Genomic DNA, 72,089 nt, shown 5'->3' with positions numbered 1-72,089 from the left:
GCCAAGTCTAAAGAGGAAATTAGAATTTATACCAATCCTTTAGCCTTTCAAGATCAAGAGAAAATCATACCTGAAGTTCAGAAAATAGTTCTCCATCCTTAGTTTTTCCAGAAACCTAAACCTCCATCACAACCATCTTCAAGCAAAGTTGTCTCCCCAAAATAGATAGTTCCATTACAACACCAAATGGCTAGATTTAGGCCAATTGTAATAACTTGATATGCAGACTAATGCAATTGAAGTGGAAGAAAACATGTTAGCATCTAGTAAATTGAAAGCAAAGGCAAAAAAAGATGAAAGGAAAATAAAAGCCAAAGAGGAAAGTACTTCATCATCAAAGACTAAAGATGAAGAACATAAAATTGATGAAATAACATCTTTGTTAAGAAATCCGTCTAATAGAATTTCAAGAATGGAAATTCAGCCTAGAGTAATCCAACAGGTTGCAAATAGACTTCCAATCCATATAGAAGACCTTTTCAATCTCAGATTTTGCAAAAACCAAATACTAATCAACAAATTCAACCTCCATTAATGATTGATGACCAAGACCCTAAAGAAGTTGTTCCTGCTATTACAAATGATATTAATTATTTTGAAGATCCATCATATTAAAATGTTATTGTCCCAATTAGTCAATACCAACCTATTTCTCAAAATCAAGAGTCATCCCAAGTTTCCAAATATCAAGTTTTTTTTTCTGAGTTTCTCATTGCTGAACTGAATAGAAGGTATGACCTAAGACTTAGACAAGGCCTTGGTATACCTGTAGAAAAGGTTACCTTTGATGAACCTCAAGTAAAAGTTGTTGAAATACCACCTATTAAACCACCAAATCAGTTACACATTAGGGGCGTTTTGAGGTCTAAAATGGGACTCCTAAGGAAATTATAAAATAATAGTGGAAATAATAAAATAAGATTTGATTACATCATCAAATTTTAGAGGGAAAAAAGAAAAAAAAAAAATTTGCAACTCATATTTTCAACTTATCTCCCTATTGGTTTACTCAAATTTCAAGCGGAAACACTCATTGGATGCATAATTTGATTCCTCATCCAAGGCGTACCCATGTTGCATAATTTAGATGGACCCATGCTACATAAAAAATAAGAAATACATGAAAAATGTGATTGCAATCACGTTTCTTCATGTATTTCTCATTTTTTATGTAGTAGGTTCCATCATAAGTATGGAACATGGGTACTCCTTGGATGATGAATTAAATTTTGCATCCAATGACTAATCCTGCTCGAAATTTGAGTAAAACCTTAGGGAGATAAGTTGAAAATACGAGTTGAAAAAGTACTTTTAATATATTATTATTTTTTAATCTTTTTAATTTTTTACTCCAAAAATGGTGAATCATCCCCCATGGTTGACATCATCATCTTGACTCCTATTGGTTCTTATAAAGTTTATTTTGGTTGTACATTTATCTTAGGAGTCCCTTTTTAGACCTCAAAAATCCCCTAATGAAGAACAATCCACTACTGGAAAACCTGTTCCAACTGTTTTTAATGTTGAAAAAGAATTAGAAAGGGTTAAAATCCCTATTCCCTTATCTGAAGTTTCCAGAAATCCAGGTTATAAACAACAAGTTTCCAAATGGATACAATCTTCCAGTATAGATGCTAAAGGGGATGTTATTAGTCTTCAAGATGAGAAACTTTCAATTGCCCTTGGACCTAGTTTAGATATGATTGATGAAAGTGTGTCACATTTCTATGTTACATGTCATGATTTCCTTTTGTACAATTGTATGTTAGATTTTGGTGCCCCCCATAATATGATGCCTAAAGTTATCGTGGGCCAACTTTAGTTGCAAATAACCAAGCCATATCATGATTTATATACTTTTGATTCAAATAAAGTTCTTTTCTTGCGACCAATCAAAGATTTAGTTGTTACACTTGCACAAATCCTACATTCCACCAAAATTTGGCATGTTGTTGTCAAGGTCTTGCTGTGCTAAGCTTGGAGGAAGCTTGTAGATGGACATGTCCTATGCTACAATCCCAGTTTATGGAGGTGAACATTTAAGATTGTACATAGAAGTAAGATTCATTAATACTGTATGTAAAGTTGATCAATTAATAACTCATCCAATTTATGCTATTGATAAAGATTTTGGATGCTTTACTTTGGCTGCAAGTGATCTCTCTAATCGTCAAACCAGAATTGAAGATTCTGTCAATATACCTCAATTTTTAGATAGTAATATTTGGAAACTGTGTTTTAATGGGGGATTTTCTAGGGATTGAGCTAGCGCAGGAATTGTACCCATTTCTCCTGACAAGAAAAATATAACCCAATCCTTCAAATTAGAGCTTGAAGTCACAAATAATGTGGTAGAATATCAAGCCTTAATTTTAGATTGGAATAAGCTAAAAGTATGAAAGTAAAAAATATGGCAATAAATGGTGATTCAAAATTAATTGTAAAATAGATCAAGAATCTCTGTCAAACCAAGCATCCTAGACTAAGAGCTTATAGGAATGAAGTATGGGACTGTGTGGAAAACTATTTTCAAGCCCGCAACATCTCATCAATCCAAGAGAAGATAACATCCATGCAGATTCTTTGGGAGTCTCTGAAAGTTCTTTTAAAACACTTGATCCTTTGCAATTACATTACCAGATTGAAGTAAAGTACATACCTTCCATCCCAGATAATTTAGGACATTGGAAAGTTTTTGAAGATGATGAGTAGTTAAAAAAATTCTTACAGGAAATTGATGATTTTTATGGTTTACATGTTGAGGGAGAAAACAATGGTGAAATGAAATCAAATGGTGGTGACTTAGATATGAATTTGAAATAGAAAATTGTTTTTCATGATACCATTTAGTTATCAAATAATTGTATTCAAAAGCAATTGGTTCCCTTGGAAAAACTTTTTGATCGAAATGATGTATCAAAAAATTCATAGATAAGTTCACAACAGGAAGATGTACATGGTTGTAATATTGGTACTACAAAAGAAATCATAAATGTCAAAATGTCACCTTCTTTGCCTTAGGACATAAAAGAAAAACATGTCAATTTGTTTAAGAAATACAGAGATGTGTTTTTATGGTCATATGAAGAATTGAAAACCTATGAAAAAACTATTATTGAGCACAAAATTCCTCTTAAACCAGAAGCTAAGCCATTTAAAAAAAAATTAAGAAGAATTAATACATCTTACTTCCTATTATTAAGAAAGAAGAAAACTGTTGGATGATAAAATAATTGTTCCCTTAAGATACTTTGAATGGATAGCTAATCTGGTACCTGTTAGGAAGAAAAATGGGGAAATTAGACTATGTGTCGATTTTAGGAACTTAAACAAATTATCCCTGAAAGATAATTATCCATTACCAAAAATGGATCAATTGCTTCAAAGAGTATCAGGTTCTGATATGATCTCAATGTTAGATGGTTTTTTTGGATACAACCAGATTCTGGTTAGTCAAGAAGACAGAGAGAAGACTACATTCACAACTCCTTGGGGCACTTTCATGTATGCCAAGATGCCATTTGGTTTAATCAATGTTGGAGAAACATTTCAAAGGGCCATGGATCTGACATTTGTTGGTAAGGTAAATAAATTCATAGTCATTTACCTTGGTGATTCGACAATTTTTTCTGATTATGATACTAAACACATTAAACACTTGAGATTTTTTTTTGAAAGATGCAATTTTTTTTGGATTTCTCTTAATCTTAAGAAGCCACTTTTTTCAATGAGGGAAGGAAGATTGTTGGGGCACATAATTTCAAAACAAGGAGTTATAATTGATCCTAAGAATTCAACAATTTAGGGAATCAGTTTTCCTAGAAATAAAAAAGAGATTCAGTCATACTTTGGGAGAATAATTTTTTTAAGGAGGTTCATACCTAATTATGCTGAAATTGTGAAAGATATTATTGACATGCTCAAGAAATACAATGAAGTTAAATGGGTTGTCCAAGATAGATATTCCTTCTCACAGATCAAAAAGGCAATTTTAGAAGCCCTAGTGTTAGCAAACCCAGATTATACAAAACTATTTAGTATTTTCTCCTTTGTCTCAGATACCTTTATAATGGCTGCTTTATTACAAAGAAATGATGATCAACATGAACAATCAATTTCCTTCTTTAGTAAGGTTATGAGAGATGTTGAATTGAGATATGACATCATAGAGAAACAAGCTTATGCCTTGGTACAAGCTTTGAAAGAAGTTAGGATTTATGTTTTACACTCTCCTATAATTTCTTATGTTCCTAAGAATGCGGTAAAATTAGTGTTGACGCATCCTGATACAAAAGGAAAGAGGGGAAGATGGATTGCCAAGATACTTGAGTTTGATTTGGTCATCAAACCTACAAAGTTGGTGAAAAGACAAGGTTTAGCTAAAATGTTAGCAGAATCAAACCGAAAAATACTTGGTATTAATACTATCATGTAGATTTCAGGTGAGAAGAATCCACAAGAACCTTCTTAGATTTTAGGTGGGAATAATCCACAAGAACCTTCTTATAGTGTAGTTCCTATTCCTTTTCCTTTACACATCGATGAAATTTTTTTACTATCAGATTGATACAAAGACATAGTGGATTTTCTACGGAATTTTGAATACCCTCTTGAATTCATGAAGTATCAATGTAGGTCCCTCAGAATCAAAGCCATGAAGTACTATATAGTAAATGAAAATTTCTATTGGAAGGTTCTTTTAAATATCCTCTTATTATGTTTGACCGAGAGTGAAACAAAAGGAGTAATTGAGTAGTCTCACGAAGGAATTTGTGGGGGACATTAAGCGTGCAATGCAACTGCATATAAGACACTGAGATCAGGTTTCTATTGGCCAAATTTTTTTACACAGGTTGGTGCAAAGGTGACGAGTTGTATCCCATGTCACATATTTTTAGGGAAACAAAGGTTAGCAACACTTCCCCTTGTCCCAGTTTTAGTAGAAGCCCCTTTCTTGCAGTGGGGATTGCATTTCATTAGTGAAATAGTTCTAGCCTACAACAATCAACACAAATGGATATTAATAGCTGCTAATTATTTCAGAAAGTGGGTAGAAGCAATTCCTATTAAGAATGCAACTGAGATAGTGGTGATAAAATTCATTGAAGAAAACATTTTGTCTAGATTTGGTTGTCCTAGACAAATCATTACAGATAATGCTCAATATTTTAGTAGCATAAAGTTGATAGAATTCTGTCAAAAATATCAGATTGCTTTACATCATTCTACACCTTATTATCCACAGGGTAATGGGTTGGCATAATCATCAAATAAAAGTACAATTAAAGTTATTAAGAATGTGTAAGCAGATCACAAAAGGATATGGGACAATCATCTCAAATATGTAGTGTGGGAAAATAGGGTTTCACCTAAAAGATCTACTGGTAAATCCCCTTTTCAACTTGTTTATGAAATAGAAGCTATCTTCCCTACATAGTTAACATTTCTAGTTAGTACGTTTTTGTAGGAGTCATATGAAGAAGCAATTTGTTTTTCAAGAAGGATCAATAAGCTTCTTGAGCTAAATCAAGACAGAGATGAAGTTCAACATAAACTTCGACAATATCAAGATAAGATGAAGAGTTTGTTTGATAGGAAGGCTAGGGAAAGAGATTTAAGGCAAGGTGATTTAGTTCTCATATGGGATGCATGAAGAGAAGAAAGAAGAAAACATGGGAAGTTTGATAACTTATGGTTGGGACCTTTCAACATCGCAGAAGTTAAAGGAAATAATACATTCATCCTACACAATCTGGAAAGACAATATTGTTGGGAAAAATACTAAGGGGGGGGGTGAATAAGTATTTTCAAACCATTAAACTTTTCGATTTCATATCATGATTTCTGTAGGTGACTTTACTGAAGGGAATCCATTTGTTTACGTGATTTTTATTTATACAACTAGTTTATATCCAGTAAAACATATTTTTCAGTTAATTCATCTTCGGTTTATCTTGAGTCAGTGCATCAATACTTCATTAAGCATTAAGTAAATAGTAACTATGTGTAGTAATAATAAAATAAACCATTAAAAATAATAATCACATGAACACCAGAATTTAAGGTGGAAACCCAATGTGGGAAAAAACCACCTGTTGCTATCGTCTCTATCTTCTTTTTAATATAAAGAAAAACTTTTACAATCTTGTGCTGGCACATACTCATACTAGTACGCACACACCCACATAAAGAAGGATACAACCTTCACTAGTTCTCCAACTCCTACTGGAAGGGAGATCCACCCCCCTAAATCTTGTACTGGTGTAAATTCATACTAGTATGTAGGCACCCACCTGTAGAAGGCTACAACCTTTTCTCATTCTCTACCTCCTACTGGCAGGGAGCTCCAACCCCATGATCTAATTTACTAGCTACCATTGGAAGGAAGCTTCAACTCCCTCATTGAAGGCTCCAACCTTTAACATCTCCAGGGATCACGTTTCATAAATTTTCATACTGGATCCACTTGCTACAACACATCACAACTTGTAGGCCATGTTTCATCAAATTTTCAGACTGGACCCACTACCAACATTTAAGCCCAAAACTAGTCCTCAAAATTGAAACTTATCTCTGTAGCTCAACCAATCAATTACTGAACCAACAAAACTAACCAATCATTGAATCAAATGAATCGACTGAAACTCAACCAATTAACTGAAACCAAAATCAATCAACTTAAACATCCAAAATAATCAGATCGATGTTATTAGAATATCAATCAACATACTGCACATCACAAAAACCAGATTCTATTATTGCAAACCTTGATCAACCATATGTCAAAATATGCATGGTAATTTACAGTATCCAACCCACATGTGTACACGCTTTCCATGAAGCATACCCTCGTATAGATCTTGAAGCATTGAATCCTGAACACTAAACCATTGTCACACTGAAACAACTGCTAAATCACATACAAATCCACTACATCATTCTGAAACAGTCACAGAACCTTCATTGAAATTCAATCACAAACAATAAGTATCATCATCATTCTTCAATCAATCAATCCTTAATCAAAACATCATTGTTTAAGCCCAGATCATCAAGAAGACTTCACTGACAGAAAACATAAACACATAAATATTGATTAAACTAATCAGACATCCTTTTCACCAAAACCCTACTTTCTGTACGTGCTTTCCTCAAAGCATATCTGCATGTATACATGCTTTTTAGGAAACAAACCCATGTGTATGCGACTTACCAGTATCACACCTGCGTGTGTACGTGCCTTGCAGGGTATACAACCCATGTACAGATCTGCATTTCCTAATTAAGACCTTCACTACAACACCAAACTTCAAACATACCCAGATCTCGACATACACAGAAAAATCATGTGTTAAGACACTATCAACATAGATTAAATCACCTCATAATCAAGATTTTCATCTCAGATCTATTGGATCTTATCCATCATCAAATTCCCGGGTGCATACATAGTTTCAGATCAATCAAAACATCAATAGCCCATCACATGCATATTTACTTCAATTCTAATTATTCATGAAATATTAATCACTTGCACACATTGTCACTTTGACCTTCACCTCCTTATATAACTTAGCCCTTATTCAATATCACAAGAAAAAACCATACTCCAACTGATGGTTTTCTTAGACATGATCAAAAAATTCATTACTGGGTTCAATACCATACGGAAATACCATGGTAAGGACCCTTGATATTTAGAATACCATGGTGCAGAAACTATACACACCTTTGCTTCTTCATACTTGTGTGTGTACGCAACCTTGCTTAACAGAACCCGCACATACTTCTTGAGATTTCAAATTTGTCATTCCTCTTTCTCCGAATTGTTATGCCTTTGTGAAAACACTCTATCACATCTATAGACACATCTTGTTTACATCTTCATCAAGTAGGTTTCCATCGAAGGACAACTCATCAAGTAGGTTGTCATCAAGGACAAGACATCAGGTAGGTTGGCATCAAGGACAACACATAATTCATAATGCCAACAAGTATTTCTCATTGCCAGTCAATGGGAAATACCTCAAGCATTATTATTCAGTATTGAGTTTTTTTAATCATCATCATTGTAAATTTCTTGTTTTTCTTTAAAATTCCAAAGAAAGTTTGATTTTCACAACAAAGACTCCATAACCCAAGGAGAAGGCACATAGATATGCAGGTTCTCTACATCTCGCAGGGGGAAGCATTCCCCAGATGGAGCCGATGTTGTAACTTATTTTTACCCTTGTAGTTTTTCGTTCATTTAAAAAAATAGAGAAAAGAAAAACAAGAAAAAGAAATAGAAAAGAAAAGAGAAATAAAAAAAAATCAAAGAAAGAAATGAAAATAAAGGGGAGAAAATAATAAAATAATAAAATAATATTATATACCTAGTAGTAGCGAGCACGTTTAAATGCTGCACTTGTATTTTTATTTAGAATTTTTAAATAAATTATTTTATTGTAATAGTTTGATGTGATTAATCACCGCTGAATTTTTAAAGTTCATGGAGCTTTGAATGGACAATATCGGGCCTACCGAGATAGATGACCCCCAACACATTGCAAGACCCCCCGCATTGTCAAAAGTTATGGGGGGGGTCCGCAAAGTAGTTTTTCCCGATCCCACCTTTGATACATGGCACCTTCTCAATGATTGTTGTACCCCTCTGCTCAAAACCATAAATTAATCCCCCCCTGCAAACTGCTAATTCTCCCGCTTGTTCCTCCCACTGATTTCACCCACTACTAAGTTTCCGCTACAGTTAGTTGTCACCAGTCCTTCCAATAAATTTAGTAGGTGATAGTTGACCATTCAATTATTCTGCCAAAGTTCAAAATCGTTAATTTATCTATGCCAATAACATTTAGTATAACTGAAAGATGTTATAACCACCTGAATAAAAGCTTTTCCCCTATCCAAAATACATTCTTTCACCATTTTTGCCTGCAACTAAAGCTTCTAGCATGACATTGCAAGTGAATTTCGACAATTTCCAACTCATGATCATCGCTATCTCTGGGTAATTATTTAATTGTCCTCAACAATTCTATTTTTCCCTAATGGCTTCCCACAAAGGAAAATCTAAGATATCTGTAGACAATCCTATGTTACCCCCTATAGTTAATTTAGATGAATTTCCCTTGATTGATACCCATTTCAAAATTGTGGAGAGCAATTGTGAATTTGACTTGTACGAACTTCACAATTGGGATTTTCAGAAGTATCAAGATGGCAGTGATGAATTTTCCTTCTGAGAATCCTTATTACCCCAGTTTTGTTTCCCTCAGACATATCATTTTCCCAAATTTGTCACTTGGTGTGGAGCCCGATATCTTCCTAGTCAAGGAGATGTTATTATTCAGAATAATGAAACCTTGTTTTATATAACCCCTGAGTCAATATTCCAAGCCCTCCAGTTAAATCCTCAAAACTCCCTTCACACTTTCTTCACTGATGTTTTAATGAATATTTATCAAAGACATTCTTTTTCACAAATAGCACATATTTTTGAGTCATTTTTACGAGAAAACTTAGAATTACCCAGAACAAAGCCACCTTATCCCTCTGCAATGTTCCCTGAGATGTCTAGGCAGGTCATTTCCCTAGTTTCTTGTACGTTAGAATATCCCAATGATCAATGGGTAGATGAGGTTATTTTGAGGTTTTTTCTAGTCTTTTCTTTTGGTAAAAAACCATCAATCTTGTTCAATTACAATTAGTTTCTATCTAATGCGATTCATGATCAATTTTTAAAGTTCAGTGCAGAAGGTTCATTCAAGCACCAATTAGTTTTGATTTACTTATTCTTATATAATCAGTTAGAAAGGTTCAAGTTTCATTTGCAGAAATTGGATGCTGAAGGAAAACCACAATCAGTGATTCATTGGACCTCATTAGTGAGGAAAACCTTTGAAGAATTTTCTTTCAATGATTTTGTCAATCAATTTTTGTATATGGAAATATGTTTGTTAAGTAGTGATGTAGTTCCTAGAGTTTCAATGGAGATCAAAAAGATTTTTCATTTGAGTGAGCAGTCTAAAGTTGGAGACTGGTATTTGTACCAAAATTTCACAGAAATCAAGATTTATGGCTGCGATCTTCCACCTTACAAATTATCGTGTTCCTCCCCATGAGGATTTTTGCACTTGAATATATCAGCTAGATGATGAACATGGATGGTGTTTATTTTTTTCTATAAAACAAAAGGCTCAATTCAAACTAAACGCACAGGTTGGCCCATTCATAGTCAACACCAAAGCTGCAGAAAAAGAAGTCAATGAGTTATTGAGGTAGATGAAGTTTAGATTAAGTTTCAGTTGGTCATATGATCCATTAAGAATAATATCGTGAATGAGAGTTGGTCAGAAGTATGCACCATATGTTCACATTGCAAAACCTGAGATTGGAAAATACAAAAATAAACAAGAATAGGAAGAGAATACACTACAAGAATTTAAGGAGCTAGTTTCTAGTCAAACAACACTGGAAACTCCAAGTATGATAGAAAAAATTGAAAAGATTGAGAGAGTCTACTCTAGAAGGACTATAGTTACAAAAGGAAGCATTCAAGGAGTTCAAGAGAAGGAAAACCATAAATGTTGAAGAAGAATCTTCAGAATCGCAAACTTCTGAGGAACCTAATATAGTTATAATTTAAGGAGAATTTTCATTTTCATTACAACATATTGAAGAAACAACAATTGATTCTCCTTATTCTCCTTCTTCTCTAAGGAAACAGAGTATTTTTACAAGGTTCTTACAGATGAAGAAGAAAAATGAAGCACTAAAAACTTCTACATATGCAGAGTTCTAGAAACATTCTTCCACAACTCAGACTAGGTTACTTTCTCCCTTAGATAGTGAAAGAGGACAGTTCCAATTATAATTTTTGGAACCAAAATTCCTTGTGCCTAAGGGTGATAAGGATTACAAAACCTCTGTGTTCTCAGTTGACACCAAAAAGATACATCCTATTGATCAAATCAATCTTCACAAGAAAGCAAGAGAAATGATATACACATATTTGACAAGTTTGTTCATGGTAGCTTCTAAGCTACAAGAATCTATGAATAATATTCATTCTCAATTGAATATTGAAAATATGTATTCTCTAGAAAAGGACACAAAAATCAAGGGGTTGGAGGATCTATTTTTAAAATCAGGATTGAATGCTAAAGATGTAAAAGCAGCTGAGGAAATAATTAAAAGAAGAAATGCAGATATATAGGCACTAAGGAAGCAGCTGAAATTACCAACTACTGAACATACTCAAGCACAAGAAGTAAGTCAGTTGGAGAAGGAAAAAGAAAACATGCTCCAGATGATAGTAGAAAAAATATACAAATTCAGAAAATGGAGGCAGAGATGGAAAAATTGATTAAGGAAATAGAACTCCAAATAAACATTGGAGTAGGAACATCTACAATAGAAATATCTACAACAGTAGTGTCCACAACAGAAACAAAGTCTACTAGTCAAATCCAACAGAACAATGATCTAAAGCTATGGGAGACCTATCGTTAAAGGATATGGAGATTGAAAAAAACAGAGTTCAGTTGGAGAAGGCTCAAGATAATAAGATAAAAGCTAATAATGCATATCAGGCCAAAGTATAAAAAAATTGAGATTAATTAAAATAGCTGGAGAAATATGAAAATGAATCAATGATTGCACAAAAATTATCAAAAGCCAAAGAAAAGATATGGATTAATATAAATTCAACCATGAGTAAACTTTGGACATCCATTGAAATCATTTTTGAACAGGACGGTTTAGTGCAAAAGTCAAAGGCAACCATTATAGAGATTAAAGAAGATTTAGATCACGAGCTAGGGGAAGCTGTCAGAATAATCAAAGTGTTGAGTTCTAAAACAAAAGAAGATCTGGAGGAGTTTGGAATTGAAGACATGACTGATACAATCCTAGAAGTAAGAAGGGTTTTGACAAAATGAACTTAATGTTACAATTAGAAAACAATTTTAAAAACTTGGAAGCACAGGTTAAAAAGTTTCATAAAAGGTTCAATGTTTTGCGCCAGAAAGTACTTCCAACTCTACAAGATTCTAATGGCTAATTGATTCCACTAGAAAATGACCAGCACAAATTGCATGAGATAGCAATAGATAGAACCAAGTTTGCAAAATTCAAAGGGATAATCAGTGGTAAATCATTCCTTGAAAGCCTTGAATTTGATCTTTTTATTCAACATGGAACTCAACACTTATTTATTACTAGTCCAACCTTTGAGAAATACACAAAAGTTGATGAGGCCTATAGAAAAGTAACAAAATTTTCTATCCTAGATGATAAATGGGATAAATTACTTGAACTCATTGAGTAAAACATAATGCACAAATCCAGTAACCATGTGCAGAGAAAGAAGGAGAAGAAAGCAAGATAACAAGAGCAGAAAACGAAAAATTTAGTTTCTAGCAGCAGCCATCAAACAATAGCCTCGAATTGTGTGCTGATTATTCAAATTAGTTTAGAATAGCTATTTTTGTGTTCTATTTTTGTAATATCCAAATCCATTTTGGATAATATTTCATTTTGTAATAAATTTTATTTCAGAATTAGATATTTTTGAAGTACACTCTATATAAGTATTTTGTAATTCAAAGAAGGAAGGGTTGAATCCTTATGATGATCTAGTGACACCAATGTAATACTCTGAAATATTTCTGAAGATAATCAAAGTATTTTGGCTTCATTCTTAACAACTGTTGCGTCCATGTGAGTTATTCCTGTTTATCCATTTATGTTTTCCATAATTTAATTCTTCATTTGTTCAAGGTAACATAGGAGTTAGGGTAAGGCTAGATTGAATATCAATCTCCCTAACAACCCACTACAAAGTTATAATCATTAAGGAGATTAATTAACTAAACAGTCTGTTTAAGTTAGTTCCTCCATATCTGTTAATTGTTTCCTTCTATCATCTCTTGAACATATTCTGTTTGGTTGTATAATTTTTCTACACGCGTCAACTGTATTTGATTAGTTAAATATTCAATATGGATGTTTGATTATCACATATTTTCTTTATTTTTTCTTTCAAACTCGACTTAAACATTTATTCCTTTTATGAATGAAAATCATCCCTTTGAGATTCTCAAAAATATTTAAATTTTAAAAGTGTTAAAGGTTTAGTATATTGGCCATCCAATTCAATTAAACCCTTATTTAGATGCTTTGGCACAGTTACCCAACGTAGAATTATCTATAAAGATACAACACTTGGGAAAAAAATTCCGTTGACTTTGTGGGAGGTTTACTAATAACCAGGAAGGGACATGCCTACCTATTCGTTGTAGTTGACAGGTTCAACAAGATATGTGTTCTGATGCCTTGTAAAAAGACTATAAGCAGGCAAGAAGCAACAAACTTATTCTTTGGACAGGTTTGGGTGCACTTTGGGATACCAAGGAGCATCATTTTCAGACAGGGATATAATATTTATTAGTGCATTCTAAACTCCATTGTGGGAGAAAATGGACACAAAGTTGAAGATATCTACAACATTCCATCCACAGACAGATGGGAAGACAAAAGTAGTCAACACGACTATAGTGTAGCTTCTGAGGGAATACAACCGGAAGCATCCGAAGATCTGGGATGAAAACTAGGTATATATACAACATTATTACAATAGAGAAATTTACACTTCTACAGGAAAGTCCCAATTTGAGACTTGTTTTGGATACTTGCCACCTTCATATTTGGATATTGCATATGGACAACAAGGAGAAGTCAAGGAAGATATTATTGGAGATGCTTCGAGGGCTGAAAAAATTATAGAGAAGATCAGGAAGATCTGTCTACAGGTACAAGAAACAATACAAAAGTCACAAGAGAAGTATAAGTCCAGGCATAACCAATACATAACAAAGAAGTCATTCAAGGTGGGAGATGAAGTATGGCTACAGTTGAACAAGGAGAGGTTGTAGGGGCTTGGTAAGAAAATCAAGGCTCTGAGGTATGGTCCCTTTGAGATACTAAATCAGTTTACCACCATATATGCACATTTACTCAGTTGTGAATGTAGAGAATTTGAAACTCTATGAGCCTTCCATGCTAGATCAGGAAGAGGAACATGTCCTACCTTCTGTAGAGGATTTGGAACCAGATGCTCAGGCAAAGTTGACAGAAGATACAATTTTGTAGAAGAGGTCCAAAACTACAAGACAAGGGCAACATGACCTTTAGTATATTGGATTGAAAGGACAACATCTAGGCAAAGCTAAATGGTACACCAGAGAGAAGGTGGAGGAAAATTTTCCTCACCTCATTCAATAGAAGCTTTTGAGGACCGAAACCCTCCCAAAATGGGGATGTGTGATCCATATTGGATAATTATATTGTTTTCAATCCATCTCGACGCATTTGGAGTGGAAAAAGTGGAGGAACAAGCTCATGGGTCCGTTTTTACCAGTTCAGGAGGATGCCACGCCAGCCCCCATTATTCATGGAAAATGGGATAGCCACATGATTATGATGTAAAATACTCTAGAAGAGTCTATATTGTAACTCTACTTAAGAGTTTATGTAGTCAAACTTAACCAGTAGTAGACTATCGAGATGTGTTATAACTAGGCCACTAGGAGGAAGAGGTATTCCATTCTTTCGAGAGAATTTTGTTCCATAGTTCAGCAAAGATAGTCAGGAGAGATAGGAGGTAGAGAAAAGAGAGAGGATATATGCATTGTATTAGCCCACAGGCCACATGCATTACTTCTTTGTACTTGCAGCCATATTTCCAAATAGAGAAAGAGAGCGAAGGGACCTCACCTTCTAGCTTGGTTTTCTCCCGAAAGGGTTTCCTAGAGAGAATATCTTATGTCTTATGTGTGTGTGTGTGAGCTTATTTTTTTTTCTCTATTTTCATGCATAATTTCCATTTGCATGCTTGCATTAATTACAATTAAATATACAAATCTTAAAGTTTAATAAAATTGTAATAGTGTAGAATCTCATATTTTTAATATAATATTATCAGATATGTTGTGACAAATTGTCTAGTGGAATATCCATGATAGTTTATAGATCATTATTATTTATCATTTATAAGAGTTTCATTAAGTTATGGGAAGAGGCTTGGGTCCTATCCCTGAAAAAGTGGCTTAGGTATCGCGGTCACTGGCACAAAACTGGTTGAAAAATATTGCAATCGCTCGAAAGTAGGCCTGTGTGAGTGACTAGAGGGTTTTAGTCGCATGGAGGCCTTGTCATGGAAGTGACTGGGGTTTAGTTCAATGAAAAGCTAAGTTAACTCAAGGGTCAGACACTTGGGGTGGTAGTTTAGCTCCTGGGGGTCATGTAGCACCCGAGGGAGGTTTGTAAAGTTATGGTTCATTGGTTCCACTTCCTTAACTGCACTTAGGGAGTTGAATCATATCATAGAAACTCTTCTTCACATATTTACCCTAGTAGACCAATAAGCTTGGGTAAGTGTGGGAGGAGAGTGTTATAAACCTACCTTATATAGGTATTTGATTGGCTCTCTCTTATAACTGGTCAACACTATATCAAATATCTCTTTTATAGTTGACAAACTCATTCAGTTCATGATAAAGCCTAAGCAAGTTCATTGGGTAGCTACAAAACATGTGTTTAGATATCTCCAGGGCACAATAAAGTATGGGATTATTTATACTCAGTCAAATGGATTGAAGCTAGAGGGGTACACTGATGTAGATTGGGTAGGAAATACAACTGATAAGAAAAAACACTACCAGGTGATATTTTAGTCTAGGATCAGGAGTAGTTTCTTCGTTCAGTAGGAAACACATATCAATTACGTTGAGTTTTGTTGAGGCTAAATACATGGATGCCAACATGGAAACCTGTGAGGCCATTTGGATTTGAAATATCATCGTGGGGATGTTTGATTAGGAGTTAGAGCTTCCCATCATTCAATATAAAAATAAAAGTTGCATCAAGCACTTTGAGAATTTAGTGTTTCATGACAAGTCAAAACACATTCAAATCAGGTACCACTTCATAAGATATTATGTGCATAAGGGGACTATGAAGCTATAGTACATACTTATAGATGAGAAGGAAGAAGTCATCTTGACCAAGGCCTTGATGAAGGGAAAGTTTGTATTTTTCATGGAAAAGTTGGGTGTTTTGCAAAACACCTTCCTCGCTAAGAGGGGGTGTTGAAACTATAGCTTGTAATGTGATTCTGCATTGGTTAGGTGCCATGACATGTATTCAGTCACCTAAATTCACTTTTACAACTAAATTTAATTACTTCCTAAGTTTGAACCTCAGGCTAAAGTCAATAATTTAATTATTTACTTTACTAAACAACTTTTTATGAAATAAAAAAAATGTCAATGATAAATTAAGTTGTGACCATTGATCTCAAGAGTGGAGAAGAAATCTCAACCCTCCATCTCTTTGGAGATTAGGCCAACCATTATATGAAGAGGAAATCAACCTATTGAGGGGGTGTCCAATTCGGTACAAGAGAGACTCGACATTCAACTGAAAATCAGAGGGTCAAAATGACAACAAAAGAGGAGAAACGAACAAGTTGACTTCAGGAGAAGATAACATGGTGAAAGTATAAGGCCATACTTCTACAAAATTGCAAGGATGAATAAGCCAAAATTTTTAGTTCATACAACCAGGCCGTAAAACGATTTAGCTAGGCCACATGAATTGTTTTGGGAAAGGATGTATAGGCAAAAGACTGAATTTTATGTTGTTGTAATTTTCTGGGAAATTTCCTTTGTTGTAATCACCATTTTCATAAGATGAATAGAGCCCAAGTTTTCTAGTTTTCCCCACAATGGGGTTTCTAGGGTAAAATTATTTCATATTGTTTATGTGTTTGGTTTCATTATTGTTTTCTCTTCTGTTGCGTGTTAAGTTAATGTTGACGAGACGAAAAGCACTGCCAATGGTTAGGGGGTCTCCCTAGTATGAAGTCCCAATTAGACCTCACAATGTTTGGGGTAGGAGTCCCATCTAGAATATTGGCCCAACTATCATATCATGTTTAAGTGAGAACTAAATTTTGGATGGAGATATAAAGAAGAAAGGAAACCCAAATAACACTTCCAATGAAATGCAAGTTAGAATAATTTATGGAAATACCTTAAGCACGAGATACAAAAAATATTACAGGGGATTAGAAAGTGGACATGAAACTCAACTAAAGAGAGGAAACTTTAATTAAGATGCATGAATAAAGAAGTATACTAGTTATCAATTGCAAATTAGTTTGCACTTAATAACTAGCATGAAAGGATATATAAATCAACAAACAATTCCAAGTATGATATACGTTTCCAATTAGTGAATTAGTTCTTTAACTTTCAACACATGAAAAAAAATCACATACCATTAAATAACCACAATAATAGTCTTAAAAAATTCAAAAACACGTGAAAGAAATGCTTGCCTCAGCTCAAAAGAGATTTTCAATTTTGGCGCTGAAATATCCCATGCACTTTTACACAAAGCATCCAAGAGACCCAATAGCGGGAATGAAAAACTATCACTTGATCTCCAAAAGAAATATCCAAGATTTCCCTTTTGAAGTGCTCTAAGGAGTCCAAAACTAAAAGTCCTTTCTAACTAACCATGAGGGTATATTTATATAAAGTTAGGTGAATTTTCACCTCCCAAGACTTTGCGAATACTCTCATGACTTTTCAACTTCTTTTACATATAATTTCTATTTCACTTTTAATTATAGTTATAATTTGTTTGTATAAGAACATGAAAATTCAAATTAATAGAATAAAATTATTTCATGGCACTAATTCCAAAATAGCGAAAGGTATGATTTGAACTTGCAATTCTTGAGTCAGTTAAGTATGTCATTCTTTGTAATCAATGGCTATACATAATACTTTGCTTGATATTAGGCTTTCATAAGCAATCTCGCATTCAAAACAACCGAGCACTATTATTTTCATGTCCACTTCTACTCGGTGGAATAGCGTGGTGAGAATTGTATGCAAATTTGTTGGTTACACCATGTGTTCATAATAGCTTTATTGGTGGGCTTGAAATAATTCTAAGTGATAGCTAGCCTGCATGCATCTATGATTTCTTGAACTTCTCGTTAGATGTGTTGGGTGTGGAGCCTAAGTATCTTATTTATTCATAGGTATTTGTTTTTTCCGGATGTATACCCCAGGAAGACTGTACACCCCTCCACGTGGGGGGGTGCAGGGAGGACTTGTCCCCCCTGTAGGGGTCTGGGGGCCAGCAGGGCCCTGGCGGGGGTTCAGGGGCAGCGCCCCTGAAGCTAAAAATAGATGTAAAATTGCTTTGTAAAATATTGTAATTTTGTAGTCAATCTGGACCATTCATTAGGCAGATGATCTGACGGTAGAAGTTATGTTTAATTTAGGGTTTTTTTCCCTAGAAGGAAACACCTCACTATATATGAGGGAATTGTATTACGACTGTGGATATGTGTATTCTGAGCAAGAAAGAGACTGGAGATTGTGTTAGAGCGAAGAGGGAATTACAACAGATCTGTTGTAGGTTGTGTCTCTTCATTTTGCTGGATATTATAAAAGGAAGGACTAGCTGTTTCTCCATGGACGTATCCCAAATTGGGTGAACCACGTATATCTGTGTCTCTCTTATTTTATGCATTTTCTATGTTATATTTCTACAATATTTTATGTGTTCCATTGCTCTGTAATAGATAATTTTCTAATAACTGGTATCATATCTAAAGGTCTACATGGCTGATAAACTCGCAAGAGAGAAGGATTCCTGGTTTAAGTGGGAGTAATGGTGGAAGATGGTAGGTTTAGGGTCGAAAAATTTAATGCCAAACTACCAGCTGTGGAAGATGTAGATGGAAGATTATCTGTATCAAAAAGAGCTACCATTGAGCGGAAAGAAAAAGAAGCCGATAAGTATGATAAACACAAAATGGGATATTCTCAATAGAAAGGCACTTGGAACAATACGACTATGCCTAGTAGCGTCGGTAGCCTTTAATATTTCAAAGGAAATGACAATAGAGGGTTTAGTGTCGCATTGGCCAAACTATATGAAAAACCGTTGGCCTCAAATAAGGTATTTCTTATGAAGCATTTATTTAATATGAAAATGTCAGAAGGTGGACTTGTTGCTAATCATTTAAATGAATCTAATACGGTTACCATTCAATTATGTTTTGTAGGGGTAAATTTTGATGATGAAATTAGGGCTCTGTTATTTATGTGCTCATTGCTAGAAAGTTGGAATGGTTTAGTTATGGCCATTAGTAACTCTGTATCTCGATCTAGTACTTTAAAGTTTGATGATGTTTTCGGTGCAATTGTTAGCGAGGAAATGCGACGGAAAAGATCCGGTGAGACATGAGGTAATTCTTTGACTACAGAGACTAGGGGAAGAAAAATGGAAAGAGGAAAGAGCCTAGGATATCACAGTAAGCCAAGGAAAGGTAGATCCAAGTCCAGATCGGGGATAATGTGCTGGAAATGTGGGAAGAAAGGACATCTGAATAAAGACTGTGAGTCTTGGAAGGGAAAAGAAGGAGATGTGCAACACGAAAATAACCATGAAGCAAATGTGATAGGTGATGTGTTGCAAGACGCTGTGATTCTTTCATTAGAAAATATTATTAATGCCTAGGTGGTAGATTCGGGGGCCTCATTCCATGCCACACTTGATAGGAAACATTTTCATGATTATGTTCAAGGAGATTTTGGACAGGTTCATTTGGGTGATGATAAACCTTGTAAAATCATTGGAATGGGTAAAGTTTTCATAAAACAAAAAAATGGAAACCAATGGATATTGAAGGAGGTAAGGCATGTTCTAGATCTAAAGAAAAATCTAATTTCAACAGGGTAGTTGGGAGGTGAAGGCTATGTAACTACTTTTACATATAAAACTTGGAAGGTCACTAAAGGAGCCTTGGTAATAGCAAAAGGAGAAACAGTTGGTAAATTGTATTTATGCAATGGTATTTCTAATTATGTTAATGCTTTAACCTCTACATGAGCATATACAACATTGTGGCATCATAGGCTCGGGCACATGAGTGAGAAGGGGATGAAGATTCTTCACTCAAGAAATTTGTTGCCAGGCTTGGAGCATGTTGATTTGGAATTCTGTGATAATTGTGTTTATGGAAAAAAAAAAAAGAAGTCAGATTCCTCAGAGTTGGGAAAGAAAAGAAGAGTGAAAAAGTAGAGCTTGTGCACATAGATGTATGGGGACCTACTTAGGTATCATCTCTCGATGGATCTTGCTATTATGTTACTTTTATTGATGATGCAACCAGAAAAACCTGGATTTATTGTATTTGAAATAAATTGATGTATTTGATACTTTCAAGAAATGGAAAGATTTGTTTGAGAATGAGACAGGAAAAAGGTTGAAGTGTCTCAGATCATACAATGGAGGTGAATATTGTAGAAATGAGTTTGAAGTATTGTTCAGAGCATGGAATTCACAGAGAGAAGACAGTTCTAGGAACACCACAAGAAAATGGTGTGTCAGAAAGGATGAGCAAGACAATCATGGAGCCTGCAAGGTGCATGAGATTGCATGCATGATTGCCTTTGCAATTTTGGGCAGATGCTGTAGATACTGTTGTTTATCTAATAAACAAAGGGCCTTCAAGTTCCCTGGATGGAGATATTCTAGAGGAGGCATGGGAAAGTAAAAAGGTAAAATAGTCATTTTCAAAGACTTTTGGTTGTGAAGCTTTTTTCCACATTAATAAAGAGAATAGAACAAAGTTTGAGGAAAAATCAAAGAAATGTACCTTTATTGGATATGGTGTTAATGCTTTTGGTTATTGCTTATATGATTATGAAAAACACAAAATCATTAGGAGCAGAGATGTCATATTCAATGAAAAGGTTTTGTATAAGGATCAGATGCAGGAAAAGAAAACATAGAATACACAATGCTTGATGAGATCACAAAAAAAGTAAAGGTCCCTGAGAATCATAATGATCAACAACAAGCACAACAACAACAAGCACCTCAAACACCTGAAAGTGGTGTTAGAAGATCTACCAGGATAAGTAGACCCCTGAATGATACTCTCCTTCATTATATTATATATTGTTGACTGATTTTGGTGAACCAAAATGTTATGAAGAAGCAGTGTAGGTAGAAACCAGGAAGAAGTGGGAGCTAGCCATGAAAGAAGAGACAGACTCCTTGGTACATAACCAGACTTGGGACTTAGTCAGGTTGCTTGCAGGTAAAAAATCATTGTAGAATAAATGGGTTTATTTGTTGAAGGAAGAATATCGAGGTAGGAAAAGGTATAAATCTAGACTTGTGGTGAAGGGGTTTGCTCAGAAAAAAGGTATAGAATTTCATGAGATATTTTCTCTTGTTGTGAAAATGACTTCAATCAGAATGATTTTAAGTCTAGTAGTAGCAGAAGATTTGTATCTTGAGAAGTTAGATGTAAAGACGACCTTTCTCCATGGGGATTTGGAGGAAGAGATATATATGCAACATCCATAAGGATATGAGGTCAAGAGGAATGAGAAACTAGTGTGCAGGTTGAAGAAGAGCTTGTATGGCTTAAAACAGGCTCCAAGGTAGTGGTATATAAAATTTGACAGGTTTATGTCTGAACAAGGTTATACTAGATCTCACTTTGATCATTGTGTTTATTTCAGAAGGAAAAATGATGGCATATATATTATATTATTATTGTATGTAGATGACATGCTTGTTGTAGGGTCTAACATGCAGGAAATAAATGTGCTCAAAGGAAAATTGGCAAATTCATTTGCAATGAAGGATTTGGGTGCTGCAAAACAAATCCTTGGTATGAGAATAACTAGAGATAGGAAAAATCACAAATTAACATTGTCTCAGAGTGAGTACATACAAAAGGTGTTGCAAAGATTTAATATGCAGAATGCAAAACTAGTTACTACACCTTTGGCTAGCCATTTCAAACTAAGTAAGATGTGTCTCAAGACTCAGGAAGAGATGGATTATATGTCTAAATTTCCATATGCATCAGCAGCTGGAAGCTTAATGTATGCAATGGTTTGCACAAGGCCTGATATTTCACATGCAGTGGGAGTTGTAAGCATGTACATGAACAATTCAGGAAAAGAACATTGGATGGAAGTGAAGTGGATTCTCAGGTATTTGAGAGGTACCACAAATCAATCATTATGTTTTGTGGGTCAAACATTTCTCTACAAGGATATGTTGATGTAGATATGGCAGGTGATAGAGATAACAGGAGGAGCACCACAGGGTATGCGTTTATTGTAGGTGGAACAACTATTAGTTGGGTTTCAAAATTGTAGAGTGTTGTTGCATTCTCAATGACAAAAGCAGAGTATGTTGCTACTATAGAGGCTAGTAAAGAAATTATTTGGTTACAAAGGTTTCTAGATGAATTGGGTAAGAAGCAGGAGTTGGGCAGGTTATACAGTGAAATATAGAGTTCCACTCTTCTTGTAAAGAACTCTGCATTTTATTCCAAGACTAAACATATACAACTCCAATATCATTTCATACGATTTGTGTTGGAAGATGGACAGTTGAAGTTGGAAAAGATACACAATAGCCAAAATCCTGCAGATATGTTAACAAAACTTGTAACTGGGGAGAAACTAAGATTCTGAATGGTTTCAATTGGTCTTCAAGTATGATGATGAAGATGAGAAACAACTAGGTCTAAGGTGGAGTCATTGTCCAACAATGAAGTAGCGGTGGAGTTGCTATCATCAATCTCCAAGTGGGAGATTATTGGGTGTGGAGCATGATTATCTTGTTTATTCAGAGGTCTTTGTTTCAGATGAATGTATACCCCAGGAAGGATATACACCTCTCCACGTGGGGGGGGGGGGGGGGAATTGTCCCCCCTGGCTGGGGGGTTTAGGGGTAGCACTCCTGGAGCTAAAAATAGATGTAAAACTACCTTGAAAAATATTGTAATTTCGTAGTCAATCTGGACCATTCATTAGGCGGATGATTTGACAGTAGAAGTTATGTTTAATTTAGGGTTTTTTCCCTAGAAGGTGTTATAGACATTTTTGGGCACTACAACCCCAAGCATGAAATTTCCATAAACCAAGGGCTCCTAAGTCCCTAAAAGTGTTGTTCTAACCCCTAAAGGAACAAGGTCAACTGACTACAGTTTCTCCCAAAAGTTCTCCATGAAAAACTGCTCAGAATTGGTCAAAACAGGGTCATTTCAGCTGCTCCACAGGCCAAGTGCGTTGCATCTCACCTAAATACACTGTGTGGGTGCGTTGCATTTCAAAAATCCCTTCTATGGGGTGCGATGGGCGAGAAATGACAAATGGAGGTGTCATTCCGTGAGGTGGAGAGGCAATGGAAGCTTCCAGAAACTTCTCCTGTGACACTTGCCTCTCTGAATTCGACCAAGGATGAGTAAGAGATCATCAATCTCCAAGTGGAAGCAAGAACTATCAGAGGGAAGACACTAATCAAATCACAAGCTGACTCATCTCCCTTACAGATATCTATATATGGATCCCTCATCCCAGAGATCTAGAGGCTGGAATTTTGCATATTGTAAGGAATTGTTGTTGGTTTCTTGAGATAAAACATCAGATTGTTGGGTGATCTAAGCTTTGTATGAGGTGAAGAGGGGCTTCCTTGCTGAGAGGATGATGCTGGGTCAGAACAACTGGTTGTAACTCCCCTTGGCTCTTTCTTGTTTATCAATAAAAGCTATTCAAGTTTTCCTCCATACTCTTGTGTAATTTATGTTTGTTGCATTTGTATGGTCAATTTACATCTGATCCTAGATTGTTTATGATTATAGATCCATGTTCTTGTATAGTGCTATGCTACTGTGATCTTACAGGTACTTTGTGAAGCTGGGTGTGCAAGGGAACAAGTAGCAAAGGACTATCAAGAAAGAGAGGAATCGAACCAGGAGATTAGCGCAAGACAGAGGTTGGTCTTCTTTGTTCTTCTCTATCTATACTTCATAAAGGAAAAATGAAAGTAGCTTTACTTTGTTTGTTTCTAAGGCAGCTATCACACCTTAGTGGGATAAGCAGTTCTGAGTAGACACTTTTCCCTGTAACAAAATGGCAACTCCGCTGGGGACGAATTAGTTTGTTTGTTTATCTTCCTTGTTGTCTATTTCATAAACTTACAGGCGGAGTCTGAAGTCGTGCCAGGTAGCTTTCGAACTGCATTTGCTATGCAAATGCAAAGTATCCTTAGATCTACCCCTGATTGTTGCATTATTGATTACCATTTGCTCGGCCAAAACCCATGAACTGAACTGCAAACTGTGACCCGGAACCCAAGCAAAGTCTCGTCTCTGGCCCAGCGCAGGTACTGTTCTGAGAATCTGAAATTCAGCGCACTTCCCGAGTGTAGTAGGTGCGCTGCATTTCAAATTCCCTGTGTTACAGGTGCGCTGATCAGACTAGGCATTGTGCAGTTTTGGTTTCTGTGATTCATTCTTTCCAGTTCTATTCATGAATTTTGCTACCTGTGATCAGTATATCTCTGTTTGAAACCCCTTTTCCTTGCTGTTATTCCACCTCCTTTGTACAAAAGAACTGTAAATGTTTTTGTGTGTTTGTTGAATCATTTTCAGTTCTCCTTTGCAAAAAGTAACATAATCGCACTGTCGTCCTTTGATTTGAAAGTGTCGCAAGTGTCGTTTTCAATCATAGGAAAGAGTTTGATTGCTGTAGATAGTCGATTATCCTGTTACTATTGTTTTTGGTCTGAATTTGTAATTTTTCTAGTGTCGAAAACAAGTATTCATTTCCAAATCGTAAGGTGTTGTGATTGTCTCCATTTTTGATTTCGAAAAGAAACTTGTTGATAATTGTCGCTTGAAAAGTAATTCAGATTTGTGCATCAACTTTCTTTTTATCATTTACATACTAAGAAAGTCGAAAACAAATACATGCATGTGCATTTTCATTTAGACAGTATGATTGGTTTGATTTAGGAAAGTGCATTTAGAGTGTGCTCTTTTCTCTTTGTGAAAGAATTCTGTCTTTCTTTCCTTAGTAGCTAGGATTTTCATTGCACAAAGAAGATAAAAAGATTGTTTATCATCTTAGATTTCATTTTAGGAATTATACTACATCTTGCGGTGAACCTGAAAGGCAAACTTCATAAACAAGATCAACTATAAAATAAATTCAATGAATCTAACAATGCTTTGGAACCTAACGCACAACATTTAGAAGTCTAGGCTAGAGACGTATTCTGCCGTCGTAAAGCCTGGTAACTATTGTTCTCACTGATGGTTGGGTGATTCCTCCACTTTGAGACGATAAGTGCCAGTACGGACTTGTGCTCCCATGTACCGTCGAGTATATTTTGGGAGACCACAATAGGCTTAATCCTTTATCCATAGGAAGCCGTATTTGTCGCCCTATCGATCGCAATGCACTGAACACAGCATTCAGGAAGATTGACTGCCATACCGTAAAAAGTATTCTGCAGTTTTGCGATTGGTTTGGTAATCCCTCTACCTAGATTTCCAGAGCAGTCCCTTTCGTTCCTTTTTAGACTCTTTAACGGAAAAGGTCCATCTGAGCACTTGTCACTTCAGGCTCATTAAAAATCGAAGGTGACTAGAGTCATCTTTTGTTTTTTTCTCGACTCTTAAAAATTGAAAAAGCAAGTTGTGTCAAAGCATCTAAAATTCATCTAATTCGGAAACATACTTCCCCTTTATTTTTAGTTGATCGAGTAATCCGCAATCGTGGAAGAAAGTCAATTGAAACCCCGTCATTCGCGGAGGCTTACGAGTCAACCATCTTTGTCTCCAGAATCGAATCTAGTACGGACAAAGCGAACTCGTTTAACTGGTTCCAAATCTCCTGTTAAAGTTAGAACAAGTGTTCCAACAACATCAGAGACTCCGGTTACTCCAAACATTTCTGGTATCCCTGCCTCTACAGAAGAAGTTCAGCAGCCACAGAAGGACAGTGGTACTGATCCTAGTCTAAGGGTAAACACTTGTGTTACTGAACCAGTTCCATCTACAACCGGTTCGGAGAGTCTTGCTGCCGATTCCATACCTTCTTCGGCACCAGAAATATTCTACGGACCTGACGGTCTACCCCTTCCACCTAGTCTGATTGCTATAGAAGAGATTGTGGAAGATCCTCCATCTAGTACTCCATCGCAATTTGGAGTCGGGATCACTCTGTATCCTTCTTCATCAGAAGTTAGTCTACCGCCAGCGGAAGCTCCTGTAGAATCGCTAGGTAATCTTTTGGATAGACTAGAAAAGTCTGAACAACCGTCAACATCTAGGACTGTGTCATCTGACACAGCGACGGCAGAACTCCCTGCTATCACTACAACAATGTTTGTCGGTATACCTTCTGTCCCAACTAGCTCTCAATCGCTAGAAGGAGCCCACTCAGGGGCCATTTTGACAGTATGGTCTATTCCTGTTTGTTCATTCGGAATAATATCCAGAAACTCTTATGTTGAGTCTCAATAAATTGATCCATTTGAAGGTCAATTTGGGCAGTCCGGCCCTCAAGGGCAAACCATTCCCTTAAGTACCGGATTGCCACCGTATGGGGGGCAGTATGCCCTTTCATTATCCCCTCCGGGAGGACAGCCATACGGGAGTTCACAACAAAATTTGGGTTATGCTGGAATTACTTCAAGCGGTTGGGTACTGATACTACCTCAACAACCAAGAGTTGTATATTCGATGCAACAATGCTTACCTATGTCAAATATACCAACTACGCCAGCTATTGTGACGGTGTCGCAAGTTCAAGCGCTGCCTGTTGTATGCCAACCTCAGGTTTCTCAGGTTGTAACGCAACAGCCCCTTGGCCCTGCAACTCAACCACAATCGCCGACTAGTGGAATGACACAGGTTCAAACGAGTACAATTACCCCTCATCTTGGTCAAACAGTTAGTATCGGGAAACAACACATGGCTTCACAACCATGGCTAGTGCAATACCAACAACCACAGTTCCAACAAGTATACCAAGGTTCTAAGCAACAGATCTTTGCAAATGGTGGGCAGTCGTATATTCAAAACGGTCAAAATCAACCATTTTACAATGGTCATGCCCACCAACCTTACCAAAGTTACCAGCATCAAATGCATTATGTCGGTATGCAAAGACCAACTGCTCAGGCAATCCCATCTTATCCTGGGTATGCTTCACCTAACCTGAATCAACAATTACCCTTCGTGGCAACTTTAGAGTTACCTGATTTAAATCGGTTAACAAACGATCCAATCGCTTACGCCCCTTGGTGGCCAGCGATTCCGCATAAACTTCCATCAGATATTCCTAAATTTAATGGAAATCCGGGTGAAGATCCGTCGAATCATGTGATGACCTTTCATCTGTGGTGTTCATCAAACACCCTAAATGATGATTCGATTAGGCTTCACCTTTTTCAGAGGACGTTAACTGGTCCGGCAGCAAAATGGTATATTGAATTGCCTAGAGCTTCATTCGACAACTTCAGTACCCTAGCCACAACCTTTTTAACCCATTTTCAGTTACCGATAAGGTACGAAACGGGAACGAAACTTCTTACCAACTTCAAACAAACGACGGCCACTCACATATCTGATCATATACATGAGTGGCGACGTCGTCGTAGAATGGTGAAAACGTATGTTCCCGATAAGCTTTTAGCTGAATGGTTTATTAAGTCATTACTGCCTTCCATCACAGAAGATGTGGCAAAAGGGGGAGTCGTCACAGAAGAGCAAGTTATCGCTCGTGCGCAATATTTGGACTTGATTTACACTCAGTCGACATGCTCTACGATAAAATACCTGACGCCCCTAGACCAGAATTCTCAGTTCCTCCTCCTACTAAATCAAACAATGACTCTCATGCTAGCGATGGCGTGATTGGCGCAACAGACACGAAATCAACAAAGGCTACATCCAAAAAGGCCCGTAATATTTCCGGTCAAAATGCAAATGAGGAACTTCTTGCCTCGGAAGTAAATGTCGTATCAATAGATAAAGGCAAAGAAACCAAGCAACCAGGGGGCAAGAAGAAAGGCAAGGGGAAGAAGAAGAAACAGGAAGAATCATCACCTGAAAAATCTTCTGCAAACCCTCTTGGAAATAGGAAACTAAAATATCCATGCATGATATGTGATGAGGATCATCAGACAACAGATTGTCCACACAAAGCTGAGCTTAAAAAATTCTTCAAGAATTCAAAAACCTCAGCAGTGTTCACTGATCCGTTTCCAAACCCAGGAACAAATCTGGTTGACAGTGGAAATGCTTCCCCGTCTCAAGTGCTAATGTTGTTGGTTTCAAAACAGAAAAATGATGCTTTGATATCGACAAGGAACAAAGATTATGGGAATCCACAGCTGTTGAACAACAAGGATAAAGATCAACCTAGTAGTTCAACAACAACTTCGACAGAAGTTGCACCGCCCATCATTCCTGAACTGACAATAAAACCGCCAAAGGGTGTAGTACACAAATTGACATTTAATCCTCGTGCTAGAGCAGCACAACATTATAATATAGTGGAAGATTTGGCACAATCTCCATCCGCTATGTCGACTCTTGAGGTACTACAAAATTTCCCATCCCAAAAGCAAGCTTTATTATCAGCCATTGGTGGGATAGACCCAAAGGATTCCAATCTTGTATCCTTCGATCATAAAGGATACGATCCTCAATTACCAGCTCAACTAGCTTTCCTCGTTCAAGTGAAAGCCCTCAACAAAACTGTTCATCGAACAATTATTGATGAGGGGGCATCTACATGTATTATGTTGATGAGTTGCTGGAAAACATTAGGATCTCCAACCTTGTCGTGATCTTCGACGACATTAAAAGCATTTGACAGACGAACATATACCCCATATGGTATTCTAAGTAACTTGAAGGTTGAACTAGGAGGAAAAACAGTAGAAATAGATGTTGAGGTAATCGACGGAAATCTCGATTACAACATCCTACTGGGAAGACCATGGATATATGCCATGGCTGCTGTTGTGTCGACCTATTTTAGGAAGATTGCATTTCCCTTTCAAGGAGGGATTACAATCGTCGATCAACAAAACTTCCTCCCCAATGGTTCTCAAGTTACGGGAAGCATTCCTATGATCCATGGAAGCCCCTGTTCGCTTCAAAATATCGAAGTAGGCCTACTAAAAGATCCTATATTAATGGGAACTTTCGCTCTTCCACCTCCAATCAATTTGGAGGAAATAGCGTCAGTAGGAACCTGCAACATGATATCTTCTGAAAAGATCTCAGAAAACGATATCGACATGGATCATGCACGGGTTTTGCCTCCAAGCCCAACAGAAATATTGTAGCAATCAATGTTCCTGGCATGGGAGGCAAACCCAAATCAACGCTCATCAAGTGTTTGGATAGATAGGTCTAAGGAATATGGTACCCCTTCAGATCCTTGGTCGCGAGTGCATGTCACCGACGAAGGAATTGTTCAATCAATGGTAATTGAAGGAGCACCATGGGATGATTACCACCATCATTCCCTTCTTCTGAATTATGAAGAAAATACTCCTGATGACCTTTATCATCCTTCAGTTTTTGATTTTCTATCAAATACTGTAAACACGGTGGATTTCGAGCGAAACTTGTCCAACATTGAAGAGACTATCGCCATAAATATCTCGACCAAAACAGATGTTGTAGAGAATATTTATGTTGGAAAATGTTGTTCTCCTTCAGATCTGGAAATATATAACGCTCTTTTTCGCGAATTCAGAGATGTCTTTGCTTGGTCATATAGTGAAATGCCAGGCATTGACTCGAGTATCGTTGAACACAAAATCAAGATGTATCCAGATGTCAAACCAGTACGACAACTGCTATGGCAGGTGCACCCCAAAAAAGCCGCTGCCATTAAGGCAGAAGTTGAAAAACTTCTCCATGCTGGTTTGATTTACCCGGTTCCTCTAACCGATTGGGTATCGAATATTGTCCCTGTTATGAAAAAACAAGGAACAATTAGAGTGTGCGTCGATTATAGGGATGTAAATCAAGCTTGTCCAAAAGACAACTACACTACACCCTTCATCGACCAGATAATTGATGAATGCGCCGGATGTGGAATCTTTTCATTTATGGATGGATTCTCTGGGTATAATCAAATAAATATCCACCCACAGGACCAGTCAAAGACTGCATTTATTTGTCCGTGGGGCACATTTGCATATCGAAAATTACCCTTTGGTTTAAAGAATGCAGGGGCAACATTTTAGAGGGCAATGAATTATGCCTTCCATGACATCAAAAACATCGTTCAACCATACCTCGATGACCTTCCGGCTCATTCGCGAAAGCGGACTGATCATCCGCAACATTTAAGAGCGATATTTCTACGTTGCCGACACTACAAGATACGACTCAATCCACATAAATGTGTATTTTGCGTCAGTTCTGGTCGTTTACTTGGCTTTGTAGTCTCGAAGGACGGGATTCGTCTCGACCCATGTAAGGTTCAGGCAATCATAAATTTGCCTCCACCTTCAAATTTGCTTCAGATTCATAAACTCCAAGGGAAAGCAAACTTTCTGAGGAGGTTCATTCCAAATTACGCCGAACTTGCTAAAGGTTATACGCGTCTTTTGGAAAAGGAAGTACCCTTTGTCTGGGATCAGGTTGCACAAGCTTCCTTTGATGCTTTAAAAGAATCCCTAATGAAAGCATCATTAATGTACGCTCCTGATTATCAAAAAGACTTTAACCTGTATCTGGCTGTAGCGGATACGACCATCGCAATGGTTTTAGTTCAAGAAGACAACGGAATCGAACATCCTATATATTATTTAAGTAAGAACTTAAATGATACAGAAAGCAAATATTCTTATGTTGAAAAGCTAGCGCTCGCAGCTGTTCAAGCGATACAGAGATTTCGACACTATGTCCTCTTTCGAAAAAATACCATTCTGTCAGATTGCAACCCCATGACTTATATATTGCCGCGACAATTGTTGGGGGGAAAATATTCAAAATGGATAGCAATCCTACAAGAGTTTGATCTGGAATTTGTAAAATCCAAGTCAAAGAAGGCTCTGGTTTTCGCAGAATTATTATGCGATCTCCCATCGTCGTCCAACGATGAAACATCCGAAGAAACGATCGTGGACGAAAATTTGTTTCTGATATCTTCAAGCGATCAGTGGTATGGGGATATAATAATTTATCTCCAAACCCAAAAATATAGGCCAAATACCTCTCGCTCCGAACAAAAATGTATTCGATACCAAGAAAAAGACTACATGATCGTCGGTGATACACTTTACCGTCGCGGTATCGATACAGTTCTGAGAAGGTGCCTCACCCATGAGGAGGCCGAAAAAGTCCTGAATGATTGCCATTCAGGCGCGTGTGGGGGGCATCAATCCGGTTATGCTACAGCGCAAAAATTTTTACGAGCAGGATACTTCTGGCCAACAATGTTTAAAGATTGCATAAACGCAGTCAGAAGTTGCCATGCTTGTCAAATTTTCGATAGCAAAACCAGAAGACCACCCGCACCTCTGCAGCCAATAGTTGCTGTCGGGCCATTCGCCAAATGGGGCATCGATTTCATGACATGTAATCCCACCTCGACCGGGGGGCATGGGTATATCATAGTCGCAGTTGACTATTTTACCAAATGGGCCGAGGCGATGCCTACATTAGATAATACTGGTGAAACAGCTGCCCTCTTTTTTTTCAATCATGTAGTCGCCAGATTCGGCGTCCCACAAGCTATAGTCACAGATCATGGATTGCATTTTTGCAATCACATGATGGTCAAATTAGCTGCCAAACTAGGGTTGTCTCATGGTAGCTCTACTCCATATTACCCGCAAGCCAACAGACAAGTTGAAGCAATCAACAAGGTCCTGAAGCGCATGCTGCAAAGGATGATTGGAGTTCACAAAAGAAGGTGGCACCTAATCCTATACTCAACCTTGTGGGCTTACCGAACATCGATAAGGAATGCAACCGGGTTTACACCTTTCCAACTGGTATATGGCCTGGAAGCAGTCTTACCAATCCAGTGTGAAATCTCGTCCCTCAAACTCGCAATTGACCTCCTCCCCGGAACTTCAGAAGAAGGAGCTCGTTTCTTGGAACTAATCCAATTGGATGAAACCCATCGTGATGCCGCTTTGGCTAACGAAGCCCATAAGAAACGAGTCAAAGCGCAGTTCGACAAAAATGTCAAACCCCGTGTCTTCTCAGAAGGTGACTTGGTCTTGCTTTATGACCCAGAATCCGATAAATTGGGAGCAGGTAAATTCAAGTCTTTATGTATGGGCCCCTATATTGTTAAGCGAGTGTTAGCAAAACGAGCCTACGAGTTAATGGATTATGACGGGATTCCACTGGCACAACCTCGTAACGGGTTGTACCTCAAGCGTTACTATGCGTGATTCAGTATAGTAACCTGTATGCTTTTGTTATGCTTTTGTTTTCGCTAAAGTGTTTATTTTGGTCAAGTAATCCACTTTTTACATTTATTGCAGATGTCAAACCTATTGGAGTCATGTGTTGGATATGCCGACGGAGCGAGTCGTAGTTCACGGAACCTATCTTCCGCGGCTTGGGCCATTTTTGATCCAAGCGGCGAGTTAGTAAGTTTCAGAGGAGTATGTATTGGTCGATCAACAAATAACATCGCTGAATATAGCGCGTTGATAGAACTTCTCTCTGATGCCATCACACATGGTATACGCCGACTGATTGTCAGGCTAGACTCACAACTCGTCATACTACAACTCACTGGTATCTACTCTGTCCGAAATCCAACTATTTATCGCATGTTCCTAAGGGTTAAGATTTTGGAAAGACAATTTGATTTTATTCAATATCAGCATATTTCCATAAACTTAAACACATTAACTGACTCATTGGCAAATTATGTGTTAGATAGACATTTGCAATGTTTATAAAAAGAAGCATACCATCAATATTTGCATTTGGATCATGTAACTTAACCAAAATAAAACTCCGAAAATCAAATATATATATATATATATATATAACTGTTTATGGTTTACATATAATGTTCTGTAACCAAGACAAAATTGGTCAAATGACCAAAAACTCAAAATGCTAGGGGTCACCCTAGTCTAATGATGCTCGTGATAGCAAGTCACAGCCTGTGCGATCATGCGTAAGAGCCGAGTCCATCGTCTTGGCACACCAGTAGTATGCCGCTGCAACCTCAAGGGCAACTCGTCTGTCCTCACATCCGGAATACCAAGAGTGAGGCCCTCAACCTGTTCCTGTAATGTTGTGAGAGTCTCGGTCACATCGAGGTCGCGAAGGATAGCCCTTCCAACAGCCTCTCCTGCTGGGGCGGCAGTTGGCACTCTCAAGCGTACTACTGGCCGAACGGGACCAACATCTGCATGAACACATGAGTTTGATTAAGTCTTGATAGAATAAAGCACAAGGACATTATAAGAGAAAAACGATAAACAGGAATATGGTCAAAGAATTTACCAATGGCACCCCACTGTTCGCCAGTCGGCAGTACTAAATTTGGGTCACCCCGGAAGTCCATACCAGCATATGGGTACTCGGAATAAACCATCTCCTGACGATCAAACCACCCGAAGAAGGTATTAGAAAATGAAATCTGAGACTGACCAGCATGCCTAGACATATGGTCGACCCATCTCTACATACGTGGTTTAGTCGGTGAAGGTAAATCGAGTGCAATATACTGCGGTTGCATCAGTGGTATCTTTTCCAAGGCAAAGGCGGTCAAAATAGAACCATACCCAAAGTTCTTCAACCTCCCACTCTTTACCTTGGTCAACTGTTCTTTCATCACAAGAAGTACTGCGTCGCACCAGTTGAACACCTTCGGTTGGAGGCATTCCAAGGCATACTGCATATAAGATTGGTTGGCTACATGAAGAGCCGCACCACCAACCATCCTACCAAAAGTAAACAGAATAGTCCTGAGGGACCTATCAGTGACATCACGGATGATGATCTTGCCGTCTTTACTCGGCTGAGATCCCTCTCTGCAATACCGGCGAACATAATCTCTCACAGATTCACCTCCTCGGGCTGAACCTGATAAAGAGATGGGGGTACCCCGCCTCGACAAGCCAGTCAAGAAATAAATGTCCACTACAATCAAGGGGATAGATTTGCCCCTGATCTAGAACACCTGGTTGGTAGGATCCCAAGCATCGAGCAAATACTGCAGTAAGTTGATCTGTTGTCTCATGCTAGAAATGTGGAAAAACTTCAGCAAGCCACAGTTCCGCAGTGCGTTTACTGTAACTGGATCATGTAGGGCAAGCATGTCCTCCTCTTCATGCTCATGTTCTCACCATGTAATAGTCATCTTACTCCAAAGATCTCTGAAAAACAAACAAGAGAAGAGTTAGATCCTGATTTTGGTAAGAAACAGGCAAAATTTCCATCAAAAACTGTGCATAAAATTCCTTCTTTGCGCCCATCGCACCTACAGTAGTGCTCTGGGTGCGTTGCATGTCAAATGGCCAGTAGACAGGCCAACATCCAACGCACCTTTCGATACATGGAGGGTGCGCTGAAGGCAGAGCGAGTTTTTCAAACCCCAGAGGCTTAGAAAAACTAGGAATCAAGCTTAGAATGCAAAATGGAAAGCATGAAATGAAAGAGCTCAAGTTTAGCTCCTACCTGGTCCAAACGGTGCCGAGAATTGTCCATAGAATCTCCCAAAATCAGCTGATGAAAATCAAAGGGGGAAAGAACCTCCAAAGCTCCAACAAACCAAAGTTCAAATGAAATAGTAAAATGAGAGGTAAAAGCACTTTTACATTACTTTTTACGTAGTTCAAAGTAAAATATTAGTGTTCTAACTCATTTTTCAAGCATATATTGTTCATTTTTGACTAGTTTGATGAAGCAATTGAAAATACAGTACAATATTTGAAAGAACAAAGCTATTTATGGTAAAGTCAAGAAGAGACCATTTAATCGAGCAGTTTTAGGACATAGTTCAAGCTCATTAAAAAATAAACATAAGTCATGAGCAAATGTTTCCCCCCAGTGTTTAAGCTCAATAAAAAAAAAAGAACCGATTTCCCGGTAAATAACCATCGTGAATGTAGTATTTCAGCCTTTAAAAGCCTTGGTCATGTTCTAATCATCACCTCCACTCTGTATTGGCCGGTCATTCACCTCCATTTGATTGTTTACCCCTTTTTGAGGAACAGCTGCGAAGAGTGATCTCACTAGCCATCCTTGTAACACTGCCGTGATTGGAAAATTCCAAACCTTACCTGGAATCAGCTGCTACCCTTTTTTATCACTCGTTCCTCAAAAGACGAGTCTCCTTTAAGCTCTTTTCAAATTGACTCGTAAAATATGAAAAGATTGCCGAGCCATTGGCCTCTCCAGCTCGTTAAAGAGACTGGAAGTGCTATCCCTCCTCTAAATTTTAATCTTTTTGGACCTAAGGGATTATTACACAAAAAGATCGAGCGCTTGTTTTGTTCAGCTCGTTAAAAGTATCGAAAATTCATCCCTTCTGTATTGTTTTATACTTTTTCGGACTTAAGGGATTAGATGACGAAAAAGGAATTTTGGAGTTTTCTTTACGTTCCTTTTCAGACTCTCTAAAATTGAAAAGGACCGAGTTATCTTTGTCGTTAAACTCGTTAAAATTTTAATAGCGACAAACTTGTCTATAGATGAGAACGAGTTTCACTATCGCTAGGCTCGTTAAAACATAGCGATGGGTTTGCCCGAAGGGCAAATTATAGAACAAGCATATGTTATCCTCCTCAAGCTTGATAAAAATAAAGAGGTACTGGTCAGCAATGACTGGGGAAAATTGGGAAGAAAACTTGAAGAAACTTTGTTGGTAGCAAGTCGCTCTTGAACATGACACTTTCACTCCGCATCCAAGTCGGGTTGGGTTGTTTCATTCACCGGTCACATCACCATGGTCCCATCACACCATCCAAATTTGGGGTTAATGCTACCAATCCATCATGTCAGTGTCGCCGATATGTTCAAGAGAAGTCATTTAGAGATTTCACCTGTGTCTCACCCGCTACAATACATTCATACTCCATTCTTTCATGACCGCCACCCTGAACCGTATGTCATCAGATCGTTTTCACCTCCATTAAAATCATTTGCTCCGTTCCGTGTCACTGATGTGGGATTCATTAAGGCCCTCCTGTGACAGATCGCTTCTTTTCGACATCAGCTCATTATCCAAGAAGTTGATCTAGGAACACCCCATTTAGTGCTTTGAAGCTTGCATGCCTCAATGGCAAGTTTCTCACTTCCGGCGACAGGTTTACATCAATGACCTTCGACCGAAAGATTTTGCGTGGTGTTCAACACCAAGTCCTTTATTCACACCACGTGAATTGTACTGCAGTACCTTGAGGGTCATTATCATTATCGGTGATTCCTCTCATGCCTGTTAACAATTTACATCATTGGCTGGTAATCAGGCGATGTCTTTCCATGTTCGACTCCAGAACATCTCTGACATGGATCGACTTGTACTTCGAGCGAAGATCGAACGAGATTGAAGACCCCAGATCTAGTTTCATCCCTCTGGGCTGCGATATATATTCAGGGAAATAAAGACATCAAATGTACATCATTGCTGCACAGATAATCATCCAATCAAAGGGATGATGGCTCTATTAGAATCATCAGTCTACACTCAGACGATTGTCTGTCCTATGTACATGAAAATGAATTTATAAAGCTGAGCATGGGAATTCCCGCCTCAGCTAGATCATGAAAATATTATGAAGATAATGTATTGTATTGTATCTTATTACAGGTCTCCTCCCAGCTTGAAAGAACTTCGGATCCTCATAATAAAGCATTTCACCCGACATCAAAAGATTAACGACCTCATGCTTTAAGGGGCAACTGTCATAGACATTTTTGGGCACTACAACCCCAAGCATGAAATGTCCATAAACCAAGGGCTCCTAAGTCCCTAAAAGTGTTGTTCTAACCCCTAAAGGAACAAGGTCAACTGACTACAGCTTCTCCCAAAAGTTCTCCATGAAAAACTGCTCAGAATTGGTCAAAACAGGAACATTTCAGCTGCTCCACAGGCCAAGTGCGTTGCATCTCACCTCAATACACTGGTGCGTTTCATTTCAAAAATCCCTTCTATGGGGTGCGATGGGCGAGAAATGACAAATGGCGGTGTCATTCCGCAAGGTGGAGAGGCAATGGAAGCTTCCAGAAACTTCTCCTGTGACACTTGCCTCTCTGAATTCGACCAAGGATGAGTAAGAGATCATCAATCTCCAAGTGGAAGCAAGAACTATCAGAGGGAAGACACTAATCAAATCACAAGCTGACTCATCTCCCTCACAGATATCTATATATGGATCCCTCATCCCAGAGATCCAGAGGCTGGAATTTTGCATATTGTAAGGAATTGTTGTTGGTTTCTTGAGATAAAACATCAGATTGTTGGGTGATCTAAGCTTTGCATGAGGTGAAGAGGGGCTTCCTTGCTGAGAGGATGATGCTGGGTCAGAACAACTAGTTATAACTCCCCTTGGCTCTTTCTTGTTTATCAATAAAAGCTATTCAAGTTTTCCTCCATACTCTTGTGTAATTTATGTTTGTTGCATTTGTATGGTCAATTTACATCTGATCCTAGATTGTTTATGATTATAGATCCATGTTCTTGTATAGTGCTATGCTACTGTGATCTTACAGGTACTTTGTGAAGCTGAGCGTGCAAGGGAACAAGTAGCAAAGGACTATCAAGAAAGAGAGGAATCGAACCAGGAGATTAGCGCAAGACAGAGGTTGGTCTTCTTTGTTCTTCTCTATCTATGCTTCATAAAGGAAAAACGAAAGTAGCTTTACTTTGTTTGTTTCTAAGGCAGCTATCACACCTTAGTGGGATAAGCAGTTCTGAGTAGACACTTTTCCCTGTAACAGAAAGCAACCCCTCACAATATATGAGGGAATTGTATTGCGGCTGTGGATATGTGTATTCTGAGTGAGAAAGAGAGTGGAGATTGTGTGAGAGCGAAGAGGAAATTACAATGGATATGTGGTAGGTTATACCTCTTCATTTTGCTGGATAATATAAAAGGAAGGAATGGTTGTTTCTCTATGGACGTAGCCCAAATTGGTGAACCACGTATATCTATGTCTCTCTTGCTTTATTTGTTTTCTGTGTTTATATTTCTGCAATATTTTATGTGTTCCATTGCTCTATAATATATATTTTTCTAATAGGATGTCTTGCTCCAGCCTTACTTTCCCATGTGGTCTAATGGAGACTATTGAATGAGACCTAATAATAAAATTCATTATGCTATGACATTGTCGATAGTTGCTCATTATCTTGACTACATCTTTTCGCAGTTTCTCATGGGCTTGGCTGATCAACCTGATTTTCTCCTTCACCCTTTTCCAGACCATTTCATCCTTTCTTGGTAAATCAGATGGGGCATTAGGGTTTTTTTTTTCTGTTATAGCACCATTTACCATCCTTGGTATATTTGATGCTCTATGATATGTCCTATGGCAACCCTTCCCTACCAGACTTGGTCCATTTTCTATAAAACAATGTTTTAAATCCCATACACGATTATGCCCTATCCAAAGCGTGTATACACGCGGGTCAGCCTATACCCAACCCGCATATATGTGTTAAGAAATTAAAAAATATATAATCACCCTTAATTTGGGCAGGGTTTACGAGTTTGACCGGATACCCACCTACTATAGCTCGTGGCCCAACTGTTTCCCAACTGAAAAAACTAATTTGGAGAAGTATAAATACATATCCACGGGAAGGCCTAAGGGAGGGGAAAGGATTAGAGATTGATATTATAGTCGATTACATCCCTGATCAAGTCTGAATATATCCTTGTTCCTTCTGCACTCCCAGACAAAGGAAACCCCTGTTTCCTTCTTGAGATGTTCATCATCCTTCATGACATCCTTGTCTATACTTATGGAGGAGGATTGCTGAGGCCTGGGCAGGACGGATTCGGAGGACTCACTTGGAGCCGAAGGATGACTCAGGTTGTAGTTCTTCTGTATTTTCTTTAGCTTACATTAATAAAGAGGTGTTGTATTGTTCTTGATGATTATGGTCTTTATGCATTAATTTATGTCACGATCTGCTTATAAAATCTCATGTTAATGCTTATTTTCTTACATGCTTATATGATCTAACCTTGATATCATGAACATGCTTTCAGTTATTTTTGGTGTATATGATTTTCCTTGAATGAATTGTAGGTCTTAAAGCACAAGGAAGAAGCAGAGGGTTTGAACCTTATGAGAACAACCTCAAATGTAGGACCTACAGGTAATACCTTTTGTACCAAGTTTAAATGTTTAAGTATTAGGACTACTTGTTTGTGTGTCTCTTTATGCTGTATGACCTCCGCTCTGTTGGGGTTCCCAACACAAGACCCTAGGGTGATTCTACCTAAAACAAAATTGGTGAATTTGCTGGGGAAAGCATTCTTGTTTTTCCTAGATTGGGTTGTTTCTTCTTGATCAGGGTCTACTTAATTGATTTCTTGATTTTATAATGTCACTGACCTGTTTTCTTCATGGGCATCAAGTCTGATCTTTTGGATCAAACTTGGATTTTTTGTTTTTCTTTGTTAATCTTTATATACGCTCTTTTCAGGGGATACACTAGTGTACACACGCTAGTTTCTTCTAAGAAACTCGCGTATACATGAGTTTCCTTTGTTTATGTCTCGTATACACGCTACTTTGTCTTTGCACATTAGCGTATACATTATTTTGAATAAATTTTTCAAAATCTTGGACCCAGTTATTGTTTCCTGGTGGTTTTTGTTGTTTTCTGGTCATTCACTGTCAGTAAAGATCTGTTTTCATGCAAGTTTTTAGTTTTTAATATGCTTCTTGTTGAAAAAGCTAATAAAATTAGGGTTTTATTTTTGAGTAAAGTTTTAGTTTGGGCTTTGGGTTCAAGGCTTCTTTTAGAAGTTCTTGGTTGTTCTGACTTTGCAGAACAAGAAATTGGTTGCATTTTTGTTTATAACCCAACTTTCGGATTGATTTTCTTTGCTTTCATTTTTTGGTTGACCTATTTTATTTTTCATGGTTTTTGAGTGCCTCTTTGGCGATCTTGAAAGTCTTTCTTGATGTTCTTTTGGTTTTTTGAAGTCCTTTATACTGATATTCAAATCAATCTATGCCAATTTGTAGTCCTTTGTCGTTTCAAGTTTTATTATATTAATGATGTGTATAACTTGTGAATTTTCGGACTCTTTATGCTTGTTTTTGGTCTCGAAATTTTAGTAGTCTTTGTGTTCTCAAAAACTTATTTCGGTTATTTAAAAAATAAAAAGACAAAAACATCATTCTTGCCTTTCTTTTTCTTTTCATTTTTTTGTTTTTGGTTTCTTCATTATTTTTGAGCAATTGTGAACTTTTTTCGATTGGTTTTGCTTGGTTTCGAGGGAAGTTTGTCATTGAATTTGTGCCCTCCTTGTAGTCAAGTTAGCCTATTGATATTGTGAAGGAACACATTTTCTTATTGTATGAGCATCCATAGAATCTTGCACCATCATTATAGTTTGCATTAAGTTAGTTTGCATTGCAGGCATTTTAGTCTTTTTGTTAGATTTTGAGTGTGTGGAGCGTGTTTTCTGAAAAAGAAAAATAATTTCTTTTACAAGTTTATTTGTAGAACCTTGTAGAAATCTCTTTTTCATCGAATAAAAATAGTTGCATTTGCATATAGCTAAGTTTCTATTGATTTCTTTTGCGTCAAAACACCACAAGTTGCACTCTCATTTTACTCATGGCCTAAAGAACAACCTTTTAAAATCAAGTGCTTAATTAAAAATAAATAGAACATTTTTTTATTTGTCATTAATTACATCAACAAGTCTAGCTCTTTAGGGCCTTTGAATAGGTAAGTGGAGAGTTAACTCTCCAAGGCCACTCAAACTGTTAAACATAGATGTTGAATAATGATTGAAATCTAGTGTTGTTAGAAAGATTGGGAAAGCTCCTTTCTACTTGGAGTCAAGCACGAGGGAGAGTGAAGACAAGGAAAGAGAGATAGACCCTCTCCTACTTGTTGGATATCGCCCCAAGACTGTCCCGCCCGACTTTTGATACGAATTTGTGTCCATAGTTTCTATTCCTAGGGACCATATAGGTCACTGTGGAGGGGAATCCCATGACACCTGAGGCAGACATTGCATCACGTTCATTAGTACTTCTAGATGGTACCCTTGTGAAGCTTGGGTACTTCCACCAGAAAAGGCTTTTGTCTGGGGGTCAGAATAATTATTTTTGTTACCTTTGCTGGTAGGCTTGGGCCATCATTATCCCAAACTATATTCGCAAGGTCCTTGATTTCACTTTCTTGTATTTTGGTGTCTGGTCCTCATCACCTGGAATGGAAATATTTGGAATTTTCTTGATTGACTGTATCTTCTAGGGACTTTGTTAGAGAGTGCTCTTTGCTCCTAGTTGGCCATAGTTTTATAAATTTTATGAGTCTTTAATTAGTTCTCTTAAATAATTAAAAGTGGTTGATCGACTAGTTCATCGGTCTAGGGGGGTTCGTGGGATTTCACCTACGAGTACAGAGCCTTCTTTTAGAAGGCGTAGGAGCAATTTTTCCGGTGATTTCCAATCAGTGGCAGTGGACGTAATGGAGATTGATCCTCCCGTTCAAGTTATTGTTTCACATAATGGACATAGTGTAAGTTGAGATTTGGAGAGGAACATTCCGGTCCTTTCTAGAGTCCTCTTCCAATTAGAAGAATTTATGGAGGTTGAAGAACTCCCTGAGTCTCCTGTGATTCCTTCTCATCTCCCTCCCGATTATCCATACGTTCTATTATACGTTGGGACCCCAACCCACAGGCCTTTGAACCTTGATCTATATCGATCTCTTCCTTCGATGGCCACTGTTGGGAGCATGGTTTCAACTATGAGTGCTACTAGTGTACATACTCCTTTCTCAGTACAAGGAGGAGGTACAATTTCCATACCTTCAATCACTCCTAGCACTGCAATATTTGGCTCTACCTCCATTCCATATTCGAGTGGGGGCACCCAAGATTTTGCCTCCAACACTGGTTCTTTCCCCTTTGGAATGCCTTCCAGCGCAATTCCTTCGATTCCCTTAACTTTTCCATCCGCTGCTTCCACGTCTATGACTTCCATGGTGAGTGGGTCAACTTATTTTCAGGGTTTTCCTTTTGGGAGTGGTCATATACCACATTCTAACCCGTCTCTAGGATCAATACCTTTTCCCTCCAATGTTCAAGGTTATAATAATTTCCAAGGATGGATTAATCCAGCTGTTAGCAACTTGGGAGCCAAGAATCAATTCTCTTTCGGCCACCAGGGGAACATGTCGTACTCCTTCAAGAGTTCATTTCATAGTATTTATCCCCTTACCAAGGGATCTCTACTCCATTTAATACCTCATTAGGGGGAAATTTCACTAGATATGGCAATTTTTTGGCAGGAGTTAGAAAAACTCCGAATTTTTCTGGACCACAAGGTTTTCCTTATGGTTAAGGCACTTCTATGAATCACCTCAGGCAACCCAGTGTCTTCAAAAATCCAGGAATTCTTTTCAGAACATTGAAAATTCTGCCCAAAGTGGGTGGAATCCTCAACGTCCTCCATGGTTACCTTTCTTGGCAACTTTAAACTTGCTAGATATATTAAAGTTGACTAACGATCCTATTCGATACAACTTGGTTTGGCCTCCAACTCCAACCAAACTTGCATCGGACATACTGTGGTGAAGTAAAATTTTGAGGTGAAGTAAAATTATGAGTGCAGACACAAACAATTCCTCTAGTGCGATTATGGGTCTAACCACAATTGATAGATTATATGGAATATTTCCTTAGTTTAGAACCAATTAAGAGGGCCTACCTCTTAGTATGCTTAGCCCGTTTGATGATGTCCTTTCTTGCTCACTCCAGCTATCTCTCGCTTCCTTCTTCAAACACCTGAAACAAATAAACAACAACAAACAACAACCGTGATAATAGACAAATTGTAATTCAACCTACTTAACGAGTCAAGAAACATTAAGACATGAACATGTAAGATGACACATCATGTAGGAAATCAATCGATAGTTGCATATATATTGAATCAAGAAGATATTACAACAATTATCTTGACATTGTCATTCTCCTCCGACAAAACCAGGTTCCCACACACTTCTGCTAGCCTTCCATGAAGGCCTCAACAATAATAGTTTTAAGGCTTTTTCCTTTAAGCTTCACACTAAAACAAATTCACACTTCTCCCTCACACAACTAGAGAGCTACAACTATGAATAGCTTGTTGTTTACTCCAAACTTAATTAGTACCCCCAACATTAACACTAGCTTGTGCTTGGGAAAAAGGGAGGCTTATATAGGATGAATGGATGGGAGATGGATCCTCTTCTCATGGGAGAAGGTCTTATCTCTTGAGGTAGTTCCATCATTATAGGGGAAAGGAGTCCAAACTGACATCCTCAACCCCATCCGGCCAAAACATTTACCAGACTTCTGTTACGAAGCTTCTAGAGTTGGAAGCTTCAGCTCGTTATTTAAAAAACTTTCCATAAGAGGACCGATGTGACTAGAACAAAGCTTAGTCACTCTGGTCGATGCTAGGGACAATTTTAATCCCTGCATATCAACGTGAGGAGGACAAGGGCCATTAGCACTAGTCTTGTAAACTGGGAAAAACAGAAGATTTTGGGGAAATGGTGCAAAAGGGAATTGTTCTGCTCATGAAGAGGGACACGATGGGAGTTTCTTCATGAAGGGTAAGCATATGGGGTTCACTATAGAGGTCCTCCAGGATCAAGGAACGGGGAGTACAGGGACATTGACAAAATGTTGTGTAACAGATGCCCCCTAAAGTGTGAAGGCTGAACTAGAGTGATGGATGAAATGACTTATGAATCAGTGTGGGGAATCATAGTCTACTATCGAAAAACCTGCAAGCAAGTTCAAATACATATACATAACTGAGAACTCTGTCAAATGATACATGAATCGTGGTATGGATGCAACCATCCATAGAATGATCATGTGAATGGATCCAGGCATGGGCGCAGCCATCCGTCAAAGAGGATCATAATGACACAACCATCCAATAATCAGAAGGATCATAGATGATAACTCATGGTATGATCACAGCCATCCATCTAAAAGAGACATGTATATCAACATAACCATGTCACGTCACTTCACAACCTGGACTGGTGTGATCTAAGCCCAGTGTCTTCTGCTCCAACATGACCTGATCAAAGTACAAATTCTAACATGTGAATAGATGTGTTGACGTCAAACATGCTCGAAAGTCGCTTGATTACCAGTCAATGATGTAAACTATTAACAATCACGAGAGAAACCACCAATAATGAAAGTGGTCCTCAAGGTACTATCAGCACAATCCATAGAATGTGAATAAAGGAATTGAAGTAGAACACCTGTGAAATCCCTCGATTAAAAGACAATGATGTGAACTTGTCATCGAGTGCGAAGAACTTGCCATTACATCATGCAAGCTCTAAGGTACTGGAAGGGAGTCTCTCAGTCAAATTCGCGGATAATGAGTTGAAGTCAACGGAAAGCGACCATGTTGAAGGAGGGCCATAATGTATCCCACATCATCGATGTGAGACAAAAGGATGCAAAATGATTTTGGATGATACAGAGAATCAAAGGTAAATGTAACTGCAAAAGGACAATTCTTAAACATATCAGCAACACGACTAGAAGTTTGGCAGCTTTTGGATCCATAGGATCGGTGGTCATGATGACATGGCAGAGATCAAATGGAAACCAAAAATGAATGGCCCAACCAAGGAAGGTCAATGATACAAAGGAGGATATCCCAACCCGACACGAAGTAGAAAGTGTCATGTTCAAGAGTGCGCTGCTGACACAACTGATTAGATTTCCAAATTTCCCCCCACCATTTCTGGCAGGTACCCCAATTATTTTTTAATTGCAAGCTTGAAGGGGATAAGATATGCTTGCATTGTAAGTTCATCCTTCAGATGAATCTAACCTAGTAAGTTTAACGAGCCTTAGGAAGGAGAAGCTCATGTTCGTCATGACGATGAATCCGATGTCGTTAAATATTTTAACGAGTCTGACAAAGGTGTAACTAAGTATATTTTTCATGTTTTAGAGAGTTTTAAAAAGACATGGAAAAGAAAACTCCACATGGTCCCTTTTCATATGTTTGTGTCTCTCAAGCCAAAAAAGGTAGAAAATGACACTTGAGAGAACTGCTTGACCATTTCAGTCAAGGAGTACCTTTTTCATAGATAGTGCATCCCAGCCCGAAAAAGGGATAAACTTATACTGGGTGCACGACATTTCACATCCGTTAACGAGTTCTAAATGACAAGGGCTCGTCTATATTTTCGCTTTTAAAGGGTCGGAAAAGAGCTTGAAAGTGAACCCCCCATTTTACTCTCTTTTTATGAGTCAAAAGGGAAAAATACTCAGTGATCGTTTCATATGAGTTTTACGAGTCAAGAAAAGAGCTAAAACATGACTCGGCATCATCGTTGAGTGTCCATCACCTGTCGCTGCGTAAAAAGGTAAAGTGCATTATCCAATTCTCGAGGAAAAATAGGTTAAAATATTTACAAAAACCTAATATTTTCGTGAAAAACTGAATAAAAAGGAGGAAAAGTAAATATTTTTTACCATTTACCATTTTACCTTGCTGTGAAAGACTTTTTACTCACTTTTTCCCTAATTGTTTTGGAGAATATTGTGGGAGATCTGGGAGGTTATTTGCCGAGCCGTGAGTTACAGGTAAGAGATAAGGCCCTGAGCTTCATTTTCATGCCTTTTATTCCCGTTTTTAACCATTTTTAGGTTTTTTGAGGGTGGATTTATCAAAAGTTTTTCTCCCTCAGTCGACACAACTTCTAGGCACGAAATCATGTTGGCCAAGGGTAATTAACACGACCTATCGTGTCGTCAATGCAATTGATTTTAAAACAGGTGTGTCGGTGCCATGAATAGGGAAAAACCCTGTTTCCTCTTACCATTGTTGAAACTCAAAATCTATGGGCCAAAAATGATTGTTGACTCAAATCTATGGCTTTTGCAGGAAAGAATAGCTGAAAATGGTAGACTGAAAAGAACGGGAGCACGAGATGTGGACACCTAGGCACTAAATGATCCAAATTTCCTGGAAGCTTTGAGGGCCTGTGGGATCCTCAAATTATTTCTCACACCAGGGATGCACTCCCAACCTGAGTTGCTACAGTACCTGAGTAGTGTCTGGGACATAAATCGGGAAATATTCATCATTGGTAACCAGGAGCTGGAGTTAGAAACTTCTGACATATATTTCATCACAAGACAATCTCGAAGAGGTGAACTAGTCTACTTATATGGGCCATTGCCGATTGGGGCAAGCATATCCATGTTTCTTGTCGAACACTGCCCTGAAGCCCTCAAATCCAAGAGTGGCAAGATTGCGATTTCCATTGTTCAGGATCTGACACTGAGGGTGCTACTGTTGACTATAAACAAAGTGGTGGGGTTCTAGGCAGTGCATGAGACTAACAAGTCAAAGTTCCTGTATGCTATCGACTGCACAACACTGATGATCTTCAACTGGGCAGAGGCCATGAAGATCAACATAAAACGCCAGTTGACCAAAGCTAAGGCGGGGAATTTGAAGCAATTTTGCTTCGGATCCATACTAGTGACCTTTTTCTTGGAACGGGTGCCACTGTTCCAGTACCATTTGACTGAGGTAGATCCTCCCATGCCACGCGACCCGCGGATGGCCCGCTGGAGTCATTTGATGCCCAGGATCACTGGGGGCCAGCACATGTCGTACAAACCTGCATTATTTTCATGGCTACGATGACAGAAGATCATCATGAAGGAATGGCCATACAGTGGCACTGAAATCCGTGGGGATCCGAACATGCTGCTACCAGATGGAGAGGATTTTGACGATGAAGGTAAAAAATCAATTTTTTAATTTTGTGATTTTTTAATTGTTTTTGGTATATGTGTGTTTATAACATTTCGCTTTGTTAATGTAGATGTTGGACCAGAGCGCCTTGGTGGGACGTCACCAATAGCCAGGCATGTCACCCACCCGATTGATGCCTTCACTCCTTATCAGGAGGGGAGTGAAGATGAGGTGGAGATCGCGAGGAACCTTGAGGGGTTGACTCATGGTATCCCAGAGTATGCTTAGGTGGGAGACATTCCTTGTCAGTAACAGAGACACACGGTGGGAGTATCAGATCAGATTTGTCGATTTCTGACTCGTGTTGCACGAGATGTGTCATGCTACCACGATCACCATGTTGATTAGTTCCTAGGTCCATCACTTACATTTTTTGAGGCCTGCATGCCACGAATATATGAGGCCTGCGTGCTACTGATGTTATTTTGGACACACATATTATTTTTTGGGGTTTTGATGTATCAAACATATATATATATATATATATATATATATATATATATATATATATATATATATATATATATATATATATATATATATATATATATATATATATATATATATATATATATATATATATATATATATATATATATGTATGTTGTATTTCCTTGCTTACTATGGTACAAATGGTTTGTTTTATCTTTTCACATGTTTCGTAAACGTCTATCCAACACATAATTAGCTAATGCATCTGTCAATGTATTCATGTGTATAGGAATATGATGATATGTAATGTAATCAAAATGTATTTCCATTAGATGAATGCGGAGATACATTCTCAATATTTGCGGGTTTCTGACGGAATATTTCCTATTGAGTTGAAGGATGACAAGCTGTGAATCCAGGTTGACAACCAACTCTCGAATGTCAAGAGCAATGGATTCTAACAACAGTTCAATGACCGCATTGTATTCAACAATGTTGTTAGTTTTACGACTTAAACAGATATCTTGAAGGTCAATCAACTCACCGTTAGGGTTATAAATAGCCCATGTTGCGAATGATAGGTTTTAGGTACTACGACAAGCACCATCAACGAAATCAATGTGAGCAGTCGTAGACATTTGCAAAGCAAGGAAAACATAGTAAACAGGAAGGTTGTTTGAAAACTAACACACCAAACCATGTTGCACAAAAATGAATGACATACTAATGTACACAAGTAACCATGCAAGATGACCTAAGCATAGTACTTCTTGAGGTAAAGCCTGTTTCGGGGCTTATCTAGAGGATTTCCTTCATAATAAATAAGCTCATAGGCCCCTTTTTGCAAAACATGTTTCACAATGTAGGGACCATGCCACATGGGTTCGAACCTGCCTGCCCCTAGCTTATCATTAGCTTGGTCGTATAGTAAGACAAAATCACCCTCAGAGAATGCGTGAGGGGAGACCGACTGATCGAAATGGGACTTGACCCGTTTCTTTTGTGCTTTGATAACCAATGCAGTGAGATGACGAGTCTCATCCAGTCGTTCTAAATATAAGAGGTGTTCTTCCTGAGGTGATGTTTCATGGAGAATTTCAACAGCTAGCTTGAGTGAAGGAATCTCGCATTCAATCGGTAATGTTGCTTCTAGACCATAGACTAGCTAGAATGGTGTGAAACCAGTTGCGTATTTGGTTGAGGTTTGGTAAGCCCACAGAGCTGAAAAGAGCATGAGATGCCAATTTGACTTGTGCATCCCAATAGTACGCTGAAGCATTGTAACCAAAACCTTGTTCACAGCTTCAACTTGGCCATTGGCTTGAGGGTAATACGGGGTTGAGCCATCGTGGCATAAGCCCAATGTGGATGTCATCTCAGCCATCATGTAATCTTTGAAATGGGAGCCATGGTCTATGACAATGGCTTGAGGTATGCTGAACCTGGAAATAACATGATTGAAAAGGAATTGAGCTGCCATTTTACCATCTACAAAGTATGTAGGCATCGCTTCGGCCCATTTGGTGAAATAATCCACAACAATGATAATATAGCCATGCCCCCCGGCTGAACGAGGGTTACATGTCATATAATCGATGCCCCATTTGGCAAAAGGACCAACGTAATGACGGGGTTTAGGTGAGCAGGTGGGGTGCGCATATTGCGTTGGTAAATTTGGCATTCATGGCACTTGTGAAGAACAAGGATGTAGTCCTTGAAAATGGATGGCCAGAAATAACTAGTGTGAAGAATTTTTTGAGTGGTAGCATAGCCAGACATATGACCACCACATGCCCTGGAGTGGCAGTCATTGAGAACTCTTTCAGCCTCCTCAAGCGTAAGGCATCAGTGAAGAACTAAATCGACACCGACACGATATAGAGTATCGCCAATAATACGGTAGGGTTGGGAGTGATGTCGAATCCTTCAATGATCATCCTTTGTTAATGCGGACCGGAACATGGACGTCTGGAGATACATGATGATATCACCGTACCATGGATCAAGGGTGCTAATCAGGAAGAGGGTCTTGTCTGGGAGTTGTTCATCTGCACCAGTAGGGTGAGACTTAGAAGGAGGGGAAAAAATCAATTCGGCGAAAACGAGTGACTTCTTAGATTTGGAAGTAGTAAATACCAAATCAAATTCTTGCAGTATGATAATCCATTTAAAATATTCCCCCCCTAGCAACTGACGAGTCAGGATGTAGGTCATGGGGTTTCATTCAAAAATCACTGCATTCGTGCGTAAGAGGATGTAGTGCCGAAAGCGTTGAACAACCTGGACGATAGCCAAAGCCAACTTCTCAACATGGGCATAACGCGTTTCAGTGTCGAGGAGATTATGACTAAGGTAGTAGATAACATGTTTGTGGCCTTCATTGTCGTCTTGGACCAAGACTATAACAATGGTTCTAGGGGTTGTGGCTAGGTAAAGGAAGTAATCTTGATAATAATTCGAGGGATGAAACAAAGGAGAATTTATGAGGATAGCTGTGAGATCATCAAAATATTGTTGGGCAACCTCATCCCAAACAAAGGGCGTTCCTTATTTTAGCAGTTAGGTAAATCCTATAGCTAGCCCAACATAATTGGGTATAAAATGACGGAGAAAATTTGCCTTTCCTTGTAGGCTCTAAAGTTGGTGCAATGAAGATGGAGGGGGTAAATTTACAATGGCCTCGACTTTGAGCGGATCAAGGCGAATACCGTCCTTGGAAACGATAAAGCTGAGGAGTCATTCAGATTCTACGCATAAAACACATTTACGTGGGTTTAACCGAATGTTGTAGTGTCTACAGCGCAGAAAAATTTGCTGAAGATGGTTAGGGTGATTTTGGCGCTTACGAGAATGAGTAGGAAGGTGACCCAAGTAAGGTTGGACAATGTTGTGAATATCATGAAACACATAGGACATTGCCTGCTGAAATGTAGCCCCAACATTTTTTAGGCCAAAAGGGAGATTTTTGTAAGCAAATGTACCCCATGGATAGATAAAAGTTGTCTTTTCTTGATCGGTCGGTGCAATCTTAATCTGGTTGTAACCAGAAAAGCCGTCCATAAAGGAAAAAATCTCACTCACGATACATTCATCAATGATATGATCAATTAAGGGAGTAGGAAAGTTATCTTTAGGACAGGCATGATTGAGATCATGATAATCAATGCAAATGTAGATGGTGCCTTGTTTTTTGTCACCGGGACAATATTTGACACCCAATCTGTAAGAGGGATGGGAAGATGAATCCAGCTCTAAGAAGTTTTTCAACTTCACCCTTGATAGCAGTGGCCTTCCTAGGGTGCACTGGGCGGAGCCATTAGCAAATAGGCTTCACGTGAGGATAATTTGGTATTTCATGCACAAAAATGCTAGGATCAATGCCAGGCATTTCTTTGTAGGACCACACAAACACATCACAGAATTCCTGAAACAAATGAGTATAGGTCTTGATCTCATCCGGAGAACAAGATACCCTGATATGGACATGTTCAATGATACCAGGCTTGATAGAAATATCAACCGGCATTGTTTGGGTAATATTACCCAAATTTCCTTCCGACTATACTTCATGAGTCATGATCGGTGGCGGAAGCAAGAGGGAAGGAAACATAGAAGAGAACTCTTCAAAAGCGGTAGACGTGACCGTCGGGCGAGGCAGGAACAAGGAACGATGATGAATATCAGTCCAAGGTGGTTTCTCGAGAGACATGAATTGTATGATACCTTCATAAAAAAATGAAGGTCTCGGCTAAGGGATCAGGCAATTCCAAAGCGCCAAGCCATAGGGATTGAGAACACATATCGAGAGAGGTCTTCGAAATCGAATAATCAGAGGATTTGGAACTCAAAGCCAGAAAAGTTTCCACGTAATTGATTTCGGCGAGACTAAGCGGCATAACCTCACCCCAGGTATCAACAAGATCTGGTGAAGGTATGACCCAAGGATCAGATTTGACCAAGACCATGTTGACAGAGGCAAAATGAGGAGGTGCGAGAAGAAAATTTCCCATTGAGGAAGAATATTTGAACAGACCTACCCCACACTCTCATAGGGAGCACCAATGTGCTTGACGTATGGAACATTGCCATCCAAGGAGGAAGAGGAAAAGAAAGGCAGATGGTTAACAGTGACAATTTTCCCTTGATGGGGAAAATGAATCACACAAAATAGGGAGGAGGCTACAACATGCATAGCATGGGTCCAGCTCCGACCGAGTAGAAGATTTTCATTGAGATTGGCGTCAACAATCTCTACCTTGACTTGTATTATCTTGCCCTCCAGAGTAATGACAAGGTTAGGTAAGACACTGAAGGGTCGCGAATCGCGCCCATCGAAAGCTTCCAAAGTGTTCGGGGATTGGTTCAATGCAGGAGAACCAATAGCCTTCCAGCATGCGATTGAAATGATGTAGGTGGAAGCACCTTCATCGATGACAGTCCTGTGGATGGTCTTCTCATTGATGATTACTTAAATGAGAAAGGCAATCTGATGAGGGAGACATGGAACGTGGTTCTCTAGATCAAAGCATATCAAATTGGAATCGATGGGATCGATATCCCCGATAGATGACAAAAATATTTCCGCTGTGATGGGTAGCTTTGGAGCACCTCGAGATCCGACATAGCTTATGATGCCTAAGCCAAATCTTCAACAATATTATAGTGTTGTGCAGCTTGGGCGTTTGGATTGTATGAGGATTTCCGCATCACACCTCGATAGGGTGGCCGTATAGGGGAATCAAGGTTAGGGCACTTGATATGAAGAGGGCTAGAACTCAGGGCAGAAGAAGAAGGGGTGGCTCTTTCTCTTTCCCAGCTATCGGAGCAGGAGTTTTGTAATATTTCGATCTAGTAGCCACATTAATAGGCATACTCATCATGAACACTTAAGACCCTGAGGAAGAAGATGATTGAGGTTGGTCTACCATTTTGGTCTGCTAAGACATAAATGGCTCTTTGAGGATAGCAAGGGTCCCTTTGAGCAAATTTCTAACTTCAGATCTTCGAGGAAAATCCTTGGTATAGTGATCCTCCTCACAAATGAGGCAGGGATACTTAGGTTTCCATTGTGAAGATTCACCAGCAGACGATTTGGGAGGACCTTATTTTGGGGCATTGGCTTTACCCTTGTCTTTGCCTTTCTTCTTACCTTTCAAGGATTTGTCTATTGCGGTAGACTGGACATGGTGGACCTCTAAGGTTTTACCAGGGCTAGGTAGATTCTAGGAAGAACTATTAGGAATAGCATTCTAGACCGACTTCTGTTTGGAAGAAGATTTAGTAGGGGTCTGGGATACTGAACCAATAACTCCATCGATAGGAGGTGTATCTTGTGACTTTTATGTTGTGGGATTGGACGATGGCCGTGGAGCATCAAGTAATAACTCATACAAATTTCTAGGCTGAGAGTAAACTAGATATAGGTACTGGGCACGAGCAATGGCTTGTTCTTCAGTAACACATCCTGTTGGGTCCCTATAATACTAGTGATTACCCCATTACTATTGTAGTTATACCCCTTATTAATATTTTTGTGCCCCTATTGCCCCCATATTGTTATTACTGTGCCCCATAGAATCCCTCTATTGTTATTTTTGTGGCTTTATATTATTATTGTTAGGTCGGCTGGATTATATTGTGACTCCTTAGACTCCTATATATAGAAAGGAGGTTTTCTCATTTGTATCATCCAAGAATTGTTCATTTATGTAATGTAAAGGAGGTTGCCCCCTTGAAGAGGCTGAGTTCTAAGGCGTGGATCTATCTTTTCTATCTTTTCTTGAGCTGGTTTCATAACATTTGGTATCAGAGCTTTGGATTCTAGGGTTTCGCTGCTCCAAACAGGTCATCGTGGAAGTTTTCGCTATAACTTTTTTTTTGTGACGTTTCAGAAGTCGCAAAAAAAACCCATTTGAGAATAATTGGCGATGAACCTTGGGTCCGAATTTCAAAGCTTTTTGCACGATATTTTTGGAGATATGATCTGAGGAAGTTGGTCTTTTTGCAGACTCCTGAATTACATTCAAAACAGGTGACCTGGGGAAAATTGTCATAACTTTCTCTCTGAGGATCGGATTGAAATTTTGTAAAAAGGTACAGAAATAGGACGGACTCTAGCTTCTTGTATGCGTGTTGCAGATCCAAAGGTCGAAACAGTGACTCGTGGCATGTCGTACAAGTTCGCTCTACTGAACTAGTCTATAAGCAAGTCACTGTGGGAGATTTCACATAACGCCTCCTTGGAGAATCCAATTTGGGTCAGACTTGTGGCATTGGAAAGAGGACACAGAGGGCTACTACAGCTCACAAATTCAGAAGTAGATGATTGGAAAGTACAGAAATACATCAGAGGCAATATCGAGCTCCTACAAAGTGAAAAAAGGTGTGTAGATTTTCTTAAATTTTTGCTTAAGCTTGGTTTGAAAATTTATTTTGAAGGAATTCAAAGGGCATAGTAGAGAATTATTATCGGTAACTGATGCCCCGAGGAAAGAAAATGCAAACACCTAGTAAGGAACCTGAAAGCTCTAGCATGACTCATGAAGAAGAGGAAGAAATGCAACATGATATATCAAAATTACAAGACCAAGTGCAACAACTGTCCCTTGCACAAAAAGGAACAGAATCTAAGATGGATGGTTTAAAGAAAGATGTAGAAGCTAAGATGGATGGTTTAAAGAAAGGTGTAGAAGCTAAGATGGACTGTTTAAAGAAAGGCGTAGAAGCTAAGATGATTGACGTGGAAGCTAAGATGGATGATTTGAAGATAGACATGGACGAATTGAAGATAAATATGAATAAGTTGCTACAAGAAATAGTCCCTAAGGGTGAAAGGGTACTAAAGGAAACTCATGATGAGAACAAAAGAAATGTTAATCATGATTCCATAGACTCTAATGTTGGATCAAAGACTCACCATATTCCAAAAATCGATATGAGGAAGTTTGATGGCAGGGATCCCGCCACATGGATATTACAGATGGAGCAATTCTTCGATCTCAATAATGTGCAAAACACACAAAAGGTACGTATGGCAACTTTATATTTGGAACCAAATCAGTTTGTATGGTATCAATGGCTTTGCTCTAGTAAACAATTTATCACTTGGGCAATTTTTACGGAAGAATTGATAGCACATTATGAGGATACAAAAAGCAACACTTTTTTTAGCCAATTGATAAGTCTCAAACAAAAGGTTCAATAATGGAGCACATTGAGGAGTTCCAAAAATTGAACATAAGGGTAAAAGATATTCCAGAGGAGCATAGGATTGATGTGTTCATAGGGTCTTTAAAGGATAATATCCAACATGATGTTCGCCTTTGGGAACCTGATTCATTAGAGAAGGCATTCAGGTTAGCAAGAAAAATGGAAAGCAAAATTATGGCAACCAGGAAGCATACCACTCACAACTATAAAGACGGAAGTGTTTTTTCCACTAGTCTTCCACAACCTATAAGGTTGACACCACAACAATTGGAAGAAAAAAGAGCAAAAGGGCTTTGTTACAGTTGTGATAGCAAATACACTAAAGGTCATAAGTGTGCTGAGAAGAAATTATTCTACATAGATTGTGAAGAGGAAGAAGAAAAGGAGCAAGAAAGGTCAAAAGAAGAGGATATACTCCAGGAACAAAGCCTAGATAAAGAAGAAATGAATCCGACCATATCTTGTAATGCATTGGCGGGAATTACCACTCCTCAAACCATCAAGATAGAAGGACAAATCAAGAAGAAAAAGGTAATAGTGTTGATTGATTCAGGAAGTACCCACAATTTTATTCATTGTAAGGTAGCAAAAGAATTGAATTGCTTCTTATATCCAGCACCAGAGTGTCAAGTGATGGTTGCAAATGGAGGAACAATAAATTGCTCTGGAAAGTGCCATAATATCAAGCTATCCATGGGAGAATATGTATTGACTAGCCCAATGCTTTCCATTCCAATGGGAGGTGCTGATGTTGTACTAGGAGTCCAATGGCTACAATCCTTGGGTACAATAGCTTTTAATTTTCAAGAACTTTTCATGAAATTTTCTGTGGAAGGAAAGGAAGTTGAATTAAGGGGTATTGCAGGGAAACCAGGAAAGATAATCAGCTCTAATGGTATGACAAAGCTTCTAAAAAAGGAACAAAGAGGTGTAATTGCACAATTATGTTCGCTAGATGTTTCCACATTGGAATCATCTATTTCTCCAGATCTCCAAAAAGTCTTGGACAATCATTCCAAGGTATTTGAGACTCCCAAAGGTCTCCCACCTATTCGTGATCATGATCATGCTATTCATCTGATTCCAGGAAGTGTTCCTCCAAACATCAGGCCGTACAGATATCCCTATGCCCAAAAGAGTGAAATTGAACGTATGGTTGCAGAAATGCTAGAGGCTGGTATAATTCAACCAAGTCAAAGTTCTTTCTCTGCTCCAGTAGTATTGGTGCACAAGAAGGATGGATCATGGCGCATGTGTCCAGATTATAGGGAGCTCAACAAGCTCACTATTAAAGATAAGTTTCCCATTCCTGTCATTGATGAATTACTGGATGAATTGCATGGATCAATTTACTTCACCAAGTTGGATCTTCGTTCGGGATATCATCAAATCAGAATGAAGATTGAAGACATTCCGAAAACAGCATTTAGAACTCATGAGGGTCATTATGAATTTTTGGTCATGCCTTTTGGCCTTACCAATGCACCTTCAACATTTCAAGGTTTGATGAATTCAATTTTCAAACCATTCCTTAGAAAATTTGTGTTAGTATTTTTTGATGATATACTAATCTACAACAAGTCTTGGAAGGATCATGTTGAACATGTTGACAGGGTGCTACAACTATTGGAGGAGAAACAATTATATGCAAAAAGATCCAAATGTTTCTTTGGAGTACAAGAGGTGGAATATTTGGGTCATATTGTATCTCATGAAGGAGTTAAGGTAGACCCTAGCAAAATTAAAGCCATTAAGGAATGGAAAATTCCCACATCCATAAAGCATCTGCGAGGATTTCTCGGGTTGACAGGGTATTATCGCAAGTTTGTTAAGAATTATGGGAGAATAGCAGCACCTCTAACAACATTATTGAAGAAAGATGCATTTTCATGGACCCTAGAAGCAACAAAGGCCTTCGAACATCTTAAAGAGGCAATGTGCCAAGCACCGGTCTTAGCTACACCGGACTTCACAAAAACCTTTATTGTGGAATGTGATGCTTCAGGAAATGGAATTGGTGCTGTTTTAATGCAAGATGAAAGACCCATTGCTTTTGAAAGTCGTCCAATCAAGGGAAAGTTTTTACACAAAGCTATTTATGAGAAGGAAATGTTGGCAATACTCCATGCACTTAAGAAATGGCGACCCTACCTAATGGGAAGACACTTCAAGGTAAAAACGGATCATGATAGCCTTAAATACTTTTTAGAACAAAGATTATCCTCTGAAGAGCAACAAAAGTGGGTCACAAAGATGTTGGGTTATGACTTTGAAATCATCTACAAAAAAGGGAAGCAAAATGTGGTGGCAGATGCACTCTCAAGAAAGGATGAGGATGTGGAAGCATTGTTGTGCGCCATTTCTATTATCCAACCAGATTGGATAAATGAAGCAAGGGAGGAATGGAAGAATGACGAAGAAGTGTGGGCACTTATTCGAAAGTTACAACAAGATTCCAGTATGTCTGATACATTTAGCTGGAAAAATGATTCGTTATGGTACAAAGATCGCTTATACCTCTGTAAGAATTCCCAGCTAAAACAAAAGATTCTTATGGAATTGCACACTTCTCCCTTAGGAGGGCACTCAGGATTTTTAAAAACTTACCACAGGGTTAAGAAGGAATTTTTTTGGGATGGCCTTAAATCAGATATTCAAAAGTTTGTGGCGGAATGTTTGGTTTGCCAACAAAATAAAGTTGAAACAATTAAGACACCAGGTCTATTACAACCTTTATCCATTCCAAGCCAACGTTGGGAGGAGGTTTCAATGGATTTTATCACAGGTTTACCCAAGTCTGAGGGAAAGAGTGTCATCATGGTGGTAGTTGACAGACTTACCAAGTATGCACACTTTTGTGCATTATCACATCCATTTAAAGCCAGTACAGTTTCTACTGCATTTATGGAAACAATTCAAAAGCTACATGGAAACCCAAAGATTATTGTAAGTGACAGAGATCCCATTTTCACTGGAAATTTTTGGACAGAATTATTTTCTTGTCTTGGTACTCAGTTAGCTCATAGCTCATCTTATCATCCCCAATCTGATGGGCAAACTGAGATAGTAAACAAATGTTTGGAAGGATATCTTCGTTGCTTTGTATCTGATAAACAAACACAATGGGTCAAATGGTTGCCTTTGGCTGAATGGTGGTATAACACTTCCTTCCATACAGCAACAAAAATGACCCCATTTATGGCACTTTATGGGTATCAACCACCATCCATCACATCATATTTAAGAGAAAATTCTAAGGTTCAGGCAGTGGAACATCACATCGAACATCAACAACAAGTCCTCCAACTCTTAAAGGATAACCTCGTGTTGGCACAAAATAGAATGAAACAACAGGCAGATCAACATCGCAGTGAAAGAAGTTTTGATGTAGGTGATTGGGTATTCCTACAGCTACAACCATATAAGCAAATGTCCCTCAAGCAAGCTAAGAAGGATAATAAATTATCACCAAAGTATTATGGTCCATACAAGGTGTTGCAAAAGATTGGTACTATGGCATACAAATTGGAGCTTCCTGCAGCTTCTCGATTGCACCCAGTTTTCCATGTTTCATGTTTAAAGAAGGTTATAGGCGACAAGCTCCCAGTTCAAACAATATTGCCAGAACTTGACGAGGAAGGAAAAATTATATTGGAACCGGAAGCAGTCACAGAAACAAGAACTCGACAGCTACGAAATCGATCAATTTCAGAGTATCTTATCAAGTGGAAGAACTTATCCGCTGAAGATTCCACATGGGAGGATGAGAATTTTATGCAGAAGTATCCAGAACTACTCAAACGTTGAGGACAATGCTTTTTTGAAGGAGAGGGGCATGTTGGGTCCCTATAATACTAGTGATTACCCCATTACTATTGTAGTTATACCCCTTATTAATATTGTTGTGCCCCTATTGCCCCCATATTGTTATTACTGTGCCCCATAGAATCCCTCTATTGTTATTTTTGTGGCTTTATATTATTATTGTTAGGTCGGCTGGATTATATTGTGACTCCTTAGACTCCTATATATAGAAAGGAGGTTTTGTCATTTGTATCATCCAAGAATTGTTCATTTATGTATTGTAAAGGAGGTTGCCCCCTCGAAGAGGCTGAATTCTAAGGCGTGGATCTATCTTTTCTATCTTTTCTTGAGCTGGTTTCATAACACATCCACCCATAGTTATATCGCGAGCAATTGGGGCCACGAATGATTTAGTGAACCATTTGGTGAGCAACTGATCAACAATCTCGAATTTGATCAGGCGATGTCTAGATCTCCATTCATGGATGTGATCGGAGATGTGTGTCGTAGTATCTTGCTTAAGCACTGTAAGCAAATAGGTGCTAGTTTCATAGTGAACCGACAGCTGGAAATGCGTGAGGAAATCCATGGCTAAAGAGTTAAAGTCATGGTAAGTACTTTGAGGAAGCTCGATTTACCACTTGGCTGCAGCACCTATGAGGGTCCATTGGAAAAGATGAAGACGAATGGAATTGTCAACGTAAGAGTTCGAAGAGCACTAGAGGTGATATGTCATCACATGGGCTTGAGGATCTTCTTTTTCTTTCCCATCAAACTTTGGACAATCGCTCGTTATCTTGGATGGTACCGGAGGCCAATATGATGAATGAAGAATTGGATCATTTGTAAGGCGAGACACATCTGGAAACTTTAGTGTGGCCAAGAATGACAATTGAGTATTAAAATGCATAGGAGGTCGGTAAGCAGGTCCAAACGGAGGAGCCCATCCATGCTGGTAAGGATTTTGGCCATTTGGCATTTGATGCTACCCCCATTGTGGGTTACCTTGGCCATAGGGAGAATTTTGACCTTGAATAACTTGGAACTGTCCAATCATAGGTTGTTGATAAACAATATATGGGCTAAAAGGCTATTGAGCCTGTTGACCTTGGACATATGGATATTGTACTTGTTGTGCCTGAACAAGAGGATTTTGGACCTGATGTCCTTGGGCATAAGGATTATATGCTTGTTTCCCTTGGACATAGGGATTATGTACCTGTTGCCCTTCACCAAAAGGATTCTATACCTGTTCACCCATGACTTTAAGGTTTTGTATCTTCTGCACTTGGCCATAAGCATTTTGGACTTGTTGAGCTAGGACATTAGGATTTTGGGCCTGCTGCTGCAGGACTTGACCCTGGCCTTGCCCTTGCAAGGGTTGACCCTACTGATATGTATACAAGGGTTGCTGCTGCCCAGGTTGGTTTTGCTGCTGCAAGGGTTGGCCTTGCGGCTGCAAAATTTGTCCCTAGGGCTACAGAGGTTGGCCCTGTGAGGACATGGGCTGGGAGGTTTGCGGAGCATAGTGCATCTGCTGCTGCACAATTTTCTGCAATTGTTGCAAGGGTTGCCCTTGCGGTTGTTGCAGTTGACCTTGCTGCGGGATCATTTGCCCTTATTGTTGCACGAATAGCCCTTGTTGCAACAAAGGTTGCCCTTGCGGTAACAAAGGTTGCCCTTGTTGTTGTAGAGGATGTCCTTTTTGTTGCAAGGGTACTAGAATAGTGCCCAGAAAATTCCCGAACTGAATGTTGCCATAGCCACCCTGGAAAGTGGATGAGCTAGGCTAAATGTACTACCCAGACTGAAGGGTGTAAGGTTGATTAACCATTCCTTGAGAACCATATGGAATGTAAGGAGTTTGGTATTGGACCTGAGCCTCATAGGGCTGTTGATACTAGACATTTCTCGACCCAGATGGACCAATGGGATTTTGAACCTGTTGGTACTGGACATTGCTTGATCCAGTAGGATCAGTAGGGTTGTGAATAATGCCAAAAGAAAGCTGGTTCATACCAATCATGTGAGCTTGTGAGACACTCACATTGGTCGCGCCTGACACCATAGAAATATTCAGGTTTTTCCCCCCAGGCGATGGCATAGCTTGGCTACTGACCAGAGGGATGGAGGAAATGACAGAGATATTCCTCGAGATCGCCAGTTGAACCGGACGAGTGACTAGGACTAACAATACAAGAGGGTTCGGAATGGTGTGTTGCACCGAGATTGAAGTAACATCCAGTTGGGAGGTCGAGTTCGCAATGAACGGACCTAAAGTAGGCATGGCGCCTAATGCCCAAATAGGGTTATGGTAAAGTGATGAGGCACTAGGTGTACCTGAAACCAACTGTGCCAAAGACACATAATTAGGTGGCACACTGGCGGGAATGATCCCTGTATAGGGGAAACCTTCAAGAGGAAAATGATGTTCTTCCTCCTCGATAGTGTGTGTAGCAGAAACTTCTAACTCCTACAGAGAGGTGACTGGAGCATCACCTTTGGGTTCCATATCCGAGAAAAAATGTCGACGAATGATCAAAGAAGTACGAGGGGATAATTCCAAAGGAACACTCGGCTGATCTTATGAACTGTAAGGATGTTGCGGTGATATCAAAATAGGGTCAAACAAAGGATTCAGAGGATAGATAAATAGTCCAAGTTAACTATCAATGGTCGACGAACTCTTAGGAGTTTGAAAGGGATTGTCTGGAGATTCCGAGCCAAGATCAATAGATGACCCAGTATCTAAAGTAGGTGGAGGACGAGATGACAAAGGTTGAATGCTCAGAACAATTCTAAGTTCAACACCTTGGTCCTCGAGTGACTCTAGTAACTCAGGAAACGACTCCTCAGGCAATCTTACAGACGAAGGAGAGGAAGAGGAACTAGATGAACCAGATGGTTCAACCACGATGACCTTGCCTTAGTTAACAGAAAAGGGAGAGATAAACTTCAAGGAATTTAAAATTTTCTTTAAGGGAAACTCATGATTCAATCTAGAAAAGACTAACAGGATGTTATCAGATCATGGGAAATAAATTATTAAGACACATAAATAGACTAGTGCTCTTTCATTTTTTAAGAGTAGAGAAAGAAACAAAGATGACTTTATCACTTTCGATTGGAAACGAGCTCGAAAGGACAAGTTCTTGGATGACATTTTAAGTTTAATGAGTAAAAAAGATCAAATTACTGCTCTGGATGATCTAGGTAAAATCAGATTACCAGGCAACCGTGAACTGCAGAATACCTCCTGGCGAACCAATAAGTACGAGCAGGCAATCTCCCCTAATGTTGTGTTTGGTGTATCACATTTGCAAGGCAGCCGACTTGGCTTTCTAAGGATAAAGGATTGCAACCTAGAGGGGTCTCTTGTTCTATACTCGACGGTATGAGGAGCACAAATCCGTACTAGAGCTGTCTAATGCCGAAGCTAACGACAGTTGCAAGGTTTAACGACGCCGGAACACGTCTCTAGCCTAGACCTTCTAGATATGATCGTTAGATTTCAAATGCGCCTTAGGTTAATTGAGTTCATTTTAAAGTTTATCTTGAGTTATGTCTGAGTTTTTAGACCTTAGCGATGTGACTAAAAAAACCTTAAATGCAACTAAATGAGACAAGACCCTTTCAATTCGATGAATTGTCTACACTAGAGAGGGTAGAAAATAAACAATAAAATGCAAACAACCAAGAAACTGAAAGCAAAATGATGTTTCACTACTTCACTTTTCAAAAAAATAAACTAATGAAAAATGCATTCCAATTCTAATTTCCTGATAAGTACATTTCTAATAGTCCTTTCAAAAGCAAAAGAGTTCTTTTATTTTTCAAATGCTAATGCAATCCTAGTCTTTAATGATGCTGACTATCGTAGCATAATAATGCAACAAACTAGAATTTCATACTTTTTCATGAAATGAAGAAATGAAATTTTGCATGGAACACTTCAATGAAACATTTTCGATATAATTAGCTCTTCAAGCAAATGAAAACATGAAAAGAGAAACTTGTTCTAACTAATAAAGCACCGAATTTACCGAAAACAAGACAAGCAATGTAATCCATGCCGGAAAAGAAACGTTTAGACAAACAAATGAAAAATTTTGATACTTGTATAATGGAGGTCAAAGTCGTAAAAGGACCACAAATGAAATGCAAAGAGTAAGTACACCAACAACTTGACTCACTGAGTTCACAATCAACTGAATGGATGATGATCTAGATGGCCTATTATCACTAACCATCCAATGACTCAAGAAATCAAGCAGAAAGATGATAAACCAACAAGCAAACAAAACCAAATGAAAAGCAACTTTCTAGTTAGGGAGAAAACGGTCTAAAAGGCTTACAGGATCGAAATCATGAGAGCAAAACACATTGGCCAAGATTGGGGATAAACCCTAATCTTCACTTACAGGCATCGATGTGACTGCCTATTTGAAAACAAGCGCTAGAGGGAGGTTGGCACGACTGTTTTTCAGCATATCGCGCTGATTGACGCAACTGTCAGTGGATTAAGCGCACTAAGCGAGGGAGCCAAGATTTTTTTTTTTTTTTTTTAAATAGGGAACAGATCTGCTACTATGAATTTCAAACTCAGACCAGTAAGCAGAAAAAAAGAAACAAAACCAAAGGGAAAAAGTGGAACTAGAAAAGTTCACATGAAATCATGAAATCTCAAACAAGACAAACATAAGGATTGGCTCCCTAATGGAGTCGCCAATTTGGGGTGAAGTAAAATTATGAGTGCGGACACAAACAATTCCTCTAGCCTGATAATGGGTCTAGCAACAATTGATACATTATATGGAAGATTTCCTTAGGTTTGAACCAATTAATAGGGCCTACCTCTTAGTACGCTTCTCTCGTTTGATGATGTCCTTGCTTGCTCGCTCCAGCTATCTCTCGCTTCCTTCTTCAAACACCTGAAACAAATAAACAACAGCAAACAACAACCATGATAATAGACAAGTTGTAATTCAACCTACTTAACAAGTCAAGAAACATTAAGCCATGAACATGTAAGATGACACATCATGTAGGAAATCAATCGATAGTTACATATATATTGAATCAAGAAGAGATTACAACCATTGTCTTGACATTGTTGTTCTCCTTCGACAAAACCAGGTTCCCAGACACTTCTGCTAGTATTCCATGATGCCTCAACAATAGTAGTTTTAAGGCTCTTCCATTTAGGCTTCACACTAAACCAAATTCACACTTCTCCCCCACAAAACTAGAGAGCTACAACTATGAATAGCTTGTTATTTACTCCAAACTTAATTAGCACTAGAACCACAACATTAACACTAGCTTATGCTTGGGAAAAGGGAGGTTTATATAGGATGAATGGATGGGAGATGGATCCTCTTCTCATGGGATAATGTCTTATATCTTGAGGTAGTTCCATCATTATAGGGGAAAGGAGCCCAAACTGACATCCTTGACCCCATCTGGCCAAACCATTTACCAGACTTTCGTTACGAAGCTTCTAGAGATGGAAGCTTCAGCTTTTTATTTAAAAAACTTTCCATAAGAGGATCGATGTGACTAGAACAAAGCTCAATTGCTCCGGTTGGTGCTAGGGACAGTTTTAATCCCTGAATATCGGCGCGAGGAGGATAAGGGCCATTAGCACCGGTCTTGTAAACTGGGAAAAACAGAAGATTTTGGGGAAATGGTGCAAAAGGGAATTGTTCTGCTCATGAAGAGGGACATAATGGGAGTTTATTCATGAAGGGTAAGCATTTAGGGTTCACTGTAGAGGTCCTCTAGGATCAAGGAACGAGGAGTACAAGGACAGTGACAAAATGTTGTGTAACACATACCCAAATTCAAAGGGAAGATTGGTGAAGATCTGACAGACCATATAACCACTTTCCATTTATGGTGTTCGTCGAACTCCTTGATTGATGATTCATTCAGGTTGAGACTATTTCAACGCACCCTAACTGGGAATGTGGCTAAATGGTATATTGAGCTTCTAGGGGGCACCTTCGCTTTGTTTGGTGACTTGGCTACGATATTTTTAAACCATTTTCAATTTCCCGTTCGTTATGATGCTGGAACTGAGCCCTTGGCTAATTTCCACCAAGACAAAGGAACCCACATTTCTGATCACATCTAGGAATGGAGGAGAAAGAAGAGGCTCATTAAAGTCGATATTTCCCAAGAATTCCTTCTTGAATGGTTTCTCAAATATCTACAGCCTGAGATTTCTAAGGATGTATCTCTCTCCGTGTATTCACCGAAGAACAGGCTATTTTTAGAGCCCAACAACTAGAACTCATATATTCTCAATCTATGATTCTTGAGAAATTTTTTCCTGATGCTTCTAGATCTAAGTTTGATCTTTCCAAGCCAAAGCCAGGTCCCCATGTCGATGGGCTAGTTGTATCAATTGATAATAACATGAATAACTTGCTAAACTAATTGCAACATTTGTCTTTGAAAATTTCTTCTTCTATTCATGCATCACCATCAATGCACATGCCTTCTCAACCTTCATCTATCAAAAACATTCAAAATTTTAACCCCAAAGGAAATCAACAATCTGATGGGTAGAAGAAAGGACGTGGTAAGAAGAAGAATTGGGATGGGAAGGGTAATGAAAATAAGCCCAATAGTGAAGCTCGGGAGGGTACAAAAGAGTCCAAGAAGAAAGTGAATTTTCCATGCAAGCTATGCAATGGTGACCATTTGACTCATTTTTTCCCAAATATTCTAGATGCTCAATGCTTGTTGATTCAATAAGGGTCTTCTAGCTCCCAGGCTATGCTAACTAACCCTTTTCCCCAAGGGCAGTAGTTGTTAGCTGGTGTGAATGCTAGTACTTGTACCCCCACTAGGGGCAACCAAGAAGGGGAAAATCCATCAAATGTTTATATGATGAGTTCACATGTTGACTTTTTGACATGGTCACATGATTATGGTGAACCAGAATCATCTAAGGCCAAGAGTACTCTTGATGTTTCAGAGCCACTCCATATTGAGAGGCCCGTAATTGAGCCTATACCTCGGATGTCAAAAGGCTCCATAAAGCATTCGATAATCAACCCCAATGCTAAGGTAGCTCAGAACTACTCCATTATAGAAGATTTGGCTCAAAGTCCTTGTGCCATGTTAGCATTAGAGGTACCCCAGTCGTGCCTAGCACAAAGGAGTGCATTTCTCACTGCGATCAGAGCGGTAGATCCAAAGAAATCTCTTATCCTTACATTCGACATGTCGAATATCAATAAGAGACTCCCACATCATATGGATTTTCAAATCAATTCGACATACCGAAAGACCAATATCTTTCGAATCGTAGTTGATGAGGGAGCTTCCACATGTGTAATGTCTATATCATGTTGGAAGGATTTTGGATCACCTCAGGCTGTTTCATCACCTTCTCTCTTAACAACATTTGATGGTATTTCTCATAGGCCGCATGTGTTGGAAATAATACTGAGAGGGGGGGTGAATCAGTATTATCAAATTCTTTTCAATATATCTTCCTTATTTATACTTTGAATAATTCTTCGAATATTGATCATTACTTTGTATGTCAGTATCATAAAATAATGAGCAGGAACAAGAAAAGTAAATAGTCACACAAAAGAACACAAGATATAAGGTGGAAACCCAATGTGGGTGAAAACCACCTGCTGCAATATGTCTCTATCTTCTTTTAATAAGAAACTCCTTTTACAATGATTTTGTACTGGTGCAGTCCTTTACCAGTACGCAAGCTACAACCTGCAGAGAGATACAACCCTCTTAGCTCTTGTACTAGCCAAGATACTAGTACGTAGGTGCTAGCCTACTGAAGGCTACAACCTTCTCTTTCTTCCAGGGACCACGTTTCATAAATTTTTAGACTGGATCCATGAACATCAATCAATCATCAAGTATATCTGCATCAAACAATCTCCTTTTCCCAATTAGCACTGAATCAAGTAAACACTTCTCTGACAGCTGTACCCAGAACACAGTAACAGTAACCACACACCAAATTCTGAACCCATAATACTGCAGCAATAGACAGAGGCAGCTAGATCATAATTTAAAGATATACGCTACTTCAACAACCTGAAACCTGCGTGCAGATCTATAAAGGATAATTCCTTCTTTCAAATATTCAGACACTAATTAACCCAGATTATCAAATTTATAGATCAAGCATGCGCCTCATATAATAGATCAAAATCATGCAAAGATACTATTATTCTAGCATAAAGATTATGACCCATCAAAAGAACTTATCCTTCTTTATGCGCTAAGGTTCCTCCTTCATTCAGATCCAGATCTGCACCATAACCCAATCACAAATATTTCAGATCTAGCACTTATTAGATATTCAATTCATTCGATGATACTTTGCCAAATGATCTCCTTCCTCTTTTATAGTCTTAGGCCTTCCACAATACCACAGTCCAAAACCATAGGATCAAAAAACTGTTGGACTAATACCATGAACCAACCATGAAAGAGCATGAGATCAATACTTTTGGATGCAATACCACGAGCCAAAACCATAGGATCAAAAACTATAGGACTAATACCATGAACCAACCATGAAAGTGTGTGAGATCAACACTTTTGGATGCAATACCACGGACCAAAACCATAGGATCAAAAACTGTCGGACTAATACCATGAGCCAACCATGAAAGTGTGTGAAATTTTCTCTTCATGAAAGGAACTTTTCTCTGCATGAAAGTGCGTGAACTTTTTCTCTACATGAAATAAACTTTTCTCTGCATAAAAGTGCGTGAACTTTTCTCTCCATGAAATAAACTTTTCTCTGCATAAAAGTGCGTGAACTTTTCTCTACATGAAATAAACTTTTCTCTGCATAAAAGTGTGTGAACTTTTCTCTACATGAAATAAAATTTTCTCTGCATAAAATGCGTGAACTTTTCTCTACATGAAATAAACTTTTCTCTGCATAAAAGTGCGTGAACTTTTCTCTACATGAAATAAACTTTTCTCTGCATAAAAGTGCGTGAACTTTTCTGCACTATAATTTATCATCTGAGATGAGTAGGTTGCCATCAAGTACAACATATGTATCATAATGCCAACAATCTCCCCCTTTGGACTTGATGGCAACAACAACCAATCACTCTCCCCCTTTGACATCAAGGGCAAAGGGTTATGCTCCCCCTAAGAACATGCTCCCCCTGACTATAAACCAGATCTGCAAAGAAGAACCATAATCCATCAAACACCATAAATGACCATGAAAGAGATAGAGACGTATTGCAGCAATATTCAGACCAGCATCCATGATCTCCTTCTGTACTTCCTCCATAATGCAAAACAATGCATGATATGATCCCCCTGAACCTGTGCCATTCGATCTTTAACCAATCCGCAACCCAGCACATGTACGCATATACTTCAGATGAACCTTGCGTACAACCAACAATCAGAAGAGATTCAACAACAAGATGATGCATCAACAACCCCCAGCTTTTGCCTGAGGTATTCAAAGGTCTCCCTAGGCAATGGTTTGGTGAGTATATCAGCAACCTGTTCCTTAGAAGGTGTTAGAGTCGGTCTTAAGCCCTCCATCAGCGATCAAAACTCTTTGCATTTGCATATGTAGGTGTCTCATCAGTGTCAATTTTTGCATCCCGTTAGGCATGCCATAACCCTGATGGAGGAGCTGGTGTGTTGTACCCCTCTTGGCATTGCTGGTTCAGGTCATTTCAGTCATTAAGCTCTTTCAAGCTTGTCTTATCTTGTCTTGAGGTCAATTTCCTAGGTCTAAGGTTTTGGTCAAATATGTTTACAGGGTCATGTGTCTGAAAAGTCAATGAGTATTCAGCAAGCCAGAGGGATGATTGTAAAAGTGTTTATTCAAGATTTCTTATCTGGTACAGCTAATCTTCACCTTGGATTTAAAAACTCTGTTTTTAAAGCCAAGGTCATTTTCCAAGTTTTTGTAAATAAGTGATGAAATTTCAAAAGTCTTCAGCGAACAAAATGCAACCCTGGTCCCCTTGCCAAGATCCCTCAGATGATCTACCTGTAAAAGAATCAAGTCAAAGCACTCAATGAGTCAAATTCAGGACAAAAGAAACCAAAAAGTCAGTGTTATAAAGTGTCAAAGAGAAAACATTAGAAAGTGGGTTTGTGAATGGAATTTTTTCAAATGAAACTTATAAAAACCGCAAATTCCCTCCTATCACTCTCATTGTGCATCCTAGACGCTTGCAAGAGAGGTTTGAGAGAGTGATTGAGAGAAAGGAGCGAATACAGAGCGAGTTCGGGCATTGGACTGGTGCGCGACCCATCAGGCCAGGTGCGCGACCCGTCAGGTGCGCGCGACCCGTCAGAGGTGCGCGACCCGTTGGGCGTGGTGCGCGACCCGTCGAGCTGTCTCCCTGCAAATCGATTTTAAACTTGCTCAAACGCTCTCCAAGCCATAAATTCGTTTGAGGTAGGTGTTCTAAACTTGAAATGGTTGTTGGTTATGATTGGTGGATATCATGAAACATTTTTTAATGATCGAAATTGTGCAAGTGAAACCTCTTCATATGACTGCAATGTTAATGGGTAAAATGTGCTAGGGTTTGTGTTGTTTCAAGGTGTTTTCCCTTTGTAATTGTTTCCCTCCTTCCCCTTTCCACTCACACTTGTATGTATGCCTATTTTTCTCCCATGCTATTTTATAAATCAAATGCAAACCCTCCCTTCTCCCTAATAACTAAAAGTGTAAACCCTACCCCTCTCCCAAAGCATTCAAAACCCTAATCTCCCTCTACCATATGCATGTGTAAACAATAGAAAATGTTGGTGAATATGTCAGCAGTTTTGTGCATATGTTTCCCTATCTTCCCCTATTAATGTTGCATGTTTTCATATCCCCATATGTTCACTTTCATACATGTTTTTCCCATATGCAGTGACTTTTGCAAATGATTTCCCAATATCCCTGATTTTAAATATGTACTCCTATATGCATAATGGTTTGCAACATTTTCCTTAAAAATTCCCTGTTATATTTATATATTCCCAATTCCTTGTAAAAAGGTCCCTCCCCTAACATTTCCCTCATGTCTTTTTCCCCTTGAAACAGCATAGAATTCAACACTTTTTACAGGCAGAGACAGCAGTACAGTTTGTCCACTTTGCTCCTAAACTATGTCAGAAACCGAAACTTACGAGCAAAGTGATGACCATTCATCATCTGCAGAGGTTGAGGTACAGAGGAGGCCTCGTAAGGGTTGGAAGGTTGGACTCTTGAGGGAGAAGCTATCATTGTATTATTCACTGTATCTCTGCAATTTTTGGCTAAGGAAGACCAGGGTTTTGCAGTCCTCTTTGGGATTCTTGTGGACTCATGTGTTGATGGTGTGTTTCTCAATGTACTTGTAAGCTTGTTATGTGACTCATTTCCTTTCTTTTATTTCTGCACATTAAACAAATGAAGTGTTAAAGTAAGAATTCATGCCTGCCATGCTCTGCTTTTAAGTTTGTTTAATTTCAATGTTTTCTACTGTCTAAAGAGAATTCAAAGTTATTGTTTTCTCTCTTTAGCTCCTCACCTTTCATTCCTGACCATCCACCTTAATCAAAGGCATCAATATTGTCTCCTACCTCGCCCCAAAGAACTCCCTGCAGAAACTGTGTCCAATCCCCGCACCCAAAATTGCCCTCTCCTCAATTTTCCACCCAAAAACCCAAAAACCCCAAAATCAATCTTTCTGATCAGTTTACTAGCCTAATATCAGTGTTACCTTATTGGTCATCTCATATATTGAAGATTTTACCGAGATAGACCGGAGAGATCCTTCTCCTGCCCTGTAGGGCTAGCTACGAGGCTAAATGGTTTGATGTTTCCTTGAGGTTTACCTTTCTCAACCTGAGGTGAAATTTCAAGCGCTAACATACTGGCGACCATAGTGGGGAGAACAAACTAATCATTTTCTCATTGATGTGTTTGTTTCATAAGTCTTAGACGGAGCCTGAAGTTATGCCAGGTAGCCTTCGAAATGCTTTTGCTTTGCATAAGCGGAAGTAGATAAACGTTGCTTCAGTCAATCTCCATGAGCTTGTGAATACATCACTTCATTTGCATTTTACCCCAGTACATGTATCAAGTTCAGATCTGATTGTTGATTGTGGACAACGATCAGACACTTGAAAGGCTGTAATCGTTCACTTGGTGACTCTAAATCATTTTTGAGATCAGATCCAAAGATTCCACTGGAGGATGATCCCGACCAGCAGAAACATGAAACGACAACATGCACAGATCAGGTATTCAAGTTGGAATTTCATCCAAGACATTTTGTTCTTTGTCCTAAATTATTTCTTCTCTTTTCCCAAGAATGTTAAGAAGGCTTTGCAAAGTATATTGTATTTGAGAAGAGATCCTTGGCCTGCAGTTGATTCTTTCCCTATGAAGATTGTGAATACCAAAGATTTGCATACCTTTGAGCTTGATAAAGATCCTTTTTCTGAATTTTTTGATGACCATCTTCAAATTGATGAATCTCAAGAGACCAAGACTGATTCTATACCTGCTGTACATACCCCTACACCTTGTAAAATTCCAGATCGGTATAAACCTCTTGTTTTACCTTCTGTGCTCCATGATTTCCCCAAAAACTATGATCTATACTTGCCGAGGTTTGATGGTGAAAGTAAGAATGTCAACGCTAAGCAACATGTGCAGAATTTTGAGAATTTTCTAGATCTTTTTGAAGTTTATGATGAAGATGTTAGTATAAGGCTTTTTGCTCTTTCTTTGCAAGCCAAAGTGAAGAGTTGGTTCAAAGCCCTGCCTGATGCAAGCATTTCAGATGTCCAGCAGTTCGTCAAAGTTTTTCTTGACAGGTGGATGATTGGGCAGAACCTTTTCTTGATTGTAGAAGAGTATAACCAGCTGAAAAGATTGCCAGGGGAGACAGTACAACAGTTTTCGGCCAGATTTAATCAAGTTTATTATTCAATGCCAGTTGATATAAGGCCTCCTCTTAGATCTGCTCTCTTGCACTATCCGGGTGCCTTTGATCCGGAGATGGAGTTTCAGCTGAGAGAAAGGGATATTGCGGCACTTCACGAGATGCAAAACAGTGCAGTAAATGTAGAGGCGCATCTGCTGATCCGAAGGGCAAGGTTGAAAGAAGAAGAGATGAAAACCATAGATCCGGCCGAATCAACATCTCTAGAGGTGAAGCTCGACATTTTGGTAAGTGCAGTGGAAAAAATGATAGACAAGATCAACGCAAGGAATGATTATGATGTTCAAGCTCATGGCTCGCTGATTGAAGAAGAACAAGTTACTGATCCAAAACATTTTCTTTCTTATCCTAGTTGTCATAGAGCTGATAATGATTGTTTTGTAGATCACCTTGGAGAAGAAAGAACTGTTGATATGACATGTATGCTTGATGATGTGTTTTATACCGATGATTTGCCTCGGTTTGATCAGTATGACGATAATTATGTTCTTCAAACAAAAGCTAATCTTGCAATCAAACAAGCAACTAGTTTGTGGGAGGAAAAAGTTCATTTTCAGCAGCTTGAATACAATGTTCAGCCATCACATATCAGCTATGACATTGCCGAGGAAAGTGCATCAAAGTTTGAAGTAAGTGAAGGATATTTGCCTTTTTGTTTTGATTCATTTCAGTTCATCAGAGATAACTACCATACAATCAGAAATCAAATGTCAACAAGTCTTGATTTGAATCATCTTGAGAGCAATGAAAAT

This window comes from Pinus tabuliformis, chromosome X (assembly GCF_031772625.1).
Source record: "Pinus tabuliformis cultivar Carrire ecotype Pingquan chromosome X, CPIR1, whole genome shotgun sequence".
Taxonomy (NCBI): Eukaryota; Viridiplantae; Streptophyta; class Pinopsida; order Pinales; family Pinaceae; genus Pinus; species Pinus tabuliformis.
Note: the sequence above shows the minus strand (reverse complement) of the source record.